This window comes from Sminthopsis crassicaudata, chromosome 3 (genome assembly GCF_048593235.1).
Source record: "Sminthopsis crassicaudata isolate SCR6 chromosome 3, ASM4859323v1, whole genome shotgun sequence".
Lineage (NCBI taxonomy): Eukaryota > Metazoa > Chordata > Mammalia > Dasyuromorphia > Dasyuridae > Sminthopsis > Sminthopsis crassicaudata.
In genome coordinates, this window is record NC_133619.1 from 295570063 (window position 1) to 295642151 (window position 72089).

The following is a 72089-nucleotide window of genomic DNA, read 5'->3' on the forward strand; positions in this document are numbered from 1 at the left end:
CCTCTTAAGGAGTTTCTATTTTATAGGGAAAAACAAGGACTAGCTTCAGTGGAAACTATAATAACATTAGAAAGAATGCTGTAATCTGGAATTATGCCCAAAAAGTTATCAAAATGTGCATACCCTTTGACCCAGCCATACTACTACTGGGCTTATATCCCAAGGAAATACTAAAGAAGGGAAAGGGACCTGTATGTGCCAAAATGTTTGTGGCAGCCCTTTTCATAGTGGCTAGAAGCTGGAAGATGAATGGATGTCCATCAATTGGAGAATGGTTGGGTAAATTATGGTATATGAATGTTATGGAATATTATTGTTCTGTAAGAAATGACCAACAGGAGAAATACAGAGAGGCTTGGAGAGACTTACATCAACTGATGCTGAGTGAAATGAGCAGAACCAGAAGATCATTATACACTTCAACAATGATACTGTACGAGGATGTATGCTGATGGAAGTGGATATCTTCAACATAGAGAAGAGCTAATCCAATTCCAATTGATTAATGATGGACAGAATCAGCTACATCCAGAAAAGGAACACTGGGAAATGAGTGTAAACTGTTATTTTTACCTTCTGAATCCAATTCTTCCTGTGCAACAAGAAATTCCGTTCTACACACATATATTGTAATATATTTAACATGTATAAGACTGCCTGCCATCTGGGGGAGGGGCTTGGGGGAGGAAGGGAAAAAATCTGAATAGAAGTAAGTGCAAAGGATAATGTTGTAAAAAATTACCCATGCATATGTACTGTCAAAAAAAAGTTATAATTATAAAATTAAATAAAATAAAAAAGAAAGAATGCTGTACATGTCATGGGGAAGATAAAGAATAAATTATCTGGTAGATCATTCTATTTTTTAAAATATAGTAATCTTTATTTTATTTTTTTTTATTTTTGCCTGAGGTGACAAGTGATTTGCCTAGGGTCATACAGCTAGGAAGTATTAAGTGTTTGAAGCTAGATTTTAACTCAAGTCCTCATGACTTCATGGTTGATGCCATGCTCTATCCACTGCATCATTTGCCTGTTCCTCTTTTTATTTTTTACATTCAGTTTTTACTATTACTTAAAGAAGACGCAAGACAAAAAAAAAAAGCATTTCATGTGATGAGACATCTTAGTAAATATTACATAGTTAAAACAAATGGGTACAAACCTCAAAAAGCAGGTGTTGTGTAGTGGAAAGAAAGCTGAATCAGTCAAGAAGACCTGAATTCAAATCCTGCCTCTGATGCAGGTTGTGCTCCCTTTAAAGAACTAATACTTTTAGATGGATTTATTCCTTTCTGATTCCCAGCTGATGCATTAACAATTCAAGAAGCTAGGACCTTTGATTCACAAATCCTGGTCAAAAGCACCCCTTTGAATTCCATTGGGAGATCTGGGCCTATCTCATCCCCCATAGGATCTAAGCCAACTTGATACTCCACCCATAGGCCCCTTTAGCTAAATCTCTCATTATAAAAGAGCCTAGCTGGAGTCCTCTCTGCAGAGGTTCCAAACATGGCAGCCAAGGATATTTGCCCACTGGAACACTGTTTCCGGTGCTCTCTTATCTCTACCTTCACCTTTTACTAATTAGGTTTTAACCTTGCTTCCAAACCCTATAATAAACCTCTTTTATCAATCTAGGTTTTGGGGTCTGAAAATTCCTTTACAGGGGACTCTTGCCCTGCCACTAGACCTCATTTAACTCCATATTCTTGTGCCGAATCTGAAGGGGTTGCAGAGGAGCTCTCTATTTGACTCCTTGTGCCCCGAACCTGCCACTAGACCTCAATTAAATGCTAATTTCATTTAGGTACCCTAATTCTAGACCTCATCACCTCCAATACATACTAGGATTCTGATAGAGTTATTTCCTATGCCTCAGACAACTCTGGAACTATACATGTCAGAGCAGGTATAAACATATATATATATATATATATATATATATATATATATATATATATATATATATGTAGAGGGAATTTTCACACTTGGAATTCCCTATATATATATCACAAAACTCAGAGAAAAAAAAAAAGGTACTGATGAACCACTAGCAAAAGGGATAAAGAGAGCCTTCCATTAAACAACTACACTCTTTCTTACAGAGTTTCCACTTAGTAGAAATGTATTTCCTGTTAAATTAGGTTTCTTACTTTCACTGTAACTTGTTCACCATAGGGAGGAAGAGTGTTGTTTTCTTTAGGAAAGTCATTCATTTTGTTCTCTGTTTTCATCTTTTGTGAGATGGATTGGGACAGATTTGGCCAGTTCCTGATAGGAATTAGCAAAGGTTTGGGCACAGAATCTTATCTTTTATTAGCCTTCTATGGTTTGGGACTAGGGAGAGATTAGGGGCTAATAATCAAATCAATAAAGGGTGGTGATTGTTTCCGAGACCAATGTGATTTTCAGATTAATTGGATGTGGGAGTTTCCCCTGGGAACCAGGTAGGAGAGTGGGAATCATTTTTAGGAATTTTCCCCAGCCCAGGTGGCCCACCCTCCACAAAGAACAGGGAGACACAGAGTACCATTACATCAGTAATACAATAACTAGCCATTTTATATGGCCCTTACTATGTGACAGGCACTGTTCTATGCATTTTTAAAATTTTATTAATTTTATAGTTATAATTTTTTTGACAGTACATATGCATGGGTAATTTTTTTTTAACAACATTATCCCTTGTATTCACTTTTCCAAAATTTTCCCTCCCTCCCTCTACTCCCTCTCCTAGATGACAGGCAATCCCATATATAATAAATATGTTACAGTATATTCTAGATACAATACATGTGTGTAAAACCAAATCTCTTGTTGCACAATAAGAATTGGATTCCCGAAGATATAAGTAACCTGGGTAGAAAGACAATAGTGCAAACATTTTACACTCCTTTCCCAGTTCTTCTCTAGGTGTAGCTGTTTCTGTCCATCGTTGATCAACTGGAACTGAATTGGATCTTCTCTATGTTGAATATATCCACTTCAATTAGAATATATCTTCATACAGTATCATTGTTGAAGTGTATAATGATCTCCTGGTTCTGCTCATTTCACTCAGCATCAGTTCATGTAAGTCTCTCCATGCCTCTCTGTATTCATCCTGCTGGTCATTTCTTACAGAAAAATAATATTCCATAACATTCATATACCATAATTTACTCAACCATTCTCCAATTGATGGGCATCCATTCATTTTCCAGTTTCTAGCCACTACGAAAAGAGCTGCCACAAACATTTTGGCACATACAGGTTCCTTTCCCTTCTTTAGTATTTGGGATATAAGCCCAGTAGTTGTGCTATGCATTTTAAAATATATATTAAATCAGTTGATTCAATAACCTTGCAAGGTAAGATGCAAATTCTTATCCCTATTTTGTGGATAAGAAAATTGAGACTGAGAAAGATTAAATAGATAAAAACAAATTTAAAAGATTAAACAACTAATATTTAAGGTCACATTTGAACTCAGGTTTTCCTGACTCTAGGGCCATCACCATAACCACTGGAGCACTTTACCTCATTTAGATGGGAGGAAAGGCCTCCTATTAGATTTGGGGAGAAAGAATTTTGTTGGTCAAATTATTGTAAAGTCTGACCAAGATGTGGATTTTCTTGTTCTGTAACTTAACTAAGTATGTGACCTAGAGAAAATGACAGTATTTCTCAATGAACCTCATTTTTTCTGTGTAAAATAGCATTTAATAACAATCATTATCCATAAAGAGCTTTAAGGATTGCAAATCACTTTACAAATATAATCTTATTTTTCATTCACAACTCTAGGAGATAAATATTAATATTATCTCTATTTTACAAATAGAGAAAGTGAGTCAGACAAAAGTTTAATAACTCGCCAAGCTTGTAAGTGTCTGAAAGTGAATTTTACTCAGATCTTCCTGATTCCAAGTCCAGCACTCCATTCATTCCAAACACTAAACTCTATCTATTATAAAATCCTGAAGATATATTTCCTCAAGAATTTCTGATATACAATGGCCAAATGAACATGGGTTAGTCATTTAACTGCTCTGTGTTCTACTCAACTATCTAAGACTTGTATAGCTGGGAAAGTCCTGAACTGAATTGGCAGAGGGAGTTCCTTATAAGAACCCACCCACACAAAGAAAAAGAAAAAGAAAAAAAAATAGATGGAAGTTGGGAAGAAGACAGGGAGAATGATATAATAAAACTTGCCTTTCCTACTGCACAGACAAAATGAGACTATCTTTATGAAAAAAATTTTAAGCTTTTAATTTTCAAAACATATGCAAGGATAATTTGACAAGTCAGGGCATCAGTTAGGGCATTATGTGAGTAGGTATAATAAAGGCTTTTAAGATTACAAGTGGCTGTTCTTGAGTGCGCTACCGGTTATTAAGCTATAGCATAGCCTTGTGTTTCAGATTTTCTCCTTCCCCTCATCCCCTCCCCTAGATGGCAATATATGTTAAACATGTTAAAATAATGTTAAATACAATATGTATAAACATATTTATATAATTCTCTTGCTGCACAAGAAAAATAAAATTTAAAAAAGTAAACAAGAAAACAAAACACAAACAACAACTAAAAGAGTGAGAATCTTATGTTGTGATCTACATTCAGTTCCCACAGTCCTCTCTCTGGGGTAGATGGCTCTCTACAAGATCATTGGAATTGGCATCAGTCATTTCATTGTTGGAAACAGTTAAGTTCATTAGAATTGACTGTCTTATAATATTGCTGTTGCTTTGTACAATGACCTTTTCATTCTGCTCATTTCACTTAGCAACAGTTCATATAAGTCTCTCCAAGGCTCTCTAAAATCATCTTTCTGATCATTTCTTATAGAACTATAATATTCCTTAACTTGTTCATACACCATAACTTATTCCATTCTCCAACTGATGAGCATCTACTCAATTTCCAGTTGTTATGAAAATATTTTGAAGCTAACAAGCAATAAAAAAGTAACATTATTGCCAATAAAAACAACAGTTGTAAGGAATTAGGCTCTGAGTTAGTGAAAAAAAATGAATTATAGAATATTTTAAAATAAAATACCAGTTATATCAATGGTATCAAACTCAAATAGAAACAAAATTACTTATCCATATATAAGGACTCCTGCAAGCCACTTATTGACTTAATTTTTAATATTTGTTGTTATCTATATTTTATTGTGCTATTTATTTTCTTAAAATCTTTCCCAATTGCATTTTAATCTGGTTTAGTTGCACTTGGGAGTGTTATAAAATGCATGTGGCCAGCACATGTGACATCTCCAAGGTATGCTATTATAAGTCAGGTATAGCAAGCACATTTTCCATTTATCCACTGAGTTTTGCAAAATAAAGGCATTTCCTGGTCTCTTTAAACTATAGATAAGACTTATTTGCATAATGTACCTTGGGAAAGTTCTTTCTTTTTTTTTAAACAAAAGATTTGTTTTCTTAAATAGGTTAAGTAGACCCCCTGAAATCTCATTTATACTTTGCTCTGCTAATTTACTTGGTAAGTCATTCCTAGATTATATAAATGTTGAATGAATAGAAATTTTAAATTAATGATTATAACAATAATAATAATCCAGATTTACATGGGGTTATAAGGTTGATTTGCAAATCAATTTATGATAAAATAGACATAAATTCCTTTGTAGGGTGCCATGTTTCAATCTTTGAATCAGAATTAGAAGCAATGAACTAGTCCAAAGACTTCTATTTACCTATGTTAAAAATTAAATACTGAGAGGTGAAGGGATTACAGATGACAGAGCTAGATTATAACCTAGGGATACACAGTTAGTGTCTTCATCATTAAATCAGGTAATAAGTAAACATTTATGAACTACATCTTATATAGTTAGATTGTTGATGATAGGCACTGTATAGGATGCAAAAAATGATGTAAGTGCCTGCCCTCAAAAATATTATAAAATATGATCCAGTGGGAAATTAATGGTATATACTAACTCACAGTGAAAGATACAAGATGTTATGTACCAACGAGTTATTAATATTGAACTATAAAAGATATGGGAATTCAGAAGAGAGAAAGATCACATCCAATATGTAAACAGTGGATGTTACTAGTCACCATCCAGTACCTAATTCCAGGAATTTTTACATCTCTATTTCAGTGGATCTGTGATCTCATGTATGTAGCAATGACCTCCACAGGTAGAAATACCAACTTAAGTCTTCCCAGCCTTTCTTTGTAACTCTGATCCATAGTATTGTCTAGATTATCTGCAAAGTATCTATCTACCCAGTGCTCTGGAGTGCCTCCTTTAGTTCTTTCTATATTTAAAGGTTTCTAAAAGAATATTCAGCAAACTATTCTCCAAATGATAAATGGTCAAATGATATGAATAGATTATTTTCAGACAAAGAAATTAAAACCATTTCTAGTCATATGAAAAAATGTACTAAATCACTATTGATTAGAGAAATACAAATTAAAACAATTCTGAGATACCACTTTTTCTTCTCATATTGGCTAAGATAAATCTTGGATGGATTGTGGGAAAACTGAGACAGTACTACCTGTTGGTAGAGTTGTGAACTGATCCAATAATTCTGGAAAGCAGTTTGAAACTACGCTCAAAGGGCTATCAAACTATGCATACTTTTTTATCCAGCAGTGCCACTACTGGATCTGTATCCCAAAGAAATCAAAAAAGAAGGAAAAGGACCCACATGTGCAAAAATGTTTATAGTAGATCTTTTTGTAGTGGCAAAGAACTGGGAACTAAAGGGATGACCATCAGTTGGGAATGGCTAAATAAGTTATGGTATATGAATGTTATGGAATATTATTGTTCTATAAGAAATGATCAGCAAGATGCTTTCAGAAAGGCCTGGAGAGACTTACATGAACTGATGCTAAGTGAAGTGAGTAGAACCAAGAGAACATTGTACACAGCAACAACAAAGTTATCTGATGGACTTGACACTTTTCAAGAATGAGGTAATTCATATCACTTCCAATAGACTTGTAATGGAGAGAGCTATCAGCACCCAGAAAGAGGGCTGTGAGGACTGAATGTAGATCACAACATAGTATTTTCATCTTTTTTGTTGTTGTTTGCTTTTTGTTTCTCTTTTTTTCCCTTTTTGATCTGATTTTTCTTGTATAATATGATAAATATGAAATATGCATAGAAGAATTGCACATGTTTAACATATATTGGATTACTTGCTATCTAGGGGAGGGGTTGGAGGGAGAGAGGGAGGAAAAAATTGAAATGCAACCTTTTGTAAGTTTTTTTTTGCAAGTGTGAATATTGAAAAAATATCTTTGCATATATTTTAAAAATAAAAAAGTGATTATTAAAATAGTATTCAGCTTGTCCATCCATTTCCCCCTCCTTTTACCGTATGACAAATCTTTCCATTTTTTCTAATCTTACATTACAATATCTATAATGTTCTTGCCAAAATGCAATGTTCTCTTGTTGGGTTTTCTTGGGGTCTCTGAGAGCAGCTTTCATTTCAGTTCAGTAATCACCACAAGTGCAGCCAGGGATTAAAGTCCAAATCCTTTATTATCTCTTTCAAAGTCTTGTCTCCTTTCTTAGGGCCCAGTTAGCTTTCTTAGAGGCCTATCTCTCTCCTTGGTTCCAAGATTGAACTCCTGCCTCCAATCCTTTGTGCCTGTGCCAGCTTCTTGAGGTCCTCCTGAATGTGTCTTCATTTCTGTGGGGAAGGAGGACTTCCACCACAGTCTCTGTCTTCCAGTTCTGATTCTGGCTGAGTTTGTCCAAGCTTATATGCTCTCTTATCAAAGGTGTGAATATTGTAGAACTATAGAAAGTACTAAGTACATCACGTACTGAACTAGAGAACTGTTAAGCACCATGCTAAACAACCATTGTCTCTATCAATTCCACTGACTTAGAACCTTGTTTCAAGTTCTGGCCCATAACAAATATCTTTGAATCTACTTCATGAGTGAACTCTATAAATTGCAACTTATTTTTGCTCTCTATATGATTTTTCCATAAAGTCTCGTTCCTATGTCTCATTGTGGGCTCTTAAAAGCTGTCCCATTATAATATGGGATTTGTTGGCTTTTACTATAATGGAAAGGGTTTGGGAAAAGCCTTGACAATGGAGTCTCATGTTTGAGGAACAAAAAATAAAAAAAAATATAAGCCATCTCAGAAGATGGTTTAACCATTAGGTGATATTTTTTTATGATTATGAAAACTAACAAAATAAATACAAAGGGGCTTTTAGTCCTATATAGTTCCCTTCTACTATGATGAGAATAAAGTGTCAAAAAAAGAGCCAGAGGAAAAGGATACTAAGAATTACAATCTTTAGACCAACTAGAAAAAAAAAAAAAAACAAACTTAATTCTAGATGCTCTAAATTTGAGATCGTTGGTTAATAAATAAAGAATTGATGTACTACTGAAAGAACTAAATGGTGGAAATATTTTTTCTAATAATAAACAGAACCAAAAAAGGTAAGGGGATTGTGGTAAAAATGAAAGGAATGAATCATGGGAAAATTGAGTCAGGGGACCTAGGTTCTAATCTCATTTCTGACTCTAACTTTGGGACATTAAGTAAGTCTTTAAGTCCTTTTGGCCTTTGTTTCCTAATTTTTAAAATGATTTCTGAGGTCCCAGGTCTAGATTTAAGAGCCTGTGAAAGAATGGGTTGCAGATTCTCTTGGAGTAGCCAAACAGAAGAATAGTCACAGATATAGAATGGGAAGAAATCAATTTAGTTCAGACCCCTATTTTTAAAGAAGGGGAAACTGAAGCCAAAACATATGTTCATGATCACACAAGGGAAATTTACTAATCTAGGTCAATCTTTACACTTTCTACTTTACCATGATGCCACAAGTTGGCAAAGCTGGTTTCATTTTGTGCTCAAAGGAAGCATACAATAAATATAATGTTATGGGACTCCTATTCAATTTGAAAAGCCTAAGTAAAAATACCCTAATGAAGATATTGTAGCTGATATACCAACATCTATTGCATAAGATAAAGAGGTACACAAATGTTATGAAGAACAAGACAATGTTCTTCAAATGAAGTTATCAAAAACTCTGAGAATAACTAAGAAAGTAATGGAGTAATGTGGAACATGTTATGAAAAAATTTACAGCATCCATAGAGTTCATTAATATTCTTGGTTTCTGACATTGGCAGTATTCTTCCAGCCATGTCCAAAGCTTCAGCAAAAGAAGACCAAGAACTAATTAAAAAATATCAGTGTTTGTTCTCTCCTTTAAAATCATACTCTAATAAAAAGAAAAGGAATAAATCCATTAAAAGTTTTGACCACCTCTTAAGTCAGGAATACCTGAGTTTAAATCTGACCTCAGACAATTAACACTTACTAGCTATGTGACCCTGGGCAAGTCACTTAATCCCAATTGCCCCAGCAAAAAACAAACAAAAAAAGTTTTGAAACAATGCCTGTTCAATCAATTACAAGCAAGAAGATGGCTCCCAACCATTTCTGGTTTGCTGCTACCATCTATACCATCTGAGAGAAATTGAATTGTACAATACAATTGTACTGGACTGGCTTGTAATTGTAATTGGACTGGCTTTGGAATTAGGGAGATTCAGCTTCATAATACAACTCTGATATCTGATTTTGTGACACTGGAGAAGCAACAATCTTTCAGAGCCTCTGGAAACTTAATGAGATCATCAGTTGCAGAACAGAAGATTGGTGGGAGATTCCTCACTGGGAGTTCCTGTGATAAAATCATAGATCCATTCACTTCCAAAACAACTTTCACCACTACAACTATTTTTGAAATCTTACTTTGATACCTAACATAATATTTTTGTAATCAAGATGATACTGAGTTATCAAAGGCTATTCCAAACAACATAAACTAGGCCAAATAATACCAATTTCGATTAGCTTAGGATAACTTCTAGTTCAAAATGAGAAATAGGACTTTAATAAATAGAACTCACTCCAGAGCCATGATGACAGTTGTTTTTACACAAACAGGATAGAAATGTAAAGTCTGTCCTGAGGTCTCTTCTTCCTCTCCTGTTCTCATTCTAGGTTTGAGGGGATCAGGAGCATGTCCATTTGCAGGGAATCTTTTTCTTTTATCCCAGGACTAGGGGGATATCATGCAATGCCTGTATATATTCAATACTCACAGTTCCTTCTCCCCATGTTGCTCTCAACATCCTGGGGGTACATGTCCCAGGAAGAATCTATACTTGGTTATTATTGCTTAGTACTTAAGCACCCTGTCATTCACACCGTTCCTAGAATTCAACACCATTCAACACCATTTCAGCACCTTCGGGTAGGCTTATAAAAGGAAAGAAAGGTAGGTATGGCAGCTGCTTAGAGAAAGATTCAATTGGAATTCAATGAATTGTGCTCAGTTCTCTTTACTTTGCATAACTCAGTACATGAGGAGTTGGAAAGATTAATGGGTATTGTATATCTTTTCTGTTCTCTAACATCCCATGTCCATGGGATAGTAGTGTTTACAGTATGACTGGTCATGCAGGTCATGAGGGGAGAGGAGCAAACGTACAGAGACATTCACAGTGGGCACCATACAAAGAATATTCTCTTATGCCCTTATATGCATAGATATACATATGGAAATTCTCAAGCCCTCATTTCTTCCTTTTCCTTTGTTTTACTTGGATTGTAGAAAGTTTTGCCTGTCATGCAAGGACCAGTTTAGCTATGTTTATATCTTGAGTGATAAGAGTCTAGGTTATAACATTTGGATGACAAGAAAATTCTATAACAAATTTCTCTCAAGTGAATGATCAGTCCTTTCACCTTTGAGATTTATGATAAAGTCAAAATACTATGCTCCCCTGAGCATGCAAATTACATAATGCATACATTTACATGTCCTTGGTCCTAGTTTTATTCAATGATATCCGCAATGATGGATAGTCCATGCCTGGTCACTTCTAGTAGGCTCATAGGATAAAACCTGAAAAAGTCATCAGAAATCTAGTTTTACAGATAAGGAAATTGGGGGCCAGGAAGGGCCAGGGAGGTGTCTTGTACAAAGTAACACTGGTAGTATCCATCCATTTATAGAAAGATAATTAGAAGGTAACTCAAATGTCTTTTTAGTATTGCAGATGAGAAAACAAAAATCTCTGTGATCTGTCCAAGATCACCTAGGGAATAGGTATCAGAGAAAGGATTTGAACCTATGTCCTCTGTTTTTGGAGCTCATGGTCTTTCCACTATGCCATTTTGTTTTTCTGAGGTTTGTTCAGTTCCCCAGTGGCAAGAATCTTGTTTGGGTTAGTTACTGTGGGAAAAAGTTTCAACTACACTCTTTCTTACATGTAGAGGAATTGCATTTCCTGTTAAATTAGTTTTTTTTTTTTTAAATTTTCACTGTAATTTGCTTACTGAAGGGAGAAAGAGTGTTTGTTCTTTTCTTTAGGAAAATCATTCATTTTGTTCTATATTTTCATCTTCTGTGAGATGAATTTGGGCTGGATTTCCTTCTGGCATGTCAAAGGGCTACCTCCCCTCTCTTTTGCCAATCCTGGAAAACTATGCAGTAAAACTGCATAAAACTCAAATTTTGCTCTCACAAATGGTAAACTGATTATTTTGATGAAAATTCCCTTAGGATTTGTCACAAAATCAAAATTTATGCCCAAGGTGTTTGGAAATTAATGACAATAGTTTTAATAGTGATGTAATGGAACTCTGTGTTGCCCTCATCTTTGTAGAGAGTGGGCCATTTGGCCTGGGGAAGTTCCTAAAATGATCTCCAATTTCCTACCTGGTTCCCCATGGAACTGCCTGATAGGAACATCTACTGCCCCATGAAGTAATTAATTAATATAGGATTATAGTAGAGATCACAGGGTACTATGACTGATAAAAGAACTCATGCAATCACAGAGTATGTTAATTGAAAGGTAGTACCCTGCCTATAGGAGGTAATTATTTTACTGGTCTTTATATCTGTCTGACCATATCATCAAGCAGTCATTTAGTCCATAAGTATTTATTAAGCACCCACTATCTGCCAGGCGCTGTATCCCACAGTGAACTGAACACTTGAAAATTTGAGAGTGATAAACAGGAAGTTTCTAATTAAATATAATTGTAATAAATTCAAATTGTAAATAAATCTAGATACCAATAAATACTGAGCTATCAGTGATATTTGAAGACTTTTTCCACAAAAGAGGTTGACCTAAAGAATCTTTAAGGTCTTTCTAATATTAATGGTCTGTTATTTCTCATTCCAAGATGTAAAATATGAAGACAAAGTAAATGTGTACTATCATGACACAATGCAAGTGATATTGCTTGCAATTGCTTCCTCCCTACCCAGGTCTTTTTCTATATGAAGGCTTCAATTATACACTATAAGTACCTACTTTCCCTCCACACCACTGCTATCCTAGTTGTAAATGCATAGCCAGGTGCAGAAAAAAAAAATCAATTTTCAATGTTGGTCAGGATCCTCAAAAACATTTTAACTTTTTGGTCTAATTTATCTGGTTACTTCTTTATCTATGTCTATATAGCTAAATGTGTATTTGAGGGGTATTTAATGGCCTCTTCTTTTTGAATTTTTGTCTGATGATAATCTGTTGTGGAAACCTCTTAGTAATCATTCTCAGCAAGTTCCTGTCTCTTCAACTATCTGTGCAACCTCTCTAAGTGAATTGATGTATCCGTACTCTGACTGGTGTGTAGATCAATTTTGAAATTCATATGATGTTTTAAATTAGAATTACTGTCATTGCCAGTTTCCTTGGGCCTGTGTGTTCCCTCACATTTGTAATGCTTGGGATAAACGCATGCTGTTTCCATACACAGCAGAAACATTTTATCTTTGTGGCATTTTCCAAGCCAACATCTGGTTGTACAGGAGGTGCAATTGATTCACTCTGATCTCCAGTTTGACAGGTTTTGCCCTGCCAGCTGAGGAGCCTTCCCTGCACCCCTTCTGTTGGCTAGCTCACTTCAGATGATACAAATAGCTCAGTACTAGTTTTATGAAATTCTCTCTTAATGATGATAACAAATGTCTGTGCTGAGGAAAGGAAACTAAAAAGGATAGCATAGTAAATATTTTGATCATTAGGGCAAAAATGAATAAAACATTTTTATGGATATAGCACTAAATTCAGGTTTTGCAACATTATTATTAAAGGAATCTGGGTTAGGGACAAACAAAACTTTTCTTTTATTTTTTTTCCCTTTATCATTTCTTTATGTATTCACATACTGAAGTAAAATATGAGATTCACAAAAATAAACCTTTCTTCTTGATGTCTATGGTACAGGGGTTCTCAAACTACAGCCCGCAGGCTAGATGGGGCCTACTGAGGACGTTTATGAGGCCTGCTGGGTTATGGCAAATGGGCTGAGGGATGGAGACAGAGTGTGAGTTTTTGTTTTCACTGTAGTCCAGCCCTCCAACAGTCTGAGGGACAGTGAACTGGCCCCTATTTAAAAAGTTTGAAGACCACTGGATGCCTTCCTGAAGCACCTGTTCATTCTGTAAGAGTCTGCAGCTGTTTGGCTCATTTTTTTCCTTACTCCCAGAGAACTAGTGTCAAATGTATCATTAATAGTATCATTAATATGCAGATCCATTTTCTCCAATGAATTGAGATAGAGTAACACAGGGAATACAGAGTTGGCTCCTGAGTCAGAATAACATAGGTTCCACCTTTGTCTCTTTTATGTAGTATTTATATGATCGTGGCCAAGAAATTATGCTTTTATTGCTTCCGGGGACTTTTTGATGCTATAAGGTTCCCAACAATTGCTGATCAGCTTTAGAAAAAAGGACTTTCCTCTCAGTAAGTTCCTTACATTGATGTAAAAAAAGTTATTGTGAATCCTCACATTTCCACCACAGATCCTACAGAGATTAGAGTAGTATCAAGATAGGTGAAACACTAACAGAGTATAAGTGTGCCGATTTTCTGAGATGATACAAATGTTGCTATATGATAGTGGATTTATAGAACTATAGAATCTCAGTGTTGAGATGTTTTAGCCAACATCTAATACAATTATCACCTAAGCTTTTAAACTCTTTCTATCTTTACTATTTCTTACCTTTTACAATTATTTTGCACTCTTACATGTTCTCTTCTTCCCCAACTCAAGCCTTGTAGTCCATAATGCAACCACAGTAAATTTCCTTGATGTGCACATGACATAAAAACTTCTTTTCTGGTTTCCAAGTGTTTTTACCAGCTTCCATAAATTTCTGAAATTTTCTCTTTTTGACTTCTCTCACTTCCTTTCAGTTTACCTTAAATTCTGCCATTGTACCTCCAATTTCCACTTGATATTCAGGGAGTTCACTGTACTGAAGGGTAGCTCACTTCAGTTTTGGATAATTTCATTTGTTAAAAAGTTTTTATTTGCACTGAACTCAAATATGACTCTGTGAAATGTCCATCCATTGCTCATGATTCCAATTTTTAAAAAATGTATAACTTTTGAAATAGTAATAATAATAATAATAACATTTATATAGAGCCTAGTCTTTTCTAGATATCATGCTAAGTGTTTTATGATTATTATCATTTTTGGTCCTCATAACAACCCTGGGAGGTAAATGTTATTATTATTCTCATTTCACAGAAGGGAAAATGGAAATTAAAGAGGTTAAATGACTTGACCAGTCATGTAATCTCTTCTAGTTAGTAGGGTATAGTAGAAGCTGTATTTAAACTCAGGTCTTCCTGACTCCAGATTTGACATTCTAGCCAGTGTACCACCTAACTTCCTCTTTTAAGTTTTTTCTTCTCAATGGTAAATGAGAGAAGCATCCCTTGAGTGAAAAGTTATGTTTTCTTATGGTGTTGAGCCACCTTTGGACATGCTCCCGTTTTGTCAAGGTGAATGTGTCATACAGAACTGAAAACACTATTTCATATGTGGGGCACATAGGATGTAGTTCCAACTTTGGAATCATTCTGAAGTCATGTTTGTGTGCTTATTATTTTTTACCTTTTCTCAGTTCACAATTGTTTGTTAACCATTTTTGTTCTGTTTTCCACACTGAAGATCATTTTTCATAACAGAGAAATAAGATGCAAAATAAGAAATAAGTGGTTTTACCTTGTCTCTGTTATTTATTGCATTTAAATTTACATATATTCTAATCTCATTTACAAATTCCTCTTTGCTTTTTAGTCTTCTTGTTCTCAATATAGATAAAAGGTCCTTTTTAATTGTTCTTGCTATTCACTTTGAGGTTAACTTCATGCTGGCATTTAGTCTCTGAGCTTTGCCATGCGTTTGTTTTCATCCTCAGTTACTTACCTTTGTGTTTATCTTCTTTATGAGAATTTTAAGATGATGACATAATTGATAGTAACAAGTACATTTATTGTTTTTCCACCTGTTTTAGTTGTACTTGACTCTTAATGACCCTATTTAGAGTTTCCGTGGAAAAAGACACTGGAGTGATTTGCTATTTCTTTCTCCAGCTCATTTTACAGATGAGGAACTGAGGCAAACAGGTTTTGTGAATTGCTAAGGATTAAATAGTTGGTAAGTATCTGAGACTGGATTTGAATTCATGGAGATCAGGTTCTCAGCTCAGTGCTCTGTCCACTGTATACCTAGATGCCCTGACTGGTAATAAAAGTTTATTGATTGAGCCAAGTGAAATTTGGGTATGTAAATATGTAAAGTTCTTTTAAAAACCTAAGGCATAAAGACTAGTTATAAGTATTATTAGCTAACTAGCAATTTCTGTTTGCTTTCATACTGATCATCCTTCATTTGTTAAGTTTTAAGTAATGAGGTAATTTTTATCCTGAGCCATATTTAGTTTTCTCCTTTCTTACCTACAATACTTTAAACTTTAAGATGGTATTATTATTTCCTCTTGAGATTCATGTAATTTCTACTTCAGCAACCAGTGCTTCCTTACTGATAAGAATTAGGACCTCCTATAGAATAACAGTTATCCTCATGTCTTCTATATTATTTAAAAAATAAGTTTTTATAAATATTTTCTGTATCTCTAGTAACCCTCTACCTCCCATTTTCCAAGAATTATTCAATAAAACAAATAGTATTTTTAAGAAGATATAAAAGTCAGGACAATCTATCAATACACTGAAAAGGTCTCAAAACATGCATTTATAAAAACTACAGATCTCTTCACCTCCATGAGAATATCAGTTGGAAATGTCTTCTCATATTTCTTCATTTGAGTGATGTTTGATCTTTATGATTTTGTTATATTCACTTTTGATTTTTTAAAATGTATAGTTGTTCTTTCTATTTGCAATGTTGTAGTGTTTGGTCTATATTTGCTTGACTCTCCTTACTTCATTCAATTCATGTGGATCTCACATTCATAATTCCTTTTAGCACAATCATATTCCATTATATTTATGTATCACAATTTGTTTAACTATTCCCCAATTGAAGAATAGATCTATGTTTTCAATTTTTAACATTCACAAAAACTACTGCCATAAATATTTTGATAACTATTGGAGATTTTTTCTTATTGATGACATTGGCTTGGGGTATAAACCCAGTAATAGAGTCTTACATTCAAAAGCTATGGACATTTTAGTCACTTTATTTTCAGAATTCTAAATTGTTTCCCAAAATGATTTTATAATTTCTTCAAAAAACATATTAATGTATTATTATCCCATATAAACCTCCAACATTGACTACTGACATTTTTTTTGTTATCTTTACCAATTCACATAGTGTGAAATGAGCCTCAAGGTTGTTTTGATTTGCCTTTTTTTTATACTTCCTTTACTTTTGAGGAATATGAAACTTACCTTCAAAGTCAATAATATATTAGTAGGTCAGTGTTTCAGAAAAGGAAATAAATACTTAGGTGGAAGAACTTCTGTCTCACTACCATATCATGTTTGCCTATCTACTTTATTATATTTTGTTAGTACATCACCCACTTCCTTTTTCTGACTAGCTGGTGTATAGTACACAAAGAGACTATTTAGGTTGACTATAACAGACAAAATAATTTTATGCCTATTTTTTAAATATCTATACAGGTACATACTATTTCCCTTTGGTAGAATGTAAGCTCTTTAATGTCATGAAGTATATTTTCATTTTAAAAAGCTATTTAATGTTTAACTTATGGAATAAAACAAGCATTTTCATAACAAAGTATAATAAAAATAGGTGATTGCACATGAAACCACAAGTCTATTATGTACAACTTTCTTTTCCTTTTAAATTTATAATAAGGTTATCATAAAATTTTCTTTCCCCTTTTTTTCCCCTCTTCCAAATCCAGGTTAGAGATGGCTATCTTAAAAAACAAATGGATATGCATACATGCATACATACATATATATATATATGTATATATATATATGTAAAATTATCCTATATATGCTTCTATTTATTATGTTTTTCTCTTGCAATAGATAGCATCTTTCTTCATATATCTTTTATTTTTAATTTGAATTTTTATAATAATCAAAATGACTTAGTTACTCAAAGTTGTTCTTCAAAATAATGCAATATTATTTTGGTTCTGCATACATTGCTTTTCACCATTTCATGTAAGATTTTTCAAACCTTTCAAAGATCATTGAATTTATCATTTTTTATTGGGAAATATATAACTATATTGGGGAGAATTGGAAAGGTAGTTGGGATGAGAGTCAGAGAGTAAGGGGAGAGATAAGGTAATAAGAATATGGTAAAAAGATTGAAAAAGAAAATAGTGAGTAAACATAAGCTAGAGGGAAATTCATAAATAGTAATAACTGAATGTGGATAGGATGTTTATATCAGCTGTCTTTTATGGTGGCAAAGAACTGGCAACTGCAAGCATCCCTATCAATTGGGGAATGAAATGGTTGAAAAAATTGAGGTGTATGATTATATTTTATCTTAATATCCCTAGTGTCTCACATGGTGCCCAACATAGAGTGTTTGTGAATAAAGGATGGTTAGTTAATTTATTTTATCACTTCCACTTTTCTCTCCATTGTTCTTCACCCAAAAGCTATATAACATAATTATGTTAATTGATTTAATTTGATATGGAAAAGGAAATTGTAAAGAAGGCCTTCACATTTTATCCTTATGACTTATTAACCTTTCCCTCTGTCTCTGTCTTTTATTTATTTATTTGTTTTTGATGATTTTCTTAAAGATCATGATCAGTTGAACAATTTTGTTTTCTCAGGTGAATCCAACTAATGCCACTTATCATTTATGTGATCTTGTAGAAGTCACTAGGTCTCCCTAAGCCTCAGTTTCCTTATCAGTAAATTGAAGAGGATTAGACTAGATGTGTCTGAGGTCCTTTCTAGTTCCATGGTTCTATGCATAAGGTAAGATTTTCTGTTTGACATGAAATATAAAGTAAAAATAGAAACATCCTATTCACTTATGGATATTACATTTTTCTGTGTGTGGTGCACATATATAAGTATAGTACAATGTATGCAATGTAAATTGAGAAGAGAGAGAGTAAGTAGTAATAATTATGGGCTTGGGTAAGACTTCCCAAAGGAAGTAGTATCTGACCTGAATCATGTAAAAAAACAAGAGTTTTTGAGAAGCCAAAGTGAAGAGAGAATACATTATAGGAGAGAGTTATGGCTTCCCCTCCCCACCCCAAGTGATTTTCTCAGGGCCACATAGCTAAGTATTAAATGTCTGAAGCTAAATTTGCCTTCAGGTCCTCCTGACTTCAGGTCAATGCTCTTTCCACTACACCATTTAGTTGGCTCTTGAGTGAACAGAGGCAGGGGAATGCAGTATCAGATTTGGCAAATAGCTAATAAATAGCCTATCATGATTAGAATGTGAGACTCATGAATGAGATTACTATGGAATAAAACTAGAAAGTTAAAGAGGAACTAGATTTTGAAAAGTCTTAAATGCCAGGATGAATGATTTGAGGCAATGGGAAAACATACTATTTTGGAATGTGAAAATAATATGATCTAACCTATGCTTTGGAAAAATTATTTTGATAGTTATATGGGAGATGGATTGGGACTAAAAGAGTTTAGAAATCTGGAGAGCAATTAATAGGCTCTTTTAGGAGGCTTGCCAGTAGTCTTGGCAAGAAAGGATGAAGATGGTAGCAAAGAGGGTGAGTTGTGTGAGTGGAGAGGAAAGAATCTTTACAAGAAGTGTTGTGGGAGCAGAGTCAATAAGACTTGGCAATTGATTGGGTGTGACGGTAAAGAGAGAGAACAGTCATGAGCCACATCCCAGAAAGGCTCAGTGTTACCTATGAGGTTGAATTAATAAAGGATGCAATATTCAATTTCATTTCCAAAGAATAAAACTTCCACAGTAACAGTATTTTAAAAGACAAGAATAATTTGTATTTCTATAAAAATTGTACTCTGTATTTTGAAATATGTAAAAATAATTCCCTTTTTTAAAAAGCAGAAGAAAAGAGAACTGTTCATAAAATTCAGCTGTTTCTCATAGAATGTGATACTAGACAATACTAAAACCATTTTTTAAATATCCAGATTTTCCTTTTATTTTTTCTACAATTAACATTTGTACTAAGGATGTTTTATATGAACTTTCTCCTTCTCCTCCAACTAAAACTTCACTAATTCAGAGATTTAGCATGCTACAATTGAGATGGAAAATGATAACACCAATAATCTCAGCCATTACTCCTCTAGATAAAGGTTAGTTATCTATTCAGTTGGTAAAGTGAAACTGTTTCTGGAGAGTTCTGATGGGCCAGAGAAGACATACCAAGTGTTGATAACTATGCAAAAAGGGAAAGAAAAAAAAAACTATTTACAAAAAATAAGAGACAGACTTCCAGCAGTTACTAAAGTCCCAGTTATGGCTCCAAATCACAGCAAAAACTGTTGTCTGTGGAGAGAGAGAAAGTGACACAAAGTTTTCAATGGCAGATAAGCAGTGACTGAATAGTTGTAGCATTAAATGATAGAATAGGAATTGTTCTCTCCTGTCATCTAGTGGGCTTTTAACATTTGTTTAACAAAGTCAAAACATTGCTTACATCAATGTGAGATCTGCTTAAGAATTAGTCACAAAAGAAGAAGCAGATATAAATAATCATCTCTTTCTTTTTTGTTTTGTTTTGTTGTTGTTGAGTCATTCAGTAATGTCTGACTCTTTGTGACCCCATGGGCCAAAACATGCCAGACCCTTCTATCCTCCACTAGTTCTCTTGCAATCTAAGTTCATGTTTTTTGTTTTTGTTTTTGTTTTTGTTTTTGTTTTTGTTTTTGTTTTTGTTTTTGTTTTTGTTGTTTCCATAATACTTTCTATCTATTTCATCCTCTGCCATCCCCTTTTCCTTTTGCCTTCAATCTTTTCCAATGTCAAGGTCCTTTCCAATGAATCCTCTCTTCTGATTATATGACTAAAGTATTTAAGCTTTCGCTTCAGCATTTGATCTTCCAGTGAAAAGCCTAAATCATTTTCCTGTTACTTAGTAATAATGCTATTAGTAGAATAAAACTCACTTTTGTTAAATATTTTCAGATATTAGATGAGAAAAGTTCACCCTATGTTCAATATTACCATGGATTAAATTTGTATCAAATACAAAGCTAAGAAAACCTCTATGAACTTGCTGCCACTTACCCTCAAGCTCTCTCCTCAGTGTTTGGCCATCAAATTGAGTTCCTTCATCAGGGCATCCTCAGCTTTGGTTGTGTCACTTCAGTACTATTTGTCTTTCTTTCTCTCTGATAAACAGATGAGCATTGAATCACTTCTTTAACTTTATGCAATTTTGCTTTCTGCCAGAGCCAAGCAGTTTCTGCAATAAGATTTGCTGTTTTATTTCTTCTTTCCTCCTGAAATTTTTTAACATTTTGGAAAAAAACACAGTTTCAAACACAGAAGTTTTTGACAGAAAAATATCTTGAATTTCACAATGGTTCCCAGATTTGGTCAATATTTTAATGTACTAGCACTTAAAATTGAGAATAAAATAGATATACTGACATTCATGCTTGCATGGATATATACTTACATAATGCTAATTGACATATATCATGTGTTAAGTCTTATAAAGGGGCAATTAGTTTGCACAATGAATTGAGCACCAAGTCCAACATCAGGAGTACCTGAGTTCAAATCCAATCTCAGATAGTTGTTAGCTATGATACCTTAAACCAAGCAATTTAACCCTATTTGACTAAGTTTATTCATTTGTAAAATGAGCTGAAGAAGGAAATGATAAACTGCTCAAGCATCTCTGCCAAAAAAACCCACAAAAAGCAAATGGGATCAGGAAGAATCAAACAGGACTGAACAACTACCAAGCTTTATAAACATTTAAAAAATAGATCTCATTTGATTCTTGCAATAGTTCTGTAGATGTTTATGCCACTTTTTAAAGGAAACATGTTTTAGAGATGTTAAATAACTTTCCTATAATCATACAGTTTTGTAAGTGTCAGGGATGGATCTAAATCAAGATTGTCATTGATTATTTTTTTCCATAACAGAATAACACACTCAAAACCTATATAAAAGGATCCCTGGAGTAATATTTTGATTTAAAACAAAGCTTCTTAAACTGTGGAGTGATGACCATATATGAAGTTATGATCATATATGGAGTCACATTATTGAATGTGTGGGTCACAAAACTTTTGGCAACAATGAAAGATTTTTGAGCAAAATGACCAAAAATAATTCAAAATAAAAAATGTAATGAATTTGAAGAGTTTCTTGCAGCTCTTGATCATGTTGCATCAAGGGACTTCACTGAAGCCTCAGTTCTGAGTATACTATATGCATACTTTGCGCTGTGAAGCAAAAATGCTTCCAGAAACACCTGGGCTCAAATTTGAGATGGAATCATGTAAAAATGGCAAAAAGTGATTCCAAGAGGAAAAAAGTTTAAGAAGCCCTGACAGATAACCATATCAACATTGTCCATGATCTCTCTCTCTCTCTCTCTGTATATATATGTTCTATTTTATACATGTTCTATAATAAAACATGTATATGTGTATGTTTGTGTATGTATATACATATGCATATATATGTGTATAAATGCAGATTTGTTAAATATTTCCAAATTACATTTTATTTTTTATTAATTTTATAATTATAATTTTTGACAGTACATATGTATGAGTAATTTTTTTTTACAACATTATCCCTTGTATTCATTTTTCCAAATTTTCCCCTCCCTCCCTCTACTCCCTCCCCTAGATGACAGGCAATCCCATACATATTAAATGTGCTACAATATAACCTAGATACAATGTATGTGTGTAAAACCAGTTTTCTTGTTGCATGGTAAGAATTGGATTCTGAAGGTATAAGTAACCTGGATAGAAAGACAGTAGGGCAAACAGTTTGCATTCAATACCCAGTGTTCCTTCTGTCCATCACTGATCAACTGGAAGTGAATTAGATCTTCTTTATGTTGAAGATATCCACTTCAATCAGAATATATCTTCATACAGTATTGTTGTTGAAGTGTATAGTGATCTCCTGGTTCTGCTCATTTCACTCAGCATCAGTTTATATAAGTCTCTCTAAGCCTCTCTGTATTCATCCTGCTGGTCATTTCTTACAGAGCAATAATATTCCATAACATTCATATACCATAATTTACCCAACCATTCTCCAACTGATGGACATCCATTCATCTTCCAGCTTCTAGCCACTATGAAAAGGGCTGCCACAAACATTTTGGCACATATATGTCTCTTTCTGCTCTTTAGTATTTCTTTGGGATATAAGCCCAGTAGTAGCGCTGCTGGGTCAAAGGGTATGCACAGTTTGATAACTTTTTGGGCATAATTCCAGATTGCTCTCCAGAATGGCTGGATTCTTTCGCAACTCCACCAGCAATGTATTAGTGTCCCAGTTTCCCCACATCCCCTCCAACATTCATCATTATTTGTTCCTGTCATCTTAGCCAATCTGACAGGTGTGTAGTGGTATCTCAGAGTTGTCTTAATTTGCATTTCTCTGATCAATAGTGATTTGGAACACTCTTTCATGTGAGTGGATATAGTTTCAATTTCTTCCTCTGAGAATTGTCTGTTCATATCCTTTGACCATTTATCAATTGGAGGATGGTTCGGTTTCTTATAAATTAGGGTCAGTTCTCTATATATTTTGGAAATGAGACCTTTGTCAGAACCTTTGTTTTTAAAAATATTTTCCCAATTTGTTACTTCCCTTCTAATCTTGTTTGCATTAGTATTGTTTGTACAGAAACTTTTTAGTTTGATGTAATCAAAATCTTCTATTTTGTGATCAATAATGATCTCTAGTTCTTCTCTGGTCATAAATTCCTTCCTCCTCCACAAGTCTGAGAGGTAGATTATCCTCTGTTCCTCTAATCTATTTATTATCTCCCTCTTTATGCCTAAATCATGGACCCATTTTGATCTTATCTTGGTATATGGTGTTAAGTGTGGATCCATATCTAATTTCTGCCATACTAATTTCCAGTTTTCCCAACAGTTTTTTCCGAATAATGAATTTTTATCCCTAATGTTGGTATCTTTGGGTTTGTCAAAGATTAGGTTGCTATATATGTACCCTTTTTTGTCCTTTGTATCTAATCTGTTCCACTGATCTACAGGTCTATTTCTTAGCCAATACCAAATGGTTTTGGTGACTGCTGCTATATAATATAGCTTTAGATCAGGTACACTTAGACCACCTTCCTCTGAGTTTTTTTTTTCATTAGTTCCTTTGCAATTCTCGACCTTTTATTCTTCCATATGAATTTTGTTGTTATTTTTTCTAGGTCATTGAAATAGTTTCTTGGGAGTCTGATTGGTATAGCACTAAATAAATAGATTAGTTTGGGGAGTATTGTCATCTTTATTATATTCGCTCGGCCTATCCAAGAGCACTGAATGTCTTTCCAATTATTTAAATCTGATTTTATTTTTGTGGCAAGTGTTTTGTAATTTTTCTCATATAATTCCTGACTTTTCTTTGGTAGATGGATTCCCAAATACTTTATACTCTCAACATTTGTTTGGAATGGAATTTCTCTTTGTATCTCTTGCTGTTGCATTTTGTTAGTGATATATAAAAATGCCGAGGATTTATGTGGATTTATTTTGTATCCTGCCACTTTGCTGAAATTTTGAATTATTTCTAGTAGCTTTTTAGCAGAGTCTTTGGGGTTCTCTAAGTATACCATCATGTCATCTGCAAAAAGTGATAGTTTAATTTCCTCATTTCCTACTCTAATTCCTTGAATCTCTTTCTCGGCTCTTATTGCCGAGGCTAGCGTTTCTAGTACTATATTGAATAGTAATGGTGATAGTGGGCAACCTTGTTTCACTCCTGATCTTACTGGGAAAGGTTGCAGTTTATTTCAATTGCATATTATGCTTACTAAAGGTCTTAAATATATGCTCCTGATTATTCTAAGGAATAGTCCATTTATTCCTATACTCTCAAGAGTTTTTAGTAGGAATGGATGTTGGATTTTGTCAAATGCTTTTTCTGCATCTATTGAGATGATCATATGGTTCTTATTAATTTGATAATTAATATGGTCAATTATATTAATAGTTTTCCTAATATTAAACCAGCCCTACATTCCTGGAATAAATCCTACTTGATCATAGTGTATTATCCTGGAGATGATTTTCTGAAGTCTTTTTGCTAATATCTTATTTAAGATTTTAGCATCAATATTCATTAAGGAGATTGGTCTATAATTTTCTTTCTCAGTTTTCGATCTACCTGGTTTAGGTATCAGTACCATGTCTGTGTCATAAAAGGAGTTTGGTAGGACTCCTTCATCCCCTATTTTTTCAAATAATTTATATAACATTGGGGCTAATTGTTCTTTAAATATTTGGTAGAATTCACATGTGAATCCATCTGGCCCTGGGGATTTTTTCCTGGGGAGTTGATTAATAGCTTGTTCTATTTCTTTTTCTGAAATGGGACTATTTAAGCAATTTATCTCCTCCTCTGTTAATCTAGGGAGCCTATATTTTTGGAGGAAGTCATCCATTTCACTTAAGTTATCAAATTTATTGGCATAAAGTTGGGCAAAGTAACTCCTTATTATTTCTCTAATTTCCTCTTCATTGGTGGAAAGATCCCCTTTTTCATTTGTAAGACTATCAATTTGATTTTCCTCTTTCTTTTTTTTGATCAAATTTACCAAAGGTTTATCTATTTTATTGGCTTTTTCATAAAAGAAACTCTTGGTTTTATTTATTAATTCAATAGTTTTTTTACTTTCAATATTATTGATTTCTCCTTTTAATTTTTGTATTTCAAGTTTAATTTTTGGTTGGGGGTTTATAATTTGGTCTTTTTCTAGCCTTTTAAGTTGTAAGCCCAATTCGTTAATCTTCTCTTTCTCTATTTTCTTCAAATAAGCCTCTAAAGATATAAAATTTCCCCTTATTACTGCTTTAGTTGCATCCCAAAGATTTTGGTATGATGTCTCATCATTGTCATTATCTTGGGTGAAATTGTTAATTGTTTCTATAATTTGCTCTTTCACCCAGTCATTCTTTAAGATGAGATTATTCAGTTTCCAATTACTTTTTGGTCTATTTACCCCTAACTTTTTACTGAATGTAGCTTTTATTGCATTGTGATCTGAGAAGAAGGCATTTATTATTTCAGCCTTCCTACATTTAATTTTGAGATCTTTATGTCCTAATATATGGTCTATTTTTGTATAGGATCCATGAACTGCTGAGAAGAAAGTATATTCCTTTCTATTGCCATTCAGTTTTCTCCAAAGGTCTATCATACCTAGTTTTTCTAATGTTCTATTTACTTTTTTAATTTCTTTCTTGTTTGTTTTGTGGTTTGATTTGTCTAAATCTGAGAGTGCAAGGTTGAGATCTCCCACTATTATAGTTTTACTGTCTATTCTTCTTGCAATTCTCTTAACTTTTCATTTAGAAAGTTAGATGCTATACCACTTGGTGCATATATGTTTAGTATTGATATGGCTTCATTATTTATGCTACCTTTCAGCAGGATATAGTTTCCTTCCTTATCTTTTTTAACGAGATCTACTTCTGCTTTTGCTTGATCTGAGATAAGGATAGCTACCCCTGCTTTTTTTGGCTTTACATGAAGCATAATAGGCTCTGTTCCAACCTTTTACCTTTACTCTGTATGTATCTCCCTGCTTTAAGTGTGTTTCTTGTAGACAACATATTGTAGGGTTCTGCTTTTTGATCCAATCTGCTATCCGTCTCCGTTTGATGGGATCGTTCATCCCATTTACATTTACAGTTAAAATTACTAATTCTGTATTTCCTGCCATCATATTATCCCCAGATTATGTTTTTTCCCTTGACCCCTCTGATCCCCCTCCCCGATATTTAATTTACAGACCCCCCTTGTGACGCGCAACCCTCCCTTTTTTTTTTTAGTATCCCTCCCCCCTCCCTCCAAGTCCCTTCACTTATTCTCCTTTTCCTTTTCCATTTTCCTCTCCCCCCTTTTAATAAGGTGAGAGAAAATTCTCTGAAAAACAAATATGTTAATTATTTACTCTTTGAGCCTCTCCTGATGAGAGTAAGATTCACACAATGATTCTCCCCCTCACTAAGTTCCCTCAGATATGGTGTATTTTCTATGCCTCTTCCTGGGATGTAGTTTCCCTCTTTTTATCATTCCTTCCCCTTTTTCTGAACCGACCTCCTTCCCTTTACTACACCCCCCATTTTTTCTTTTATATCAGTAAAATCAAATTATCCTTGAGTACTTTTTATATACCCACAACAGAGTTACAGTTCTCAAGGGTTCTGTGTACCTTTTTCTGTTTCTCTTCAGTCTTGTGGATGTAGATCAAATTTTTTGTTTAAGTCTGTTTTTTTTCTTAGAAACATATAGAATTCCTCTGTTTCATTGAATGACCATCTTCTTCCACGGAAAAAGATGCTAAACTTAGCTGGGTAGTTCATTCTTGGTTGCAGTCCTTGATCTTTTGCCTTACGGAATATCAGGTTCCAGGCCCTTCTATCTTTTAATGTGGAGGCAGCCAGATCTTGGGTGACCCTTATTGTGGCACCTTGGTATTTAAATTGTTTTTTTCTAGCTGCTTGCAGGATTTTCTCCTTTGTGTGGTAATTCTGCAGCTTAGCCACGATATTCCGTGGTGTTCTTTTTTTAGGGTCTATTTCAGAAGGAGTTCGATGAATTCTTTCCACATCTACTTTCCCTTCTGTTTCTATTATCTCTGGACAGTTCTCTTTGATAATTTCCTGTAAAATAGAATCTAGGCTCTTTTTTTGGTCATAGTTTTTTGGAAGTCCAATGATCCGCAGATTATCTCTCCTAGATCTATTTTCCAGGTCTATAGATTTTCCCAGTAAGTATTTGACGTTGTTCTCCAGCTTCTCATTTTTTTTTGTTTTGTTTGACTGATTCTTGGGTTCTCTGTGAATCATTCATTTCTATTTGTTCCATCCTGAATTTTAAGGAGTTATTTTCTTCTTTCACAGTTTTTAGTTCTTTTTGTAAATGCCCAATTTTGTTTTTAAATGAATTATTTTGCTCTATTGAATTTTTTTCCATTTCCCTAATTTTTTTTGAGAATTATTTTCTTTTTCCAATTCAGAAATTCTATTTTCTTGAGACTTTTTTATCTTTTCCAATTCAGAAATCCTACTTTCCTGTGTTTTTTTAACCTTTTCTAATTCATAAATTTTGTTTCCCTGCATCTCCTGTGAATTCTTTATTTTTTCCAACTCCAATTTCAGGACGTTGTTATTCTCTATCAAAGCTTCCCTTTCCTTTCCCCATTTTTCTTCAAACTCCCTTAATTTTTTAATAGTGTCTTCTAGGAGAGAGTTATGTGATGGGGGGCAGGAATCGTTCCCCTTTAGTTCTGTTATCTGCTGACTCTCTGCTGTTAACTTCCTCGGGGTTGGATACCCGCTCTTTCTCTGTATAGAAGGAATCTATAGTTTTTCTGGCTTTTTTGTTCATATTTTTAAAATCTTTTGGGGTCTGTCCCTGGGGTAGGAAATTATTTATTTACTTCTTTACCAGCTTCCTCCCAGACTGGATGGATGCAGCGGCCCCTGTGCCTGAGCTAAGATAGAGCTCTGGGAGAGAGTTCCCCACCCCCTCCCTGGAAGTGCCTCAGAGGTGATTAGCACTGCTGTGCCCCAAGGGCGCTCTGTTTTAGCGGCTTTCCTGAGGTTGAGACTGAACAGTAAAGGCAGCACAAAGCCCAGCCTATGCGTCCCGGTGGGGCGTGGATGTCTGCAGCAGGTGACATGAAAAGCCCCTGCGCTCAAACTGGAAGTATCTGCCAGAAACCACGGTCCCTAGTTCAAAGGTTCCGCTTCTCTGGGAATTCCTGGAGCTGACTTCCACTCCCTCCAGCTAAACTAGGCAGTGTGTGTTGCCTTGGGCCTTATCCACCCACTTGTCAATCTCTTAACTATTCTCAGGTGGTAGCTGAGGCCACGTCCCCTGGTGCCGAGATCTGCTGAGTCACCTCCAGGATCTAGGGGAAAATCTAATCTGAGTTTTTAAAGTATTTTAGCTTTCTCTTCTGAACTGCTAAATAATTAGCAGAGAAGAGCTAATAGTCTGTGCCAGATTCCTTTATCTCAGTGGCTTCTCTGATCCCAGAGCCCTTCCCAGCGCGATCGGCAGAATATGCTAGCACCCAGCTGTCTGTGCTGGCCTCTCTTCTTCCTCCCCTGGGAACTGACCTTTTCTGTTGAAACTCCAGATTCTCTTCAGCTGGTAAGTCGTACTTCCAGTCCTTGTGGTATCTATCAGTCCTGGGCTTATTCTGAGGCTTAATTTATCTAATTGGTTGTGAGGGAGTGAGGACGTTCACAGAGTCGTGTGTTTCTTCTCCGCCATCTTGGCTCTGCCCCCCCCCCCCCCCCCTTTGACCATTTTTCAATTGGAGATTGGTTTGATTTCTTATAAATTACACTCTGTTCTCTATATATTTTGGAAATGAAGCCTTTATCAGAACCTTTAACTGTAAAAATATTTTCCCAATTTGTTACTTCCCTCCTAATCTTGTTTACATTAGTTTTGTTTGTACAAAAGCTTTTTAATTTGATGTAATCAAAATCTTCTATTTTGTGATCAATCATGATCTCTAGTTTTCCTTTGGTCATAAATTCCTTCCTCCTCCACAGGTCTGAGAGGTAGACTATCCTCTGTTCCTCTAATCTATTTATGCTTTCATTCTTTATGCCTAAATCATGGACCCATTTTGATCTTATTTTGGTATAAGGTGTTAAGTGTGGATCCATATCTAATTTCTGGCTTACTAATTTCCGGTTTTCCCAACAGTTTTTTTTTTTTTTCAAATAATGAATTCTTATCCCAAAAGTTGGTATCTTTGGATTTGTCAAACACTAGATTGCTATAGTTGTACCCTATTTTGTCCTGTGTACCTAATATGTTGCACTGATCGACTAATCTATTTCTTAGCCAATACCATATGGTTTTGGTGACTGCTGCTTTGTAATATAGCTTTAGATCAGGTACAGCTAGACCACTTTCATCTGACTTTATTTTCATTAATTCCCTTGAAATTCTCGATTTTTTATTCTTCCATATGAATTTTGTTGTTATTTTTTCTAGGTCATTAAAAACGTTTCTTGGGAGTCTGATTGATATAGCACTAAATAAATAGATTAGTATGGGGATTATTGTCTTCTTTATTATAATCGCTTGGCCTATCCAAGAGCACTTAATGTCTTTCCAATTATTTAAATCTGAGTTTATTTTTGTGGCAAGTGTTTCCTAATTTTGCTCATATAATTCCTGAATTTTCTTTGGTAGATGGATCCCCAAATATTTTATACTCTCGACAGTAGTTTTTAATGGAACTTCTCTTTGTATCTCTTGCTGTTGCATTTTGTTGGTGATGTATAAAAATGCCGAGGATTTATGTGGATTTATTTTGTATCCAACAACTTTGCTAAAGTTGTGAATTATTTCTAATAACTTTTTATTAGAATCTCTAGGGTTCTCTAAGTGTACCATCATATCATCTGCAAAGAGGGATAGTTTTATTTCCTCATTTCCTACACTTATTCCTTTAATCTCTTTCTCTATTCTTATTGCCAAGTCTAGCATTTCTAATACAATATTGAATAGTAATGGTGATAGTGGGCAACCTTGTTTTACTCCTGATCTTACTGAGAAAGGTTCCAGTTTATCTCCATTACATATTATGCTTACTGACAGTCTTAAATATATGCTCCTGACTATTTTAAGGAATAGTCCATTTATTCTTATACTCTCAAGTATTTTTAGTAGGGAATGGATGTTGTATTTTATCAAATGCTTTTTCTGTATTTATTGAGATGATCATATGGCTTTTATTAGTTTGATTATTAATATGGTAAATTATACTAATAGTTTTCCTAATATTAAACCAACCCTGCATTCCTGGTATAAATCCTACTTGATCATAGTGTATTTTCTTGGGGATTATTTTCTGAAATCTTTCTCCTAATATCTCATTTAAGATTTTAGCATCAATATTCATTAAGGAGATTGGTTTATAGTTTTCTTTCTCAGTTTTCAACCTACCTGGTTTAGGTATAAGTACCTTGTCTGTGTCATAAAAGGAGTTTGGTAGGACTCCTTCATACCCTATTTTTTCAAATAGTTTATATAACATTGGGGCTAATTGTTCTTTAAATGTTTGGTAGAATTCACATGTAAATCCATCTGGTCCTGGGGATTTTTTCCTGGGGAGCTGATTAATAGCTTGTTCTATTTATTTTTCTGAAATGGGACTATTTAAGCAGTTTACCTCCTCCTCTGTTAATCTAGGAAGCCTATATTTTTGGAGGTAGTCATCCATTTCACTTAAGTTCTCAAATTTATTGGCATAAAGTTGGGCAAAGTAACTCATTATTTCTATAATTTCCTCTTCATTGGTGGAAAGAACCCCCTTTTCATTTTTAAGCCTAACAATTTGATTTTCCTCTTTCCTTTTTCTGATCAGATTTACCAAAGGTTTATCTATTTTATTGGCTTTTTCATAAAACCAACTCTTAGTTTTATTTATTAATTCAATAGTTTTTTTTTTTTTACTTTCAATATTATGGATTTCTCCTTTTAATTTTAGAATTTCAAGTTTAGTTTTTGGTGGGAGGTTTTTAATTTGGTCTTTTTCTAACTTTTTAAGTTGCAGGCCCAATTCATTGATCTTCTCTTTCTCTGTTTTATTCAAGTAAGCCTCTAAAGATATAAAATTTCCCCTTATTACCGCTTTAGCTGCATCCCACAAATTTTGGTATGATGTTTCATTGTTGTCATTATCTTGGGTGAAATTATTAATTGTTTCTATAATTTGCTGTTTCACCCATGCATTCTTTAAGATGAGATTATTTAGTTTCCAATTACTTTTTGGTCTATGCAAATTACATTTTATCCAGTTTAAGACTGAGCTCTTGAAGGTAGAAAACCTTGTATTTGACATCTCTGAACCAGACCTCAATGATCTAGTTTAGTTTTTAGTTTAATTTAGTTTATCAATGTAGTTCTTTGCCCCCCAATTGCAAACATTAGCCTTTATTCTTTCTTTAGTCATAATATGTTTTTAGAATAATAGAATTGACAGTGCAGTTGTGATAACAACCCCATAAATCTGGATTGTTTTAAAAAGAAATGTATTGTCATTTGATAGAAGAAAGTGAATTAGAAAGGAATCCTGGGTCCCTCTAATCTAGTTTCTGGAATATTTACATTATATGGATTTAGACTAGGTTCCTCTTTTCACTAACCACATATACACAGGTAAGTAATTTTGTTGAGAAGGCAACTTAAAGGCAAGATAGATTGAAAAGGATGTTAGTAAATATAAACATTTAATAAAATTTGGACATAGTCAAAACTTAAGGGAACTCAAAACAGTCTAAATGTAGGGACCTAAAACAAGAATGCATTGGGTGTATCCAGGACCTTAAGGAACCCCAAATTCCTTATTATCAGGGAGATACTCTGGGTTCAAAAATCTACAGTTAAATTTAAACAGTTTAATAATTTGTCAGTTTTCTGAACAATATAATATTTTTTTAAACAAAAAAGATCCAAGTCCCAAGTTGCTGTGGTTCTCTATATGATCCATGATTATGTGATGACCATATGTTCTCTATTTTAAATAACCTAGTGGTTTCCACATTGCTTTTCAAATTGAATTACTCCTTTTTCCATTGTTTCCCCCTTTACAAAATTTCTGACATCTGGAGAGGACATGGTTGGGCAAAAAAAAACTTTATTGGTCATGAAATTCAGACAGATTTCAAAAAGATTAAATGTGGAAAAGGTTTATCAATTCTACTCTTACCATAATTCTAGGCACATATTGAGCTAAATAAGCAACATGCTAGTAAATTGACTATTATTTGACTTTTGAAAGTCATGAAAATATAAATTTCATTAGGGAAAAGATTATTTGTTGTTCCTTTTGTATATCCTTATAGAATTAGTTTTGAGTCTTCCACTTAATGATTGCCCAATAACTGTTTATTGAATAATAATAATGATGACTAGCTTTTAATATAACACTTAAAGAATGTGAAGCACTTTATAAATTTTCATTTTTGCTTCACAAAACTTTGGAAGATAGATGTTATTGTCTCCATTTTATAGATGAGGAAATTGAGACAGGCAGAAGTTAAGTGTTTCACCCTGGACACACAGGTAATAAATATTCGAGGCCAAATAGTGTTGAATGACTCCAAGCCCAGTATTTTATCTACATTGCTACCTAATTGCCATTTTTTCCATCTTCATTCAAATTGCCTTTTTTGGTTATCTTTGATTTCTTTTTATCTTTATCTTTTTCTTCTATAACATCTTCTTCCTCATTCACTGCTTTTCTTTATTTTCTTCCATATTCTTTCTTGTCCCTGTTATCCTTTTCATTCTCTTCTTTGTTCCCATTTCAAAGGGAAAATTTAGGACCAGGAGGTGTAAACCCCTCTCTTATATAGATCTATTTTTATCTTTTTTTCAATGTGCTTTTGAAGAATCAAATGCTTGATTTTACAACCAACATTTTCTACATAGAGATATGATCATATGAATATAATTTCTTAGGGATTGCTTCTCCTGCTTTCAAGTTACATACTTTCTGAAGATTGGCTGAATCTCAAATGATGGGAAATGTCACTAATAATACCGTACAGATTAGGAACTCTTCTTTTACCTAAATATATCTCCTTCTACCACACTGTTCCCAGCTACTTTGCACCAGACTTTAGGGGATATATTTTCAGAGCAAAGATTATTGAATTGAAAGACCTTAGTCACCTATTTCTAAGGGATTAACAATAATTTATTTTAGAGATAGTTAATCTGAGGACCAAAAACAAAACATTCTGGAAGATTGTTTTTGTCTTTCTCTGAGTCATCTAAAATTTGAGTGCCAGGAATGAAGTTGTCCAGATTTGTTATTTACAGAGTCCTCAAAAACATAGAAAATAAGCCACCATATAATAAAGATGATACATATTGATGTAGAGCTTTTTCAGTGCAAAAATAATTATTACCATTTTACATATTAGCAAAATGAGGCCCAGGGAGGTTAATTGCATCATTTTAACTTCATATATGACAGATCTATTATTGTAACTCAGGCCTTGGATTCAAACATATACAATGGGCTCCCAAAATAAGTTCCTATCGTTTTCCCCATTAGAGCATCTTGCCCCTAGAGGAAGATCATTGACAGAAATAACTGGGGCTATTCTCAATCCCTACACTTTCTGTAAATATTTTTGTTCCCATTTTATCCTTTTTGATGAGTATGAATGAAGAAAATAGATGGGCAAGACAGCTGTCTTTAAATATTTAAAGGGATGTCATGTGTGAAGGGAGTATTAAACTTATTTTGTTTGGTCTCAGAAAGCAGAACCAGGAGCAATACCTAGAAGTTTCAAAGAGGCAAAAGTAAACTTAGTGTCAAAGATAACTTCCTAAGCAATTGAAGTTATTCAGAAGTGGCATAGATAATATCAAGACATGATAGTTGGATATTCTTCTTTGAAGGTTAGATAATAGATAATATCAAGATATGGTAGTTGGATATTCTTCTTTGAAGTTTTTTAAACAGATATTGGAAACCATGTGTTGTTACAGTTGTTAGGGAGGGTAAGTGAAGGAGGAGAAAAACAAAGTAAAAAGTGCACAGAGAACAAAAGAAAACCAACAAGAAAGCAAAGTTGGGCAGCTCTGAAAACAATTTGTAGTATTTGTTATATAGTTTTTCTTGAAATGGAAATTTATTGTTTTATATTGAATGCTCTCATGGTTTGCTATGTATATAGTAATGTTTTTTTTCCTTTTCTCATTTTGTAATTAAAGTTAAAAATTTTAAAAAATACAAAAAAGATTTTGGCATTTCAATACAATTGGTTTCCTTTGTAATTTCATGCATTTTGGTTTATATATTCAAAAGTATTCTGAGAAGGATTTTGTAGATTTCACTAATCTGACAAAGGGATGCACAACATACAGAAAGTTCACAAGGAAAAGACATCAAGGTGGTTGGTGAGTGAGTTGAACAGGAAAGCATTAGCAACTTTGTCAAGTCTATTCCAATAGAGTATATTTCATTACTTTTACCAAAATGCTTCTGAACCATCTAAGCCATATACACACTTGGAAAATAAATGACATTTTACCATTATCAATACATAAAAAACAATGGACCCCCTTTCCCCAATTCCTTAAACAAAACTTATTCCCCAAATATACAACTTTCTTATTTTAAAATATTACTCCAATATGTTAGATCTGAAAATTATATTATTTAGCTGATGATAATATAGAGCTAGGATAGCTGAAAGGACCAGTGAAAGCTTAATTGGAACAGTAATATTTGAATTTGATCTTGAAGGTAGGATTCCAATTGGATCATATTGAAGGAAAGAATGATCTTCCTGACATAAGAAATAGCAATAAACAAAAGCATAAAAGTGGGGATGGTATAGGACACATTTAGAAAACAACTAATTAGCCATTCTTGCTCTACAACAGAGAAAAGTACATGAAACAAGCCATATGCCTAAAGATTAGAAAGATTGGACTTCAAATGTGGAAGACTTTGGAGATCAGCTTCTCTTTCCTGCTCCTGAAAGTCAAGCCTCAATTGAATAGAAGCCTGAGTCCATTAAAAAAAATTCTCATGCTACTTTATGATACTATTCCTGTTTTTCTTTTTCTGTAGATCTTTAAGAATAGTTATCAAAGGACAAATGTTTCTGCACTTTGACCAAAAGGTTTTTTTTCCCCCAGCTGTTCTAAGAGCTATAAAAGGAAGATAAGCCTTAATTTTAATATCTTTCTCACCCACTCACTTGCCTTATGAGTTAGAAAATCATCTATTTCATTCACATAATCTTAGAAAGCCCTCTATTTTTTTTGGACTGTGCTATTTTCTTCTCTTAAACTTTGAGTTCCTCAGCATGAGTAGCTTTCTATGTGGAGTACTTTAACATCCATTCAGTAAAAAGTATTTAAGCCTACAGCACTTAAAAAGAAGTATTCTCCTACAATTTTCATTTATATCCACTAGATAGAACTAGTTTCCAATTAAAGCTGATACTCTTAGGATCTATTCAAACACATTCGTAGGTCTTTATCACCAGCAGTTGTGAAGCAACTTATTGTGATGATACCATTTTTCACTTGGGTGTCATGGTACGAACTCCAAGGAGGAATCTTACAACTTTATATAGTATAAACTGACAACATTTCACCATTTATTTTGTCAGGAGGAGATGTTATTTACTGTACCTAGCCCCAATGCAGAGAAAGAAAGCTCACTACCTTATGATTCATTCCTCCATAAATAATAGTATCCTGCATGTAGCAAGCCGGGCCTTAGTCTTATAAATTATTAGGGTTCATGAATAACATTAGATTATGGCTATCAGGATTCTTGGGGGGGGAGATAGAAGTGTCATTTAAAGATGAACTACAGGGGTTAGTTAGCAATTCTCACCCCTTACCTTCTTGACAATTAAACCAACAAAAGACATCTGTTTAGGCAACATACAAATGAATATGCAATACTGTTAATGATTCACAAACACCTTAGGCTCCAGATCTAGGTTAAGTTGTTCACAGAAACAGTATTTGGAGTTTTAGAAAAGTGAGAATGAAAGAGATAATTCATTTTGCTCTTATCTCTGGCAAAAAAAAAAAAATTACTATTGAGGAACTTGAAGTTGACCTCTAGATTCTGGTTTGGGCATACTAATATGAATTATGTACAGAAAGGAGCTGGAAAGCAGAACCAGCATAATCTATATCTGCCAAATTTGGGGAATGAAATTTCAGATCCTAGAGTCCTTTAGTCTGGTGCAGAAGGCAATGGAAGATTGCAGAGGACATCAGCTACTATTGATTCTTTATACCTCAGTGTGGCAGGCCTTTTTCAGTTATCCTGGCTTTCTGCAGGTGATAAGTTAATTGTGGCACCCCTCAAGATGAGTTTTGTTTTTTCATTTATTTTTCAGTTTCCCAACCATGGAAAAGACCATGGAATCCAAGACTTTATTTAATAAAACTCTCAAAATTTGTAAATTTCTTGTATAAATACTCTTGTAATTCATACTGAAGCATCTGACCACAAGTTTACACAAGCCATTGTTCTATATATACATCAGGGAACAGTTCTCACTAAAAACTTATTTGAACTAAGAAATATTGACTTTCTTTTTTCTTGGTGTATACCTACCTAGTCTTCCCCCTGTTTTTTTTTTCCCCCGCTAAGGTTATTGGGGTTAAGTGACTTGCTCAGGGTCACAGAGCCAGGAAATGTTAAAACTCTGAGGCCAAATTTGAACTCAAAGCCTCCTGCTTCAGGGCTGGTGCTCTATCCATTGTACTATCTAGTTGCTCCTTTCCCCCTGTTTTTTTGCAGTCAAAATAAACTGTGGTGTGATTTTCTCAATAGTTGTAGGAAAAGCTTTTGGCAAAATTCAATACCTATCCTTATTAAAAATGCCAGAGAGTTTGGGAATAAATTGAGCTTTCCTTAAAATGATAAGTAATATATATCTAAAATCATCAGCAAGCATTATCTGTAATGGACACAAGTTAGAAGCCTTCCCAATAAAATCAGGAGTGAAGTAAGGATGCCCATATTATTATTCAATATTGTATTAGAAATGCTAATTATATAAATGTGAGAAGAAAGAGAAAATGAAGATGTTAGAATAGACAATGAAGAAACAAAATTATGACTCTTTGTGGGTGCTATCCTGGTAAATTTAGGGAAAACTTAGAGGATCAGCTAAAAACTAGTTAAAATAATTAACAACTTTAACAAGGTTGCAGAATATAAAATAAATCAACATAAATCATCAACATTTCTATATATTACAAACAAAGCCAAGTGGCAAGAGATAGAAAGAGAAGAAGATCCATTTAGAATCACTTTGGACAATATAAATTATTCATGAGTCTACCTGTCAAGATGCCCCAAGAACATATGAACATTATAAAAAACTTTCACAGACATAAATTCAGACCTGAACAATTGGGGAAAAATGTGGTTAAGACAAGTCAATGAAATAAGAAAGAAAATTCTATCTAAACTGATTTACTTATTCAGCATTATATCAGTCAAACTATTTTATACAGCTAGAAAATTTTATACACTTAGAAAAAATCATAATAAAATTCACTTGAAACAATAAAAGAACAAGAATGTCAAGAGTATTTGTCAGGAAAACAAAATAAAACAAAACATGTGAAGGAAAGTGATCTAGCTGTAGTCTGCATCAAACTATATTGTAAAAGGGTAACCATGAAAATAATCTGGTACTGGCTAAGTGGTGCATCAATGGAATGGATTAGATATACAATACACAATAATGAAAGGACATTGTAATCTAATGTCTGATAAAGTCAAAGATCCAAACCTTGCAAATTTGACAAAAATCTTCTGGGAAAACTGTAGAACTAGCAGACACTATGTATAGATTGACACCCCATTCCAGATACCAAAATCCAGTCAAAATGCATATATTCTTTAAACATAAGGCTGATACTATAAACAAATTATAGGAATAGATTACCTGTCAGATCTGTGGATAAGGGAAGAATTTGACCAAATAAGATAATGTTATGAGATATAAAATGGATGATTTTACTTATTAAATTAATTTTTTTCTACAAAGAAAACCAATGCAGTTAAGATTAGAAAGAAAGCAAGAAGCTGGAATATTTTTTTCAATAAGTATCTCTGATAAAGATTCATTTTTCAAAAAATGAAGAACTGAATCAAATTTACAAGAATATGTCATTCTTAGCTTTTTTCAACAATGCAGTGATCAAAGATAATACCAATAGACTTGGGTTAGAAAATGCCATATGCTTCTAGAATAACAATTATGGAGACTATATGGATTGAAGCATATTATTTTCACTTTTTTGGTTTTCTTTTTCTTTTGTCTTTTTCACCTTTTATTTTGACTTTTCTTTTGTAGCATGACAAATATAGAAATATGGTTAAAATGATTGTACATGATTGCCTGCTGTTTTAGAGAAGAGAAAGGTAAGGGAAGAAGGAGAGAAAACTGGGAACTCAGTTTTCAACATTCATATTTGTAAGATTTTATTTTTTTATGAAATTGGAAAAACAAAATAGTATTTAAAAGATAAGTTTTACCCCAATTGATAAATAGTCAAAAGATAGGCAATTTTTAGAGAAAAAAAAACAAACAAAACAAAACAACAAAGCTTTAGTCAAATGAAAAAATGCTCTAAATCCCTATTGATTGGAGAAATAAAATTTAGAACAACTCTGAGGTACTAGTGTATACCCACCTGTTTGGCTGTCATGATAGAAAAAGGAAAATGACAAATTCTGGAGGGAATGTATACAAATAGCAATACTAATGCATTGCTGGTGATAATGTATAATGTTCCAGTCATTCTGGAGAACGATTTGTATCTATGCCAAAAGAGCTATAAAATTATGTAAATTATTTGGTCCAACAATACCACTACTAGGTCTGCATCCCAAAGAATTCAAAGAAAAAGAACTATTTGTACTAACATTTATAGCAGTACTTTTTTTTTTTTGGTGTAGAGAAATGTAAATTAAATGGATGCTCATCAGTTGGGAAAGGGCTGAATTATTTGTATGGTAAATGGAATATTATTTTGCTATTAAAAATAACAAGCTGGATACTTTCAGAAAATACCTGGAAAATGATGCTAATGAAGTAAACAGAGCCAAGAGAACACTATATACATTAATAATATTATATAATGATTAACTGTGAATGATTTAGCAATTCTCAGAAATTCATTGATTCAGGACAATTTAAAAGGACTCATGATTAAAAAAAAATCTTTCCATTTTCAAAGAAAGAACTGAGGAATCTACAGATCAAAACATACTATTTTTCACTTTATTATTATTATTATTTACAAGGGGTATCTGTGTTGGCTTTTATGATATGACAGATATGGAAATGTGTTTTGCATGATTAGCCATATTAGATTGTTTTCTTTCTTATGAAGGGAGGAAGGGAAGAAGAGAATTTGGAATTCAAAATTTCAAAAAAAGTGAATGTTAAAAATTATTTTACATGTAATTAGAAAAATTCAAAAATAAAATCAATTGTTATGCAAACCTGTGATAAATGGAATACATTACAATGCTTTGCACATAGTAATCTCATCATGACTATTAATTGATTTGAAACTAAAGACAATATAGTATAGTGGAAAATTTGATTGTGATTCAGAAGACATGAACTGATATTCTGGTTCTGCTATGCACTATTACTATAACATTTGGCAAGTCACTTAACTTTCAATTTCTGAAAGTAAGTGTTGTACTAGATAAGTACCCCCTTTAGTGCCAAATTCCATCAAATTGAATTGATTTGGAGTTGTTATATAATCACAGAGTCACAGATTTCAAAATCAGAATTATTTCTATGATATAGTCAAGTAGTTTTTTTTTTTTTTTTTTGTTTCCTGAGGAACCCAGTGGAAAGTAAGGGGTAGTCTATTATCTGCCAAGAATAGTTCTGTTTGTTAGAAAAGGTTGCTTTTGATCAAGCTTCACTTTGTATCTTTGCAACTCCCACTCATAACTTTTAGTTTTGTCTTTCAGGACAAAAAAAGGGACAAATACTAAGTCTATAATTTATATTGGTTATTCCTAGATGAGAAGACTCTCTTTACCACTTTTTCTTAGAGAATTTTCTAAGTCATTGTTAGACTGAATGACTTAACTTAGAATCACATAGACAGTATGTATTAGAGGTGTGCCCTGAACCCAGGACTTCTCAGTTCTTATTTTTCTTATTTTACTAATTCATCATGACTGTTGGGAAAAAGAATGTAAGTTTAATTATTTTTCCAGGATTAAATAAACTTTCAGATATTGAAGATATTATTCTTCCTAGTTTCCTAAAGTCTGTATATCTCTGAACTATTTCCTCTGGTTGTCTTGCTCTGAATGTTCAAATACTTGCAGAGAGCAAGAAATTAATAAATGCTTGAACTTAATTGAAAGTCTTCAGCTAAAAAGATAGAATCTAGAACTGAACACATCATTCCACGTGATACCTGAAAAGAAGTGGGACAAGGGAATTAAATATATTTTTCTCCCTACATTGGGCTTTTCTTCATTCAAACCAAGGTTAGTTTCATTTTATTGGCCACCATCTTTCTGCTGACTCCCCTCGAACTTGCAGGCCACTAAAATCTCATATCTTTTTCAAATAAATTGTAATCTAGCATTAATTCACTAAGTTATGCTTATGAAGTTGATTTTTTGTCAACATATGATTATGATTATTCCTATTAAATACAATTGTATTAGATTGGATACCTATTGTAGATTGTCAAGAAAATTGTCTGATTCTATTGTCCAGTATATTCATTAGCCCTTTCGGTGCTGTCATTTGCAAATTTTATAAGAAGTCATATATGCATTCAATCTGTGTCCTTGGTAAATAAATAAATAGAATAGAAGGGGATCATAAATAATTATACATATATGCATATATACATATACAACACACATATGCACACATAAATACATATAACATATATAATGTTTAATATATGTTTACAAATGGCATAATAATAACTAGTATTTAATTGGGCTTTAATGTTTGCAGAGTTCTTTATAAACAATGTCTCATTTAATCCTTATAACAATCCTGGGACATAGATACTGTTATTATCTCAATTTTACAGATGAAGAACCTAAGACAAACAGAGGATGATTGACTTGTCTAGAATCACACAGCTAGTAACTGTGAAAGGCTAAGCTTGAATGAAGTTCTTCTGGACTCCAGGTCTCGTCCTCCATACTCCATGCCACTTAGTTGATTAATGACTACTCTTCAACCAGTTTAATGTCAATCTAAATTTACCATCCTCCCCATTCTTCCATTTTAGAGAAATAGATTAAAAGACTTCATCAAAAACTTGGCTAAATGTAGTTCAACTGTATACAACATTGTGTGTTTAAAATTCAAGTAGAGTAATCTTATCTTTGTATTTTGTCTCTTTTTCTTCCTTCCTTCCTTTCTTCCTTCCTTCCTTCCTTCCTTCCTTCCTTCCTTCCTTCCTTCCTTCCTTCCTTCCTTCCTTCCTACCTTCCTACCTTCCTTCCTTCTTTCCTTCCTTCCTTCCTTCCTTCCTTCCTTCCTTCCTTCCTTCCTTCCTTCCTTCCTTCCTTCCTTCCTTCCTTCCTTCCTTCCTTCCTTCCTTCCTTCTTTCCTTCCTTCCACACTCCACCCCTTTTTCTTTCTTTCTTTTTTTTTTTTTTTCATGGAAACCCAATTTCTGGGAAAGTCTGAGTTACTTCCCTTGAAAAATATTAAATCTTCTTACTCTCATGGTGTGGAAAAATAGGAATAAGACAGATAGACAGAGAGAGACAGAAGTAGATAGACATATATAAAACATAAGTGTGTTTATATAGACTCACTATGAATACATACAATATTTTTGTATATATATATTTATATGTACACATTATAAATATTTATTAATTTATATGTATATCCATTGATAGAAACTCAAAACTGGATTCAGTAAATGATAGATAGATGGATAGATAGATAGATAGATAGATGCATGGATTGATGGATGGATAGACAGAAATATTTGAATATATATGTATTTCTATATACACAGACAAAAATTCAAAATCAGATACAAAAACATATAAATATCTATAAATTTATATTTATTGACAGAAACTCAAAACAAAATATAACAAATAAAATAATATAAAGAGATCAATTAATAGTTTCATTTTTTTTCTTCTTGCTTTCAAGTTCTCCTCTCTCCAATATTTCCTTCCTACAACTGCCTAATTGATATTTATAAAGTTCATGTCTATGTCATCCCTCTGTACAAGAAGCTACAACAGCTCATTATTTTTAGAATAAAATGTTATTTCCTCTAGTGGCCTTCTGGGTGGCCTTTAAAGTCCTTCACACATTAGTTCCAGTCCTTCTTTCAAAGCTCACTGTACATGATACCCCCAAATAGATTCCATGTTCTAGTCTAATTGACTTAACTTGATATTACCCATATGCAGCCTTCCATATTCAACCCTGTGCCTTTGCCACTGCATCTGAAAAGAATTCATTCTTTTCTCTATTCTAATCTTTCAGAATCTTTAGCTTCTTTTAAGACTTCAGTCCAAGTGGTACCTACTATAAAACGTTTATACTGATTCCTACAGTTATTCATGCTCTCTCGTTTCTGTGGAAAAAAAAAAAAAAAACAAAAAAACAAAAAACTGCCAAAAATCAATGGTGTGTTTATCTTGCATATATTTGTATGTACTTATATGGATTCCCAGGCTTTTTTCAAAATTCAACACAAATCTTATATTCTTCATGAAGTCACCTTCACTTCTCCATAGTCTTTCCCCAACACACACTTTCAGTACCTTTCCTTCTGAGATTACTTTCTCTATATACTTTTTTTTTTTTTGCTTGTCCTTATCCCTATCAGAATGTAAGCTTTTTGAAGGCTAGGACTAGGTTTTTTCCTTTGTTGTTAAATCTGGCCCTTAGCACAATGCCATGTACATATTAAATGTTTAACATACAGTTTCTGATGGAGTCATTTGGGCTCATATTGTTGTTCCTTGATAGAATCTAAGATCTTTTAAGATTATATATATATATATATATATATATATATATATATATATATATATATATATATATAAAATTCGTTATTATTATAATAGCATAGTGCCTAGTAATTATTTAATGTTTGTTGAATAAATTTCTCTTATTATATTTGATATTACTATTTTATTATCTAACTATATGTAGATAACTGATTATGAAATAATACTGTAAGTTACTATCATCTTCTGTCAAGACAATAGTAAAACTTTTTTTTTTTTCTGAGATAATTGGGGTTAAGTAACTTGTCCAGGGTCACACAGCTAGGAAGTGTTAAGTGTCTGAGGACAGATTTGAACTTAGGTTCTCCTGATTTCAGGGCTGGTGGTTTATCCACTGCACCCTAAAACACTTTTTTGTGGCAAAAATTAGTCCTATCACCTTCAAACATTCTTCAATGAAGTATTCATGAAATGAGGAAAAGGGAAAATAGAGAGAAACCAGAATTGTATCAACTGTTGGAGAATGAAGAAAGACAAAATCAAAATAATAATAAACATGATTATTGTAAAGTGAAAGTAGCATGAAAATTAATTCAGTTTCAATAAAATAACCACTGTCCTTTGTTATAAGGGAAGATACTATGGCTGAATATGAGTGTGGAGCATATCAGAAAATTAGTGTTGTGTAAAGAAAAACAAGAGGTATTTATAAAACTTTTAGAAAAGATAAATGAGATCACTAAGTAATTTATATATACCTATGACCTTTTTCATTCTTAATCCTGAGCCATATTTTCAAGAATATATTTTTTAATTGTCTGCCCTAATTTGCTTTGAAATCTGATTCTCAATGCATATGTTGACTCAAGTTGGAGAATTTTTTCAAGCTTTTCATAAAATATATTTGCTTATTCATTCTTCTCAGTGAACTTATAAGACACAATAATGTTCATGGTAGGTCTATTTGTTTATCCTTGTTATGATCACTGTAGAATGAGATGATCAAGTGCTCCATGAAATATTACTTTTGGTTGCCTTTTGGGCCCAAAGTTCTAGAAATTATGATTCATCTAAAAAGGACACATAAGCCATTCTTCCAATAGTACATTTTCCATGTTTTTTTTTAATGTTTTGTGTCATATACTTGCATTTTAATAACTGGAGTTGATAGCTATTAAATCTTTGTGTTTAAGTCACCAAAACTAATTGTTAAACGTTTCAGGGGTGAAGACAGATCCTCGAGGTACTCCACAATAATCCTGCTTCTAGTATGACATTGATTTTTAATCACTACTTTTGGGGGCATTATCATTCAATTTGTTGTGAATTCACCTAATTTTACTATTATATAGTTCATACATAAATTTATCCTAAGAAATTTTGCCAAATGCTTTATTTAAGTTCTGTTATATAGTATCTATGGTGATCTATGGTTATCCATAAATCTAATAAGCCTAGGGACCTCAAGAGTCAAGTTAGTACAAGAGTCCTTGCTTCCTAAATAAAGATTCAGGAGGCCTCAACCCAGTATGTTGTGTATTCTTGGACAATTCATTTAGCACAATCTCAATTTGGTGTAATGCCTTAATTAGAAAGTAGGAAATAGGATTCTAGTCCTTGGTCATTGACATTGACTCTGGTCATCTCTCTCTCTCTCTCTCTCTCTCTCTCTCTCTCTCTCTCTCTCTCTCTCTCTCTCTCTTCTTGTATCTTTCTGTGTCTTTGTCTTTCTGTTTCTATCTCTGTATCCTCCATTAAAATACAGCTTTTAACTATGTAAATCTTCTAGAGATTGGTGATCAAAGCTCCCTACATGCTAATCTTGTTCCAAGGTGATTGGCACTGAGACCTAGTATTCAGTTAGTTCTGAGTTCAAATAACTAGTGGAATGTGGGAGTCTCCACTGAGCTCCAGAACCCATTCTATTTGTGCTATGAAACTTCCAAGGATTCACATATGAATTAACTGAAATTGCAGAGATATTCTTTCTTGCTAATATACTGACTTATCTTCTGCAGAAAATGCATTAAGTAAAAGTTCTACTTTTTTTCCAATATTTTCTTCCATCATTCAAGATATATATTTTATTAAAACACCCAAGGGATAAAGTTGCTTACTCCACTTATCATTAGGATTAGGAAAATTTCCTAATATTCCTATGTAGCTCAACGAGTAAGTAATAATTAATGGCAGCTATATAGTCCTTTTGCGATCCATGTGCAGAAATATTGCTGAAATTAGAAATCCCCAATTTCCTATTCTTGTTAACTTATGGTCTTGAGTAAGTCACTTTTTTTTTCTGGGTCTTCTAATTTTTTCATTTACAAAAGGAGGTATTTGAAGGAATGAACATGAAGATCACCTCCAGTTCTATTAGAATATTTATGTCTGCTATGATAATCCAAGGGAAGAGAAAATGACTGTAGATTAGTCTGGAGGCCATCATGAAAGAGACCAAACCTGAACTTTGAAGTATAAAGTTGGCTTTGAAGAGGAAAATCATAGAAAGAACGATTTCCTGTGTAAAGAGAACAATGAGAAATGTGGAGAATTGTGAAAAAGAATAATGAAGTATCAAAGTAAGATTTAAGAGGAAATTGAGTGGAAAAACCATTGCTAGGCAAGAGGGAAGATAGTATCTGGAGTTAGTCTGATGCAAGATTTCTGGTTTTATTTTTCTTATATATGTAAAATGCAACTATAAGTAAAAATCTAATTAGGAATCCCTGTTCTCTCCTGCCTTTAAGGGAAATGAGCAAAGAAAGTTGCTTATTTCTAGGCCCATGGATAAGTTCTGCATATTCCCATTTGTATGCCCCAACCTCTGCTACCTCATTCCTGTTTCTCAACCCTGTAACCACAACTGGTTGTTATATCTGTTCCTGAGCTGACTATGAAACAAGGGTGAAATGTGGGGAATACACAGCACATCAATGATATAGAGGCACAAGAAAAATGAAGAATGTGCTTTTTGAATGGGCTCCCATATCAGCATATGCTCAAAAAGTTGTGTCAAATAGGAGAGAAGAGATGAGGAGAGAAAAAGAGAGGAGAAGAGAAAAGGGGAGAGGAAAAGGGAGGGGAGGGGAGAAAAGAAGGGAAGAAGGAGGAGAGAGAAGAAAGGAAGGGGAAAGGGGAGAGGAGAAAAGAAGGGAAGGAGGAGGAGAGAGAAGAAAGGAAGGGGAAAGGGGAGAGGGGAGGGAAGAAGAGGGGAGAGGAGGGAAAAGAAGGAAAGGGGAGGGCAAAGGAAGGAAAGGGAAGAGAAGGAGGGCATGGGAGGGGAGAGGAGGAGAGAGTGAGGAGGGGTAGGGTAAGGAATGAGAGGGGAAGAAGAAAAGGGGAGGAGAGAGGGAAAGAGGGAAGGGGAGAGGAGGACAGGAAAGGTAACAGAAAAAGGGATGAGGCAAGGAGAGGAGAGGAGAGCTAATGAGGTGAGGAGAGAGTAGGGGAAAAGAATGAAAGGGAGGAGAGAGAAACGGACACAGAGAAGCAGACAGAAAGAGATGGCTTGTTGGATGGATTGATAAATAGAACTAGAGACAGATAAATGGCATTTATTCAGTACCTACCTTGTGTTGAGCCTTGTGTTATGTGCTGGAGACATAATAATTGAGCTTGGATAGGGACCTCTTTTCTATTTACTCTTTATTTTATTATTTCTTATTTTCTTTAAAATAAAATTTATTTTATTTCTTATTTTCTTTAAAATAAGCACAATGAGGGGTAAGAGTAAATAGAAAAGAGGTCCCTATCCAAGCTCAATTATTGGAAATCTATTTTTAGATTCCCCACATACCCACCAAAATCAAAATTATCTAGTATTTCTTTGGTAGATATTTTTTGATGTGTAGATATCTTATCTTTTCCATAGAGTAGAAGTTCCTTGAGGATAGGGATTATTTAATTGTGTTTTTAATTTTTAATGCCTTATATAGTACCTGGTACAATACTGATGTATTCATTACACAGGGCCAAAGACATTAAAATGTTCTATACACATATATTATCCAGTTTTCATCCTGAATAAATGTTATTGGCTACCCAATCTAAAGGGTAATTTCTCAACTAAGGCAGAAAAGCTTTCTGCAACAGAGACTTTGTTTTCTGATTTCTGGCTGCCTGTGTCTGCCAGAACTATCTCACAGTGTGGCCTCAGAGCAACTTTTCTAGCTACAAGGATGACTCATATTCACAGGGTCTTCCTGTTGAAACACTAGAAATAAATACATTCTGCAGAGGACACGAAATACTGTCATGGAACTGATGAAAATCCCAGCCCTGCTGGCCAAGGAGTGGCTGCAATCACAGAGCTGTCAGAGGTGGCTGAAAAACCCTCTCCAGCATGAGGATTAGGGGATTAGGCAGTGTCCCTGGAGGGGTTGCCACTCACTTAAAATGGCTGCAAACATATGGTTTTAACCTTTGTACAAATCACAAAGAATTGGGTTAATTGCAAAGCCTGGGAGGCTGCACCTGGAACTTGGGAATAACAACCCATAAATGCTAACAAGTTTCCTGAAATACCCACAAAACATAATCATGCCTGCTTACCTGAATGCATAAGTGTTGTATATTAGTCAGTCACCACTGGGTTTATTAAAATGTTTAGCCTCTTTTATATGGTTACTGTATGATATCAGGAATAAATCAAATTTATAGAACCATTTAAAAGTTTTGCAGCAAACCTATGAAAAGTAGCATGATAGAATGGAAAAAAGTTGAAATATCACTGTCTCTGGAGTTGAGTCACATCCCATTTCTGTTACAGCTCCTGGAACATCAGAGCAATCATTTCTCTGAGCCTCATTTTTCTTTGAAAAAATGAAGTGGTCTAATTAGAAGCGCTATGAAATCTATTACAGCTCTCGAACTGTGTGGGTCTGAAAGACTAAGAACTTACAAGATAAGTATTGTATGAACCCCTCTTTTTTATTTCTCTGGATAAGTATTGTATGAACCCTCCCCTTTTTTAAAATTTCTCTGGGTCCTGCATATTCAGACATATTTACTTAACATTAGTCAGTGACATTTATCAGTATTTGACATTTATCAGTATTTATTCTATTAGCTTGAACACTGTCTGCTCCATTATCTAAAGCCTGAAGTCCTAGTTTTGTTTTCCTAGAAACCAGGTGATTTTTGGGGAAATGAAGCTTTCCATTCCAATCTTTCTGGATAGTAACAACCAATTAGATGGCCCCACACCTCTCAATGCTCTCTTAGTTGTGATGTAATCTCTTGTAACAAAATCTATAAAAGGTGTGTATATTCACTGATTCTTCCACTCTCCTGCTGTGAATACTTTCACTTCCCCTTTTCACTCTGGACTGCCCGTTTCTCAGGGGATTCTAGAATAAACATCTTTCTGCTGTCTACTTTGAGTGATCTCTGAGTAGTCATTTTGGGTAAGGGTTTTTACATCCCACACAGAACTGTGATGCTACTTAGACAAATAGGTAAAAAAAAGTTCTTAATATGAGAGATTCCATTTTGAATTCATGCCCTTACATATATGAACAAATTGATTATATAAATTTGATAATCATATGTTTCTGAAAAACACATCTGGCTATTTTGTACTGGTCAGGATAACAAGATCTGTTTTTATGGGGAGTTCTTTACTAAATATTTGAAAGTCACCTTAAAGTGTGTCAAACTTTTACAATTAGTTGTATCAACTTAAAGCTAATCAGTCAATTTCCCACTTAAAAACAAACCTCAGTCAGACTTGGCACTCTTGATAGGAACAGAATGATCGAGTGTTATAGTGGTGACTGTGTTTTTTGCCCAAGCAAAGAACAACCAGGCAAGCCTCTCTTGATAATGACCTGAGATTTGTGAAGACATAATTATCACATTCTGCTTCTGGCTTCCTATATCCTAGAAAGGATCCATTGCAACAATACCAGAAACCAAATCATACAGGATATAGTTGTCAATCATTTCCTTTCTATAGCTTCAGAGTCTGTCTGCTAGAATCTACCTCTCTTCACCATCCAATTTCACATCTCTGATTCATCATTTTTTCTGCCATTCTGGAGATTGTTTTGGATAGCTATTTTCTACTACATATAACAAGACATTTAAATAATTTTCATTGTGTGTTTTGGGAATCAGAGTACAGAATTTTCCCTTATCAAGTATTTGAGTAATGTTTTTTTTGTTTGTTTGTTTTGTTTTGTTTTTTTAAGTTGTCTGAAGTAATTAAGAGTGTATTTATTAATTGAAGTAAATAAAAGTTCTATCAGAAGCTAGGTGACATAGCTGAGTCTTAAGCTTGGAATCAAGAACAAATGAATGAAAAACATTTAGGATATACTTATGTGCTAAGTACTTGAGATAAAACAGAAAAAAAAACAAGAGAATCCCTGCTTTCAAAAGTACACAAAAGAAAGTCCAGCTTCAGAGCTGATGACAAGGTAGAAAGTCACTTTGATTACATAAGTTAGTGAGATGATGTTGGAGGACTCCAGGGAAGGTAATAAAGCTAGGAGGATTTTAGGAAGCAATGGTGGAGTCTTGTGGTTTGCCATTTCATTGGGGGGAAACAAACAAATATCCTACCAAATGGACTTCCCATGAGTTCTGGAACGGCCTCTTTGAGAGGAAGAGAACAAAGTAAGGAGGCAAAAAACAAAAATTGGTGGTTGATCTTTTTGTTATCCTAGATGAATTCTAAGATGATTTTGGTGCTGATCTGAATTGAAATCCTATACTTGATACTAGTTGTGTAACCCAGAAATAGTGCTAAAATTAGCTTCTTTTTTCTTCTCTGTAAAAAGTAAGATTTGACTTCATTGCTTCTACAAGCCCTTCTAGTTTTAAATATGAACAAATCACTAAGTGTCTTATATTTATCTGGGGAGATATGGTTCTTAGATTTGGGTGCTACTCTTCATATGATTCAAGGTAATCTCAAATAAGATCATCCAAGATTATCTAGCTGGTAAGAAACAGAATCAGGACCTGAACCCAGATCCTTTGACTAAAAGTAATAATGCTGTAGCCATAATACTTTGTCCTATATTCTTTTTTTTTTTAATAGTTTTTTTTTTATTTACCAGATATATGCATAGGTAATTTTACAGCACTGACAATTGCCAAACCTTTTGTTCTAATTTTTCCCCTCCTTCTCCCCCCCCCCCCCATGGCAGGTTGACCAATACATGTTAAATATGTTAAAGTATAAATTAAATACAATATATATATATACATGTCCAACAGTTATTTTGATGCACAAAAATAATTGGACTTTGAAATAGTGTACAATTAGCCTGTAAAGGAAGTCAGAAATGCAGGCAGTTTGTCCTATATTCTTTATATTTCCTGAGGTGACTCTCATGAATTTTGGAATTTCAAATTCAGAGTGAGGCACTAGTTTGCTTAATTTTTTGAATGCTTGCTCAGGCCTATCTCTACTCTTTACTTCATCCTTAAACTATATAATTTTTCCAACTTATTATTGACCAGCTGTTTATCATGGATCCAGATACCACTATTTCCCTCCTGCCTCATAGAAGCCCCTTGATATTTTCTGCTCTGTTTAACTTTGAACCCATAATTCTAAGAAATGGTAGTGTTTGGGTATGTACACATATACAAATTACTGTTTTTATAGAAATAGATAGAAAGGGATTTATAGCATTTTTGTCTTATAATAATTGTTTCCTTTTTCCTTCAAAATCTAAATAAAAATGAGCACAATTTAACTACCACTCCCATGTGATAGTTGGAAGGGGGAAGGATAAATCTAGGAAATAAGTCTTACCATTGGACTGGCATAGCTCATGCAATATCTCTGCAATTCTTGAACTCCCAGTTGTCAGTGCTTTCTTCTTCCCTTTCCTCCCAGTAGATTGTTTCTGAGGTAATCTATCCAATGGCTCTCTGTTTCCTTTAAGATCTAAGATACGGCCTTTGTTATCTAGAGAACTTCACAGCCCAGTTTCAACCCCTCTTTTTAACCTCTTTATATATTATTCTTTGCCTTCTTTCTGTGGTCCATTCAGACTGGTCTTTTTGCCATTCCTCATATGTGACTGACAGTAACATGAGTTACATGTCTTTGCATCCCAATAAGGCACTTCCTTCTCACTTCCAATATTGGAAGTACATTAATTCCTTCAATACTCAGCTCAAATACTACCTTCTAAAGGAACTATTTCCTGATTTTCTCAATTGTGTCTTTGCTTTCTCAAATTACCCTGTATTTATTTTGTATAAATATGTATATGTAATCATATATATGCATGGTGTATACATAAATAAGTATAAACATGAATGAATTGTTTGCATTTATAGACACATATTATGCTCATCCTCCAGAATGCAAATTTATTTAGGACCAGAATTGTTTCATCTCTTTGAGCATAATTCCATACTGCTTTTCAGAATTGTTGGATTAGTTCACAACTTTGCCAACAATGCATCAGTGTCCTAGTTTTCTCACATCCCCTCCAACATTCACCATCATCTTTTCTTGTTATCCTAGCCAATCTGAGGGATATATAGTGGGTATCAGAATTGTCTTAATTTGCATTTCTCTGACCAATAGTAATTTAGAACTTTTTTTTCATATGACTAGAAATGATTTTAATTTCTTCATCTGAAAATTTGTTCATATCTTTTCACCATTTATCAATAGGAGAATGGCTTGAATTTTTATAAATTTGAGTCAGTTCTCTATATATTTTATAAATGAGGCCTTTATCAGAATCCTTGGATGTATATTTCCTCCCCCTTCCCCAATTTACTGATTCCTTCCTATTCTTTTCTGCATTGGTTTTATTTGTACAATTTTTTTAAATTAATATAATCAAAATTATCCATTTTCCATTCCATAATATACCTTAGTTCTTCTTTGGCCACAAATTCCTTCTTTTCCCACGGTCCTGAGAGGTAAACTATCCTTTGTTCTTCTAATTTCCTTATATTATCACTTTTTGTGTCTAAATCATGAACCCATTTCAATCTTATCTTGATATATAGTATTAAGTATGAGTTAATGCCTAGTTTCTGCCATACTAATTTTGGATTTTCTCAGTAATTTTTGCCAAATAGTGAGTTCTTGTCCCAGAAGCTGGGGCCTTTGGGTTTATCAAAAAGTTTGATTGGCATCACACTTAATAAATAGATTAATTTAGGTAAAATTGTCATTTTTATCATATTAGCTTGGCCTGTCCACAAGCACTTGATATTCTTCCAATTGATTAGATCTGACTTTATTTGTATGGAAAGTGTTTTGCAATTGTGTTCATATATCTCCTCACTTGGCCTTGGCAAGCAGACTCCCAAATATTCTATATTATTTACAGTTATTTTAAATGGAATTTCTCCTTGTATCTCTTGCTGCTGGATTTTGTTGGTAACGTAAAGACATTTTATGGGGATTTATTTTGTATCTTTCAATTTTGCTAAAGTTGTGAATTGTATCTAGTAGTTTTTTAGTTGATTCTCTAGGATTCTCTAAGTCTACCATCATATCATCTGCAAAGAGTGATAATTTGCTTTCTTCATTATTGCTTTTATTGCTCTTATTGCTTTAATTCCTTTTTTTCCCCTCTTATTTCTAAAGCTAACATTTCTAATAAAATATTGAAGAGTGTAAAGGGCTGAAACTCTGAATAGGTGCACTGGAATCAGACAACCGAGCAGTTACGGCTAATTACCTATTGGACAATACTCTATTAACATATGCTTGGAAAAATGGCCCTTCTCACTATTCCGTGCTGGCTTGATTTTTTGGTGTATACAGATAATTGTAGGAGGGATTGGGGGTGGAGTGAGACAGGCCAGAGTCACTTTGGAGGAGGATGAGAAGGGAGGTTGATGGAGAGCTTGAGGCAGTTTTATTGATCCCCTTCACTTGTCATTCTAAACTTATCCTGACTCTGGCTGATTCTGAGGCCTCCAAAGAGCTAACCCGGACTTCATAAAATAGTACTTGTGATAGTGGGTAAACTTGTTTCATCTTGATCTTATTTGGAATGATTCTAATTTATCAAAACTACATATCACTAATGGCTTTAAATAGATGATATCGAACATTTTAAGGAAAACTCCATTTATTCCTTTACTCTCCAGTGTTTTTAATAGGAACAGGTTTTGGATTTTGTCAAATGCTTTTTCTGCTTCTATTGAGATAATTATCTAATGTCTGTTACCTTGGTTATTGGCTATATTATGGTAATAGTTTTCCTAATATTGAACTAGCCCTGCATTCCTGGTATAAATCCTACTTGTTCATGATATATTATCTTGGTCATAACTTGCTGCAATCTTTTTGCTAATATTTTATTTAAGATTTTTGCATCAATATTCATTAGGGAAATCAGTCTATCATTTTATTTCTTTATTTTGATCCTATGTGGTTGAGGTATCAGAACCATATCTATGTCATAAAGGGATTTTGGAGGATTCATTCTTTCCTTATTTTTCCAGATAGTTTCCGTAACATTGGAATTAAGTGTACTTTAAATAGTTGGTAGAATTCACATGTAAATCCATCTGCCTCTGGAGAATTTTCTTTTTCAGGGGAATTGATTAATAGCTTGTCCTATTTATTTAAATAAAATGGAACTATTTAAGTAATTTATTTTTTCTTCTGTTAATCTGAGCAATCTACATTTTTTGTAAGTATTCAACTTGTAAGTGAAATTAGTATGCCACTTAGATTATCCTATTTGTTGTCATACAGTTAGGCAAAATAGCTCCTAATTATTGCTTTAATTTCCTCTTAATTGGTGGAAAGTTCACTCTTTTCATTATTGATATTAACAATTTGATTTTCTTCTTTCCTTTTTCTAATCAAATTAACTAGAGTTCACTTATTTTTCCATAAAATCAACTTTTAGTTTTATTTATTAGTTTGATAATTTTATTAATTTTATTAATTTCCCCTTTTGTTTTTAGAATTTTAAATTTGATATTTAATTGAGGGTTTCTAACTTGTTCTTTTTCTTAGTTTTTTAGTTGCATGCTGAGAAAAAAAAAAAAAGTATATTCCTTTCTGTCTTCATTCAATTTTCTCCAAAGGTCTGTCATACCTAACTTTTCTAAAATTCTACTTAATTCTTTAAATTCTTTATTATTTAATTTGTGTTTTGATTTATTTAGCTCTGATAGAACAAGGTTGAGATCCACCACCCCTGCAGCTCTCTAGGAATTTGGATGCTATACCACTTGGTACATGTATATTTAGTATGGATATTACTTCATTATTTATGGTGCCTTTTAGAAATATTTTCTTCCTTATCTATTTTAATTGGAACTATTTTTGCTTTTGCTTGATATCAGATCAGGATCACTGTCCCTGTTTTTTTTTTTTTTTTTTTTTTTTTTTTCTTTTCCTGCTGAAGTATAACAAATATGTTCCAGCCTTTAACCTGATTTTAACAGACCTTTTCTGAAATAAGGTCTTTCTGATGAAGTATTCCAAGATATCTTCTGCTGGAAATTTGTTATTCTCTAAATATTTGTAGGTTCTGTTACTCCAAGACCAGTTCAAAGGCTTGATCTGGTATTGATCTAAGGGAAGCCAGGAAGAGCTCATGCAAAGACCTGTCTACTTTCTGCCATCTTGGCTCCACCCCAGGACTATTTCATTTTAACAAAAGATGTTAGCACAGTACAATTGTGGCCAAATTAATGGAGACAAAACCAATTTGCTGACAGATAATAAATCTTAAATTTTATTTTTTTTAAAATAATAGGAAACAAATCTATTTCTGCAGTTACTTATTTTACATCATTTGTATTGAGTCCACATGATTTGAATACATTTTGTGATTCTTTATAATGAAACAACACATCATTTTGGACAAAAGCTATAACTTTGACCAACACTCAATTTTATCAAGTCTATAAAGTTTCAGTCTGACTTAAAGTAGATGAGTTTCCAGGAGTAAAATATGTTTTTTTTTTTTTTTTTTTTTTTTTTTTTTTTTAGTAAAATATGTTTGTCACCATTTCATAGATAAAATTTCTTAATCTTTCATGACAAAGAGGATTATCCATAATTATTGTGCAGAATTTATTTCTACTTGGGAACCCCTATAACTTTAGAACAATTTTGCTTCTCAGGATAGTAATGTATTATCAGAGTTCATCATTTTTTCAATGGAGACAAATTTTACAAGCCTATTTATTAGAAGAATAATTCTTAAAATATATTTGTTAGTGGTCTTTTTAAACTATAGGCTATATGTACTATCTATCTATCTATCTATCTATCTATCTATCTATCTATCTATATTCTTCCAAAAATGGTTTTGGTATAGTCTTGAATTAAAAAGTGAGTTTCATCTATAAAAAAACTTAAATATTGCAGGTTTCAATACTTTAATTTTTATATTGTCTTATCCATGACACTTTTTTCCTTCTTCATATCAATGATTAGTAACTATTAAAACAAAATTAGTCTTTTCATGATTTTTTCAGACTCTAAAAATCTATGCTGTATCATAGAAGAATAAAATCACCTTAAACTGCTGAATGTCTTTGAAAGTCTTTGCTTGTTTTCTATGGTATTTTTATGCTATTTTTCAGCCATAGTTTGTCAATAGGGGGATTTTTTTTCTTAATTTTGACCATACTTTCATTCATACTTTGATATAGCTAATTCTATTTCATTCTAGAATTCTAGACTTGAATTATTCCCAGAAAATATGGCTTTCCTATACTAGTAGCCAGTATAATAACTGTAATGGTAATTGTTCTTTAAGAGCTACAACTCTTGCATTATTCCTTTGAGTAATATTCAATATTAAAAGCCATAGAATTAATAACTCCCCCCCCCCCCAAATTACAGTTAAACACTTGTGTATAACATGTGACAAAATCTAGCATTCAATAGTGAGAGAACTAATTAAAGCTGGGAAAATTGATTCATTCTGATTTCATCTGCTCAGGGTCAGACATTCTAAGAAAACCTCATGTCAATGGAATCACACAAATATGGCCATTGCAATCTCAAAATTAAGCCATTTCAAAATTATTGCTTATCTCATATAATTAGTTCACCACTGTCACAAATCCTTAATAAATATTGTTGAAAAATTCAATAGAAAGGGGAGTTTATACAAAGTATATGGGAAAATAGTTTTATTTAGAGTTTTAGCTCAGAAAAATCTGACAATATATACAGTGATTTTCCTTTTTTACTAACACATAAATATTTTACTTCTTATTAGATGGGATTGTTTGTTATCATATAATCTATGGAAATGAAAGCCTAAGATCAAGACTTCCTTGCCCTATGAAGATTAAGCTCTAAAAGATATGTTCTCTGGGATACTGAAAAGTTTTTTCATGGAAATCTTGGTAAAGAGGGGAACTCTCTCTTTGAGAGGATGTTTATTTTTAATTTATTGAAGATTGTCTTAGAGTTAGCCTGTTCAATATAGAGTTAATTGTTTGTGAAATGCTATGTATCTTCATCTGAGGCAAACTTTTCAGAATGTTTTTCCCTGTGTACTGTCCCAAGAATGAAGTAAAAGTCACCTCTCTATTTAAGCCTTACTTATGGACACTACATGTGTGCTCCTTGGAGGGAAGTTCAGCAGAGTTCCTCATTAAGATATCATTTTTAAATTTAGAATCTGTCTTCTCACTTTGAAAATTCTCCCCCAGTGGAGAAATGGTTCTTTACTGTATTCTATTTAAATCATTTAATTTTGACCCTCTGATTCATGTTAAATGTTTCCTAACTACTAGAGAACATACAACCTGGACAACTTCAAAGTGTTCAAGGACATCCTTGATGAGTTATAGAGAGACAGTGAGAGTTGAGAAAGAATAATTTGTCTACCAATTTCCAGATCTGAGAATTGAGTGTGATGAGGTGAATTTAATATCTCTTTCTCTGTGCAAAGCTGGAAAGAACCCTAAGTGCCTATAGATAAAGTATATATAGGCAAGCACACATGAACACATGTGTATATGTACAATGGCATATATATATGTATATGCACACATATATATAATTATTACGCTCATAATTATGTATAATTATAAGCTGAACATAATTATATATCATTAAGAACAATAATTCTTAATAAACAAAACATATGAGAATCCAGATGCAGTAAAATATAAGCATAAACAACTGAGTTCATAATTATGCATAATTGTGAATCTAATATAATGACATGCAATTATAAACTGTAGATAAATCCCAGTCTCTCAGTTGTCTAGACAATTCTCTAAAACTATAAATTGCAGAGAAGATGCTACCTGCATTGGTAAAAGAAATTTCCTCATCTGGAAATTTCTTCTACTAATGGAAATCACAGGTTTGATCCCAATCTCTAATATTGATAACACATTCTGCAGTTTTATAGTTACTAGAATCAGGAAGTCCTTCCTGAGGTCTGCCTTTAAGTTGCCTTGCTAAAATAGTGATGATCTATAATGTGTAATCCGGAGGCACATTGTATTTTACTTGACCAAGGCCTTATTTTATATCCAATGAATTTGTGACAGAATTCACAGGCTATAGTCCTGCCATTCTCTGAAGTATTCCCAGCACATAATTTGATTTGTATTCTATGCATCATGTGTATATCTATTCACATAGCAGACAACTCTGGGCTTTTGGCCCCAAGCATTTCAACTTAGGAAACCCTAAATCATTTTCCTGGTCATTATGTTGAATGTCCACGGTACATTTAATATGCACTCTATGTTTTGGTTCATTGTCTCTAGACTTATTATTTTACATTTGTCTATATTAAATTGTATTCTCAGTTTATTGGTCTAGTCATGATAAGATGCCAATCCATCTGAATAATGCCACTGTATTATGCTATATCACTACCATATAAAGCTAATAAAAATCTATGTACCTTAGAGAAAGTTATGAATATTTTATTGGTTACACTACAGGGTCAGACTAACAACTTTATCCAGGCTAAGTTAATGTTAATAATTCCAGGCCACTGGGCAGAGCTACTAGGGTATAGAGATGTCAGTATTTCAAAAGGAGGTCCATGAAATGGCCTTTTCCATACTATAAAATTCAAGTAAATTTGGAAGTAAGTTATCTTACTATAGCCCAGGGTACCAAGAAGCATTTCTGTGGAGAAATCATTTTATATCTCTATTTTGGGGAAAAAAAAGGTACCAAAATGATTGGAAAGGGGAAAAAAAAATCCCTTTAAAACCAGTCAAGCTTCCAGATTTAGAGTGTTAAGAAGGGAAACATCTAAAGAGTAAATTCTATTCTTGGAGGCTATAGCTTTAAAGGGATAAGAGGTGGGGTTAAAAGACCATCATAAGAACACAGATTTAGAACTGGGTGGATCTAAAGAATGAGTTATCTAATTCAATTGCATCATTTTAGATAATAAACAAAAGACCCAGAGAAGTTAAATGACTTTCTGAAATGTCACACAGGTAGTACTAATGGGAAGGAAAGAAATTTGAACTTATGTCCTCTAGCAACAAATCTAGGATTTCTTCCTATTACACCAGCCTTTGGAAGTCAAATGGAGAAGAATACACTGGTTGGAGGGGAAAAGACAGTTCTTTTAACTTATTAACTCTTTGTAAACTTAAACTATTACATGAATTTGAATAATTAGTATGTACCTATATAGGTGATTTAGAGCTAAAAGGATAATACTGGGAAGTCCAATTCAATCCCCTCATTGTGCAGATGAAGAAATTGAGACATGGAGAAAATAAGTAATTTTCTAAGGTCATACAGCTAGCTAAGTGCAGAGCTAGAATCTGAATCCAAGTTCTTAGCTTTCAAATTCAGGAATTTTTTCTCTCTTTCCCACTACCATCTTTGCAATCAGCTCTCATGTAAAGACACATACAACCTTGAGGAATATTTGTAGTAGGTTAAAATATCAATGCTATACAATACTTTTGGCAATATAAAAAAGATTGTTCAAGTAAGAAATCCTATGTTCAAGTACCTGATCTTCCATTTACTAGATTTATGTGATCGAGACAGCGAGGTTGCCCGGTTCATAGGACAATAGTCCTATAATCAAGAAGACCTCTGTTCAAGTGTGACTTCAGATACTTCTTAGCTATGTGAATCTGGGCAAATTGCCTTCTGTCTGGAAAGATCGAATGACATAAAATTTATAAAATTTTACTATAAATAAAATTGAATAAAATTTTTAATTTTATTTAATAAAAATTTTATCTTCCTCTCCTTGAACTATTTATCTAATTTCTTTAAGCTTCAGTTTCAGATAATGATAAAAATAATCAATTCTACATGTCAAAAATTGAACTAAATATTTCTCTACTAAAAACCATTCCCTCTTATGAACTTTGCCTTTCCTATTGAGAGTACCACAACTTTCCCAATCACTCAAGTTTTCCACTTATGTCTTTCTTAGGAGTCATCCTCAATTTTATATTATCCTTCATCCCAATCTGTTGCCAAGTTTTGTTAATTTTACCTCTGTAATATTTCTCATACATACCTGTTTTTCTCCTCTGATATTGCAAGGACCCTAATTTGAACCCTCTTCACCACATTCTGAACTACTGTAATAGCCACAATGGCTATTGGTTAATCATTCCCAATGCCAATCTATTTGATATGCAGCTGTCAAATTAATCTTCCTTAAGTGCAGGTCTAACCATATCATCTATCTATCCTTTTCTCCATACAATAAATTCCAGTGAATCTCTATTACTTCCAGTATCAAAAATAAAATCTTGATCATTCAAGGTACTACATAAACTGGTTCCCTCTTGCCTTTCTTGTTTTCTTATCAGCATCATATTTGCTGAGGTATAGTGATGAGGATCTTTTTTCTTTTTGAATTTCTTTTTTTTTATTAATTTTATAATTATACATTTTTGACAGTATATATGCATGAGTAATTTTTTATAACATTATCCCTTGTATTCATTTTTCCAGATTTTCCCCTCCCTCCCTCTATTCCTTCCCCTAGATGACAGGCAATCTCATACATTTTAAATGTGTTATAGTATAAACTAGATATAATATATGTGTGTAAATCCAATTTTCTTGTTGCACATTAAGTATTGGATTCCGAAGGTATAAGTAACCTGGGTAGATAGACAGTACTGCTAACAGTTTATATTCAATTCCCAGTGTTCCTTCTCTGGGTGTAGTTGTTTCTGTCCATCATTGGTCAACTGGAAGTGAGTTGGATCTTCTTCATGTTGAAGATATCCACTTCCATCAGAATACATCTTCATACAGTATTGTTGTTGAAGTGTATAGTGATCTTCTGGTTCTGCTCATTTCACTCAGCATCAGTTCATGTAAGTCTCTCCAAACCTTTCTGAATTCATCCTGCTGGTCATTTCTTACAGAACAATACTATTCCATAGCCTACATATACCATAATTTACCCAACCATTCTCCAATTTATGGGCATCCATTCATCTTCCAGTTTCTTTTTTTTTTTTTTTTCTTTTTCTCTCTTTTTTTTTTTTTTTAATTTTTTTTATTATATATATATATATTTTATAATATTATCCCTTGTATTCATTTTTCCAAATTACCCCCCCTCCCTTATTCCCTCCCCCCGACGACAGGCAATACCATACATTTTACATGTGTTACAATATAGTCTAAGTACAATACATGTGTGTGAATATCATTTTCTTGTTGCACAATAAACATTAGAATCCGAAGGTACATGCAACCTGGGCAGACAGATATTAGTGCTAACAATTTACATTCCCCTCCCAGTGTTTCTTCTCTGGGTGTATCTACCTCTGTCCATCATTGATCAACTGGAAGTGAGTTGGATCTTCTTTATGTTGAAGATTTCCACTTCCATCAGAATACATCCTCATACAGTATCGTTGTTGAAGTATACAGTGATCTTCTGGTTCTGCTCATTTCACTCAGCATCAGTTGATTTAAGTCTCTCCAGGCCTCTCTATATTCCTCCTGCTGGTCATTTCTTACTGAGCAATAATATTCCATAACTTTCATATACCACAATTTACCCAACCATTCTCCAACTGATGGACATCCATTCATCTTCCAGTTTCTAGCTACAACAAAAAGAGCTGCCACAAACATTTTGGCACATATATGTCTCTTTCCGCTCTTTAGTATTTCTTTGGGATATAATCCCAGTAGTAGCGCTGCTGGGTCAAAGGGTATGCACAGTTTGATAACTTTTTGGGCATAATTCCAGATTGCTCTCCAGAATGGCTGGATTCTTTCACAACTCCACCAGCAATGTATTAGTGTCCCAATTTCCCCACATCCCCTCCAACATTTGTCATTATTTGTTCCTGTCATCTTAGCCAATCTGACAGGTGTGTAGTGGTATCTCAGAGTGGTCTTAATTTGCATTTCTCTGATCAGTAGTGATTTGGAACACTCTTTCATGTGAGTGGATATAGTTTCAATTTCTTCCTCTGAGAATTGTCTGTTCATATCCTTTGACCATTTATCAATTGGAGAATGGTTTGGTTTCTTATAAATTATGGTCAGTTCTCTATATATTTTGGAAATGAGACCTTTGTCAGAACCTTTGTTTTTAAAAATATTTTCCCAATTTGTTACTTCCCTTCTAATCTTGTTTGCATTAGTATTATTTGTACAGAAACTTTTTAGTTTGATGTAATCAAAATCTTCTATTTTGTGATCAATAATGATCTCTAGTTCTCCTCTGGTCATAAATTCCTTCCTCCTCCACAAGTCTGAGAGGTAGATTATCCTCTGTTCTTCTAATCTATTTATTATCTCCCTCTTTATGCCTAAATCATGGACCCATTTTGATCTTATCTTGGTATATGGTGTTAAGTGTGGATCCATATCTAATTTCTGCCATACTAATTTCCAGTTTTCCCAACAGTTTTTTCCGAATAATGAATTTTTATCCCTAATGTTGGAATCTTTGGGTTTGTCAAAGATTAGATTGCTATAGATGTACCCTTTTTTGGCCTTTGTATCTAATCTGTTCCACTGATCTACCGGTCTATTTCGTAGCCAATACCAAATGGTTTTGGTGACTGCTGCTATATAATATAGCTTTAGATCAGGTACACTTAGACCACCTTCCTCTGAGTTTTTTTTCATTAGTTCCCTTGCAATTCTTGACCTTTTATTCTTCCATATGAATTTTGTTGTTATTTTTTCTAGGTCATTAAAATAGTTTCTTGGGAGTCTGATTGGTATAGCACTAAATAAATAGATTAGTTTGGGGAGTATTGTCATCTTTATTATATTCGCTCGGCCTATCCAAGAGCACTGAATGTCTTTCCAATTATTTAAATCTGATTTTATTTTTGTGGCAAGTGTTTTGTAATTTTTCTCATATAATTCCTGACTTTTCTTTGGTAGATGGATTCCCAAATATTTTATACTATCAACATTTGTTTGGAATGGAATTTCTCTTTGTATCTCTTGCTGTTGCATTTTGTTAGTGATATATAAAAATGCCGAGGATTTATGTGGATTTATTTTGTATCCTGCCACTTTGCTGAAATTTTGAATTATTTCTAGTAGCTTTTTAGCAGAGTCTTTGGGGTTCTCTAAGTATACCATCATGTCATCTGCAAAAAGTGATAGTTTAATTTCCTCATTTCCTACTCTAATTCCTTGAATCTCTTTCTCGGCTCTTATTGCCGAGGCTAGCGTTTCTAGTACTATATTGAATAGTAATGGTGATAGTGGGCAACCTTGTTTCACTCCTGATCTTACTGGGAAAGGTTGCAGTTTATTTCTATTGCATATTATGCTTACTGACGGTCTTAAATATATACTCCTGATTATTCTAAGGAATAATCCATTTATTCCTATACTCTCAAGAGTTTTTAGTAGGAATGGATGTTGGATTTTGTCAAATGCTTTTTCTGCATCTATTGAGATGATCATATGGTTCTTATTAATTTGATTATTAATATGGTCAATTATATTAATAGTTTTCCTAATATTAAACCAGCCCTGCATTCCTGGAATAAATCCTACTTGATCATAGTGTATTATCTTGGAGATGATTTTCTGAATTCTTTTTGCTAATATCTTATTTAAGATTTTAGCATCAATATTCATTAAGGAGATTGGTCTATAATTTTCTTTCTCAGTTTTCGATCTACCAGGTTTAGGTATCAGTACCATGTCTGTGTCATAAAAGGAATTTGGTAGGACTCCTTCATCCCCTATTTTTTCAAATAATTTATATAACATTGGGGCTAATTGTTCTTTAAATGTTTGGTAGAATTCACATGTGAATCCATCTGGCCCTGGGGATTTTTTCCTGGGGAGTTGATTAATAGCTTGTTCTATTTCTTTTTCTGAAATGGGACTATTTAAGCAATTTATCTCCTCCTCTGTTAATCTAGGGAGCCTATATTTTTGGAGGAAGTCATCCATTTCACTTAAGTTATCAAATTTATTGGCATAAAGTTGGGCAAAGTAACTCCTTATTATTTCTCTAATTTCCTCTTCATTGGTGGAAAGATCCCCCTTTTCATTTGTAAGACAATCAATTTGATTTTCCTCTTTCTTTTTTTTGATCAAATTTACCAAAGGTTTATCTATTTTATTGGCTTTTTCATAAAACCAACTCTTGGTTTTATTTATTAATTCAATAGTTTTTTTACTTTCAATTTTATTGATTTCTCCTTTTAATTTTTGTATTTCGAGTTTAATTTTTGGTTGGGGGTCATCTTCCAGTTTCTAGCCACTATGAAAAGAGCTGCCACAAACATTTTGGCACATACAGGTCCCTTTTTTGGGATATAAGCCCAATAGTAGTACTGCTGGATCAAATGGTATGCACAGTTTGATAACTTTTTGGGCATAGTTCCAAATTGCTCTCCAGAATGGCCAGATTCTTTCACAACTCCACCAACAATGCATCAGTGTCCCAGTTTTCCCACACCCCTCCAACATTCATCATTATCTTTTCCTGTCATCTTAGCCAATCTGACAGGTGTGGTATCTCAGAGTTGTCTTAATTTGCATTTCTTTGACAGTAGTGATTTGGAACACTCTTTCATATGAGTGGATATAGTTTCAATTTCATCATCTGAGAATTATCTGTTCATATCCTTTGACCATTTATCAATTGGAGAATGGTTTGATTTCTTATAAATTAGGGTCAGTTCTCTATATATTTTGGAAATGAGACCTTTATCAGAACCTTTAACTGTAAAAATATTTTCCCAATTTGTTACTTCCCTTCTAATCTGTTTGCATTAGTATTGTTTGTATAAAAGCTTTTTAATTTGATGTAATCAAAATCTTCTATTTTGTGATCAATAATGATCTCTAGTTCTCCTCTACTCATAAATTCCTTCCTCCTCCACAAGTCTGAGAGGTAAACTAGAGGATCTTTTTTCTAATCTTGAAAGACAATCCATCTCCTCTGTTGCTAGGCTATCCTTCATTCCTGGAATCCTATCTATTCTTCTCTGTATTTCCTAGCTTCCTTGGATTCCTTCAGGTACCAGTTAAAACCCCATCTTCCACAGGAAGCCTTTCCCAATTCTACATAATCCTAATGGAGTACCTTTATTTATTATTTCAATGTATTTTGTATACAATTATTTGCATATTGTTTCCCACATTAGCCTGTGAGTTCCTTGTGGACAAGGGCTATCTTTTGCCTTTATTTCTTTCCCTTGTGCTTAGCACAGTTCCTGGCATATAAATATCTCTAAATAAATGTTCATTAATTTTTTTTTTTTTTTTTGCATTTTTGTTTTTGGTAAGGAATTGGGGTTAAGTGACTTGACTAGAGTTATGCAGTTAGTAAGTGTTATGTTTCTGAGGCTGGATTTGAACTTCAGTTCTCCTGATGCAAGGGCCAATGCTCTATCTACTGTACAATCTAGCTGTCCCCTGCTAATTAACTGTTGACTAACTAATAATAGGTAGTATGTAGCACTTAAAAGTTTGCTAAATGTTTTACAAAATTATCTCAATTGAAGCTCCAAAACTCCCAGGAGGTAGTAAAATGAAAAAAGAAACTGAGGTTCAGAGAGATTAAATGGATTGCCCAGGTTAGCATAGCTAATATGTGTTCTAAACATTACTTGGATCTTTCTGACTACCCATTATCCCTCTCTTTCCACCATGATACCTGGTTGCCTAGCATATAAATACCCATATTACCAATTTTGCAAAGTCATAGTAAGGAAAGAGTTTTACCAATCATACAGAGTTATATAGAATGTGAATTCTTCCTAGACATATTTCTCTTCTGCCAAGGTACATCACTGTAAAATGATTAGGAATGGCAGTTAAAAATAACTTTAATTAATCTTTTAAATGCTCTCATATAAAAAGATGCTATACTTCCTACTGAGGGATCTCTATTAGCTTTCATAAAACCTTTTGCTTGACTAAGTATGTTCTTTAATTAGTTACTTTGTACATTTTAAATAACCAATCTTAAAAGGTATTTAAATGATCCTTTGACCTGAAGGAGGAAAAAAATCCTTAACTATTAAGTAAGAGTCAAGTTCCTTGATAATAACTTAGTAGATGATTGCAATTAGATTATTGTAATGATGTAGTTAAGAGTCAGATCAGAGAGAAAACTAGATCTTGATAAACTCTCTTTACTTTTGAATTACTATGAGTATAAAAGTTGCTTTAATTTTTCTGTGATTTATGAAAAAAGCTTGCTAATTGAAAGAAATAATGAATTATTTAAAAATAACTAGAGAAAGGAAGAGGGATCTTAGCAGAATATACTGAAGGCAATAGTGGCTTATATGAATTCTGATTTTCATCAATGTTAAGCTATATTTTTTCCCTACCCAGACTTTTATTAACTTTATAGAAAGGAAAAGTGGGACAAGATAAGAAAGCTACCTTGCACCATGGAGAGTATACCACCCTCCTACTTTATGGTGAAACTCCCTATTTTCATCTACTTCCAAGAACGAACAAACGTTATCTATGGATACTCTTACTTTCTTTTCAGGGATTTCTTCTGCTAAAGCATAAATGAGATTTGATCCCTTTACTAGTATGACCAATTTTTTTTTTTTTTTTTTTTTTTTTTAGGTGGGTACCAGAATGTTATCCTACCTGCCACTTTCTGCTGGCTGCTTCCTCCTATGATTATTATATTCAACTCTACCTTGAAGGTCCTGTTATTCTCTTAGCACCTATTTCTACCATGAAAAACTTGTCCCTCTACCAACTCTTCATCTCTTGGAGTGAAAAAATATGAATGGATTCGACTGTCATCTCTGCTCTCCTCCTACTTCTTTCCCTTCCCCTTTCCCACTTGGGAATGTTCCCCTTGGTATGTTCTTACAAAGATAATGCTGATTTCTCTAAATGGGAGCTTGCTTTCTTTGATTATCGAGTTTGTAATTCCATTTGGTTTGCCTTGGCTGTAACAAGGATTATTGGGGAATTTCAGGTGAACTTTGGAATAAGGGAGGCAGAGGAAACTTTATTGACATCTATGAAAATTTCCTATACTAGAGAGACTCATAAAATTATTGCTGTGCCTTCTATAGAAAAGTACTTTTTTTTTTTTTTTTGTAGACCATTGTTGAATGCAATTATGCACTGAAGGTATCATTAGAAGAGTTTCCACCCAGGATAGTTTTCCATTTGAGAAAGATGGACCCAAATCCCCATGGGGAAATTTCCACATGGTTTAGGAAAACGGTATTAAAGATGGAACCTAATTTTCTTTATCTTTGCTCTTTCTTTTTTTAAAATTTTATTTACTGTATTTTAAATTTATGAAGTAACATAGAGAATTTCTCTATTATAGAAGTATTGATGTTATTTCATAAGTTTAAAATGATTGTATACAAAAGTGCACATTTATTATGTACAACTTTCAATTCTTTTAAAATATATAATAAAATTATCATGTAAATATTTTCTTCCCTCCACCCCGCCCCCCACCCCCGCCCCATACCTCACACATCCTAGTGGTGGCTAAGAGACACAAATGCTGAGTGGTACCTTAGCACTACTCTATTTTGAGACTAATTGAATTTGGTATTTAAGGCATGTTAACAAGAAAAAAAAAAATGCTTCAGCATGTGACACTTGTTCAGCATTCATTACCTTTGGTTGTTATCTTGGTTGACCACAGGGATGTTAGAATCACCAGCCCTAGAAGCTGCTGCTATTGTCCTTGGCCATGGATAGCTCCTGGACAGTAGAGGACTATCAGTTCTGAGCTGGTGATGCTGAAGTTGTGTGAGTCAGCATGCTCATCAGGAGCAGCAGTGGGAACCCAGTCAGAGGCAGTATTGATTTTCAAGGTGGAGGGCAGCAGGCACAGTCCTGGGTGACAGAGCAAGCAAGACCATAGTTTATTCCTTCACATCTAGGCATTTACTTTCCCTCCCCTCCTCTCCTTGTCCTTGGCTTTGAGCCCCAGACTCCTTGTGTTTACAGGGGGTAACTTTGTCTGCTCTCTTCAGAAAATAGCATGATTTCTCAGAGTTTGCCCTCTGAAATGGGATGGGAAACTGCCCCACAGACTTGCTTCTCTTCTGAGCCAGGACTAAGGGTCTTAGTTACTGATTTGTTGTGATTAAAAGCTTCTCATCAACTTTCCCACAATTTGTCTCAGTTGGGCTGAACATCCTTTTCACCCCAGTGAAATTGATTTTTCTTGAAGTTTTTTCAGTCTTTCTTGAGATGGAGAGTGGTTTCATTCTGTTCAAATGCTTGGTTTCATGGGTTTTTCCTCCTCCTCTTGGACCGTGTTAGGTAGGAGAAGAGTATAAAGGTTGTGGTTCCTCTCAGAAAGTAAGCTGGATCAAGAGTAGCTCTGCTGGACTGGGCTGGACTTTATAGTTTCTATGCAGTGGAAGCCCCACTTGCCCTTTTGGAGTAGTGGTGGGGAGATATAGTTAAGGTATGGACTAGAGATATATTACTTATAGGAAAAATTATTTGGTACTCAATGGTCTTGCCATTTTGGAATCAATTAATATACAGTTCTGAGGTATCATTGTTTGTAAATTAGTTCCAAAAATATTTCTGTTTATCAGTTCTGGATTCAGAAAGGCCTTGTAAGGCTTGATATAACTAACTAGAAAATGTTGAGTAAAATTTGAAAACACTCTTTATTTTGTTGAATTTGCAATTTGTTGAATTTCAAGTTGTAATATTGGGGAAGTTTGTGGAATATTCCTTGATTTATGAATTTACAAAACTTTGTATTTGGGGAATAACTGTGATTTTTATATGTAGTATCCATTGTATATTCTCCTGCAACATTTATTCTTCCGAAATATCAGTGTATGACACAAGGGAAGCAAAAATGAATGAATATTGCTTATGCTTCCTCACTGATCATAGAAAACTGTTCTGAATTGGGAACAAGGACTGTGTCTAAAAAATACTCCTCTGCCTGGGATGACAAATTTCAAATAAAAGGAATTGTATAATAAGGCCTTTGGAGTATGCTAGGTTCCCTGATATGGAGGTCCCCTGTGTCCCCTGCCATTTGGAAAGGAGTGGCTCCTTTGATCCACTGACTAACTAGAACAGTCTGTATCTAACATTGATAGGACTGAAGCATACTCTCTTTTTTTCTGGCTCACTCTCTTTCCTGCTCTGCCTAAATGGGAAAATCACCATTTACTCAGTGAAGGTATCATGAATTAATGAAACTATGAGAGAGGAAGGCCCTCCTTTCCCTGCTTTTCCTTTTTTGCCCCTGCTCTGAAAAAAGGGTTTGGGGCTATTTGTTTCTCTTCTGTATTGTGTCTTCATGTTCAAGTGCTGGTGGTGATTCTCATTAAACTTGAAAAATTGAGCAATGGTGACCTTGGAGCTAGGATTCCAGGTGGGATGATACAGCCAAATTATCCTATTAGGGAAATCTGGAGAAACCAGAGTACTTGGAACTCAGACCTCAGTCAAGGATTGCATTTGGAACTGGGACAATATTCTTTAGGCATTTAGAAAAGCTATGAACTTGTCCCCTTCTCTTTCTTAGAGCAGGAGGTAACATGGAAATGGGGTAAATAATATGCCTCCTATTTTCTGGGGGGATAATTTGTGTATTTGTGATTATACCTTTGAAATAAATATTCTTGTGCAAAAATTGATCTGACTATTTAGGATGCTACCTTCTAATACTGAAGAAGCTCTTGGCAGTGAATGTAGCTCCTACCCCCAGTCTCCCTTAAAGATTGCCAGGGAAGCTTGGAGAAGGATGTAATCTAAAACATCTGGCCTCCATGGGGTCCTGGGTGGCTAGATACAAAGAAAGTCCACCATTCCTCCTTCTCCAAATCTCTCCAACCCACCCTTACTGTACACTGCCATACTTTTTCCTACCATTTTCCAGGGTTTTACTATAGGACCATTTCCAACAGAAAAAAATGTCATGTCATTTTCTTCCTTTATCCCTCCTTCCTAGGATTTCCCACTGGGAACACAGAATGAGGGGAAATTTATTCCATTTCCTCCTTTCCCATTTTACTTTGTCCTAATCACCAGATTTATTGGTTAAAACTCTTCTTTGAGTTAATCCAACCTTCTTTTTCATATGAAGAAACTGGCTAGGAAACACAGACTTATTTCCTCAGAATTACAAATAGCTATCACTGAGAATAATAAGAAGAAACAAACAGCAGAGTTTCTTCCAGGAAAAATACATGATCAGTCAATAAACATTTATTAGGTATCAACTATATGATAGGTAGAGAACCAGAATATAATAATAGAAAGCTCAGATCTTAGAGCCAAACGTAGTAAGACAAGTCCACAGAATCATAGGGTAGGATTTGAGGCTAGTGACCTTTAAATTAAACTTTAAAATTCAACAAAATTCAAAGAAAAAAAAAGAAAAGAAAATGACTTGTTTTATATCCCTTTTTTTGGAAAATATTTATAAATTCTTGCTAGTATGAGAGTTAAACATGGCATGCATAGAGCTCCCCTGCCTAATTATTTTTGATCATGTATACTCTGTCAATGTTTAGGCATATTGGGTGACCATTTGACCATTTATTTTTATTGACCATTTAACAGAAAGAGTCCATGACAATGTACCTTAATAAATGGCATAACTGCTTCTGGTTTATCTCTTCTTTTCTCTTTCTAGCTTCAAAGTATAAACATATCTTTTAAGCCTTTCTTTTGAGGAGTTGTGGTAGGGATAGCTTCCCTCCCAAAATCTGTCTTCATGGCAACTACTTCCATATGGCAACTCAAGAATGGGAACTCAATTGGATAAACTTGAGTTTCATCTTTCTTTTCCAGAGTAGAAACATGTTCAGGCTAGTCAGCCACCTTGTGATTCTGAAAGGTTGACAAAGGAAGTTTCTTTTTCAGGGATTACCAACAACAAGAGGTCCCAAATGTTGTTTTGAGTGTCCAATAGACATGAGGGGACAGTGAAATATGGCAATGGCTAACTAGACATCCTATAAACCTGTATAACATCCAAGTATCAAATCTGAGGAGAGTATAACTGAAATTTTATATTAAAATATGGAAGCCTATTTTCAATTTTTCTATATGCTTTTAATGTTTTTATTTAGCATTTCTTTTGTGTATAAGACAATTTATTCCTTATATTATCCATGTTTTGAGTATCTTTCCACTTTCCAATTTGGGGATACTCTTGACATGTCAAAATCTAAGCTTTAAGGACTTTTTCCTCCAGGAAAGCAGAGTTGAGATTTAATAAACCAAACAGTCTTGAGAAGAATTCAGCATATTACCTAAATTATCAGGACTGATTCTGGTACATACCACCTGTAGAAAGTCCCCTGAGTACAGAAAAAAAAAGGGAGAGGGTACAGTTCTTGGTTCTCACAGAGAGAAGTTTCTACTTTTTCCTTTCTTTGTAAATTGACTTTAAAGAGAAAGGGTGTAGGGACTAAAAGGCCTTGGGGATGAAGAGGAGGCAAAGCAGTTTAAGGAAGATATTGATGTTTTTTGCACAATCACTGAAAATCTTTCACAGAAAAACCACAGGACCCTCACTATCAGGTAGGAATCCAACTGAAATAGATCATTTAAGTAAAGAAAGTAGACTTACTGAACTTCCCATGGATTTCAACACATTTTTTTGAATAGTTCAAAACAAAATCTGAGAGGCCAGGGATTAAAATGAATAAAGATGTTATCTATTTCAAACACAAGTTAAAAAGCACTGGGCTCAGCACCAGTGAATATACTCAGATTGCATTTTCTTAACACCCTAAATTTAGCCAATTGGATTTTTTTTTTAAAGTGAATGCTCCCTAGAGTTCTATGGATCTCTGCTTTTATGTGGGTATGTAGCTTGTACCCTATCTATCAATGCTTGTTAATCCAGTGTGATTGTTGTCAGCCTAATCATCAAACTCACACCAGTATTTACCTCATAAATCAGACTCAAACTTTTTGAATTTTATTTTTAATGTGAAGATGATCATTTGTCCTAAAGAAAACACAGAATCCTTAGATTTTGGTCTTGCCAGAAATATTGCTTGTGTGTGTGTATATGTGTGTGTATGTGTGTTATATGTCACGAAATATTCCATCTCTTAACTCTCAATTCCTAGATCTTTTACTGGATGTCTGCCATTTTAGAATTCATTCCTGACCCATTTCCTCTGCTTCTTAGAATCCCCAGTTTCCTTAAAGCTCAGAAAATATCACTTTGTCCATGAGGACATCCCTGATCCACCTAGCTGACAGCCCAGTAGTTCCCCCCAATCTGGGGTTTTTGTTTATTATTTTTTATTAATAGAGGCAGTGATTACTAGGTCAAGCACTGTTTTTGATATTTTCTCTCTGTATGATCCTGAGAAAAGCATTTTATGTGTCTGTGCTCTTTAAACATAACACTACAAGTTCAAGAAAACAGGTTACAAAGAAGATATTAACCTGCATTAATAGAGTCTTTCCTCATCTGGGAATTCACTACCCTACTAAATCATATATCTAGTCCTTATCCTGTTTATAATTATAGCTATAGATGACATAGTTATAACTATTGCAAGTATATAGCTATAGACAAAGCTATAGATTACATATATCCACACTCATGTACATATACTCATAAGTATATATACATTCATACATATATAATAATGATTTTAGCATGTATATAATGTATGTATAATATA